At 41.3% G+C, this 52,816-nt stretch overlaps 1 protein-coding gene across 1 annotated transcript; it reads left to right on the top strand.

The window, feature by feature from the left end:
• The first annotated feature begins 23,566 nt into the window (after nt 1-23,566).
• Nucleotides 23,567-52,527, top strand: LOC120019589 (lysosomal-associated transmembrane protein 4A-like). Its single transcript, XM_038962901.1, has 7 exons — nt 23,567-23,768; nt 34,579-34,717; nt 40,468-40,544; nt 42,648-42,770; nt 44,256-44,351; nt 44,691-44,789; nt 50,861-52,527. Exons 1-7 carry the CDS (start codon nt 23,640-23,642, stop codon nt 50,933-50,935), a joined length of 738 nt encoding a protein of 245 aa, XP_038818829.1. The 5' UTR covers nt 23,567-23,639; the 3' UTR covers nt 50,936-52,527.
• The last annotated feature ends 289 nt before the right edge of the window (nt 52,528-52,816 follow it).

Below are 52,816 nucleotides of genomic sequence, written 5' to 3'. Positions count from 1 at the left end.
ATACCCTGACATAGTGAGATATATACATGGCGGATGCTTAATCAAGCTAGTCGCCTTGCTTACTTTCTTATGTCATTCTCTCTGGCACCAAAAGTTTAAAAAGTGTTGATAGGGAACAGAATGCGGTCGGATCATCACATCATTTGCATATATATTACTCTTACAGAATTCCCACGTGGGCGAGGATATTGGAAATTTAATCAAAGCCTACTGGATGATAACTTGTTTATAACTAGGACAGAAGAATTTATAACAGACTTTTTACCGACATAACATAAATACAGCAGATCCCCTTAATGTATGGGACACTTTTAAATGTGCCTTTAGAGGCCATGCAATTCAGGACTCATCTATAAAACAAAAGCAATTTAGATCAAAAGAGTACATATGTCACGATTTCCACCGAAGGTGGCTCCTCTCTCTGTTCGGGCGGTGCTCGGCGGTCGTCGTCGCCGGCCTACTAGCTGCCACCGATCCATTTTTCCTTTTCGTTTGGTTTTGTCTGTTTTTGTTATCACCTGTGTCTAATTAGTTAATTTCGGTGGGTTTATTAACCTCTGCTGCCTGCTAGTCTTTATGCGGGATTATTTAGCTGTTTAGCTCTGTTAGGGGTGTGTGTTTGCGCCACAGGGTTTTTGTTTGTTCTCACAGTCGTTGTACCGTTGGCACTGTGTTTAGGAGTAGAGGTTTCTCCTCCGTGTGTGTCGTGATTTTTCCCCGCCTGTTGTTGGTGGGTTGGGACTTGAATAAACGACTGTGCCAACTGGAATTCCTTGCTCTCCTGCTCCTGACTCCTGCACCTACCTCTTCTCAGGAGGCACCTGACACCATATTAACAAAGGAAATTGAAGGACTAACAGTACAGTTAGATAGCAATAAAACTGTACCATAGAGGCACAGAATAAGTTAGAGGAAAAACAAAAAGAAATGGAGGAAGTTATTCAAGAAAGATCCAGTGTAATATATTATAAAAGTAAAGCGAACTGGATGGAATTTGGGGGAAAATGCACCAAATTATTTTTCAATCTTCAACATAGAAATGCTACCAATTTCTTTTTATTGAAACTTGTTACAAATGATGGAGTCACACATGATTCACCGAATTATATTTTGAAAGAGGAAGGAAAGTACTTTAAGAATATGTTTTCGTTTCAGTCTCCATCTCCACTAACCGAAGCAAATTGCATGGATTTTTTCCCTATTAATAATGTAAAATTAACATCTGTACAGAAAGACTCATGTGAAGGCCAAATTACAGAGGGACTTCTTGATGCAATTAAAGCCTTTATGGCTGGGAAAACTCCAGGGCTGGATGGCTGTAATGCGATGCTACTGGCGGCAGAGAAGTCAGGCGCAGGAGAGCGGAAACTGATTTACAACGGTTGTGTTTAATAACCATAAACCACCGTCAACAGAATAATACAATAAATGGGTCAAACAAAACCCGGGAAAAACCAGCATACCGTGCACGAGCACTACAACAAACAATTACGGACATGGGGGGAAACAGAGGGTTAAATACACAACATGTAATTGATGGAATTGGAACCAGGTGTGATGGAAGACAAGACAAAACCAATGGAAAATGAAAAGTGGATTGGCGATGGCTAGAAGGTCGGTGATGTCGACCCCCGAACGCCGCCCGAACAAGGAGAGGGACCAACTTCGGCAGAAGTCTTGACAAAGGCATACCAGTGGAAGTATAGCAACTTTTTTGATATACTCAGAGGACCATTATTAGCATGTTTAACCACTCCTATATATTGTAAATGGTAGATTATCGGACACGCAACAAGAATGTCTGATTTCATTATTACTGAAACAGGATCCAAGTGGTATATATAAAGATCCAGTCCATTTAAAAAAATTGGAGGCCTCTTACACTTCAGTGTTGTGATGGAAAAATTCAAGCTAAATGCTTGGCACATAGAATTAAAAATGTATTGTCAGATATTCTTAATCCTAATCAGACAGGTTTTTTTACATGGATGATACATTGAAGATAATATAAGACAAGTACTGGAAACAATAGAATACTATGAAATATCGGGGAAACCAGGCCTGGTTTTCATAGCTGATTTTGAAAAGGCTTTGGATAAAGTACAACTGGAGTTTATATATAAATACCTAGAATATTTAAATTTTGGAGAATCTCTTATAAAATGGGTTAAAGTTATGTATAGTAACCCTAGGTGTAAAATAGTAAATAATGGCTACATCTCAGAAAGTTTTAAACTGTCAAGGGGAGTAAAACAAGGTTGTCCACTATCGGCATATCTATTTATTATTGCCATCGAAATGTTAGCTGTTAAAATTAGATCCAACAATAATATTAAGGGATTCAAAATCTGTGGCTTTTAAAAACAAAGGTGTCATTGTACGCTGATGATTCATGTTTTCTTTTAAAACCACAATTAGAATCCCTCCACAGCCTCATAGAGGTTCTAAATACTTTTGCTAACCTCTCTGGATTAAAACCAAATTATGATAAGTGTAGTATATTGCATATTGAATCACTAAAAAATTCAACTTTTACATTACCGTGTAGTTTACCAATAAAATGGTCTGACGGGGATGTGTACATACTAGGTATATAAATCCCGAAAGAAAGAAATTCTCACTCCAATACATTTTTATAGAAAGTTTGCAAAAATAGATAAGATCTTGCTACCATGGAAAGGAAAATACCTGTCTATTTGTGGAAAAATAACCCTGATTAATTCTTTAGTCATATCACAGTTTACCTATTTGCTTATGGTTTTGCCTACACCTGCTTTATAAATTATATGAACAAAAAATATAAAATTTTATTTGGAATGGCAAGACAGACCAAATTAAAAGGGCCTATTTATATAATGAATATGAATTCGGGGGGCAGACATTATTACATATTAAAACATTAGACCTCTCACTAAAGCAGTGGTTCTTAACCTGGGTTCGATCGAACCCCAGGGGTTCGGTGAGTCAGTCTCAGGGGTTCGGCGGAGGTCAAGACACACATCCGACTCATATGATTCGTGATGACACGCCCCGCTTGGCCATCATTGGCTGCAGGTGATCACGCTACATCGCTTGGCCTATCTGTGCTGCAGGGAATTTGGTGCGCTCAGTAGTCGACTTGTGACTGTCGTGATGGTACGTCTTGTGATTTCTTTCTTAATATTTTAATCCCTTCATACTTACTATGTCGAGCAAAAAAAGAAAGTGGTCGGACGAATATGTACAATATGGATTCACATGTATAACGGAACGTGATGGGAGTCAGCGTCCTAACTGCATGATTTGCAATGCCAAGTTGAGCAATTCTAGTCTAGCACCTGCAAAACTAAGAGAACACTTCCTTAAGCTGCATGGAGATGGAAAATACAAGAACACAACGCTCGCTGAATTCAAGGTGAAGAGAGCCAGATTCGATGAAAAGGCTACTCTGCCTGTTCTCGGCTTTGTACCCATCAACAAACCGATCCTCACAGCATCGTACGAAGTTGCTTACCTGATCGCAAAGCAGGGCAAACCACACACCATTGGTGAAACACTCATAAAACCAGCTGTGTTGAAGATGGCGAATATCATGCTGGGAAAAGAGGCTGAAGTTAAGTTATCCCAAATTCCTCTTTCAAATGACACCATCAGCGACAGAATAGAGGACATGAGCAAAGACATCTTGGCTCAAGTAGTTGCAGATCTGATTTCAAGCCCGGCAAAACTCAGCCTTCAACTCGACGAGACCACAGACGTTTCCAATCTAAGCCAGCTTGCTGTATTCGTGCACTATGTGAAAGACGACGTGATAAAGGAAGATTTTTTATTTTGTAAGCCTCTTACAACAACAACTAAGGCAGCCGATGTGAAGAAACTTGTGGATGACTTCTTCAAAGACAACAATCTTTCGTGGGATATGGTTTCTGCAGTTTGTTCGGACGGAGCTCCAGTCATGCTGGGAAGAAAGTCTGGTTTTGGTGCGCTAGTGAAAGCCGATGCACCACACATCATTGTTACGCATTGTTTTCTGCACAGGCATGCGTTGGCAACAAAAACCTTGCCTCCAAAACTGGCAGAAGTATTAAAAATTGTAGTGGAATGCGTGAACTATGTGCAAACTAGTGCTCTGAGGCACCGCATCTTCAGTGAGCTGTGTAAAGAAATGGGCTCTGAATTCGAGGTACTTCTGTACCATTCTAACGTTCGGTGGTTATCCCGGGGACAGGTGCTGAATCGTGTTTTTGCCGTGCGTGTGGAATTAGCCCTGTTTTTGCAAGAGCACTGTCATGCTCTCGCTCTTGTCATGCAGATTGCTTAAAAAATTCTGAGTTCATTCTCATTTTAGCGTACATGGCTGATATCTTCGCAGCTCTCAATCATCTCAATCAAAAGATGCAGGGCGGTGGAGTCAACATCATCGAAGCGGAGGAAAACCTGAAGGCTTTTCAAAAAAAGCTACCGTTATGGAAACGACGAACAGAGAACGATAACTTCGCAAACTTTCCCCTGCTGGACGACTGTGTAAGTAAGATCGAAGATGTATCTGGAATCGGAGACATTTCTGTACCCGCGGAACTGAAGCAAGCAATTGCCATGCACTTAGATGAGCTTGCAAAGTCTCTCGACGGATACTTCCCTACAAGAGAGTCATATCCAGCATGGGTGAGACAGCCGTTCACGTTTAGTGTTGAGACAACAGATGTCAATGATGAATACCTCGATGAAATCATTGAAATTCAGCAGAGCCAGGTTCAACAGCAACTCTTCAGAACAACAACGCTTTCAACGTTTTGGTGTCAACAAATGGTAACGTACCCTGTTATTGCTAAGAAAGCTCTGGAGATTTTCATACCGTTTGTTACAACATATCTTTGCGAGCAATCCTTTTCGAGGATGCTGGACATAAAAACGAAGAAAAGGAACAGACTTTGTTGCGAAAATGACATGGGAGTGGCACTTGCCAAGGTGAAGCCGCGCATTTCTGAACTGGTCTCTGAAAGGCAACAGCAGAAGTCACACTGATTTGCAGTAAATATTCATTATTATGTTTTTGTGTGAAAATCATGTTTTGATGATTTTGTTCTTTGAACACACGGTGTTGATGTTGATGCACGGTTCCTTTTGTGCACCAGTAAAATATATACCTATGTTTTGAATTTGAAAAAATCATATTTTATTTTTCCAATTAAGAAGGGTTCGGTGAATGCGCATATGAAACTGGTGGGGTTCAGTACCTCCAACAAGGTTAAGAACCACTGCACTAAAGCATCAGTCATACATCAGTCATACAAAAATTATACTTATATCCAAAATTGTTCTCTAGTAAATTAGTAAGAAAGTCTCACCCCATGTTCAAGAATGGTCTTTTTCCCTTTATTCAGATTACAACTGCTCACTTTCGGTTATTAGAAAATTAAATAATCTCCAAAATATCGCTATTTTTTTAAAAACAAGCCTTAGAAAGTTGGTTGCAATTTCAGTTTAATCCACCTGAAAAGACAAAACAAATAATACAACAAATATTGTGGTTAAACTCAAATATATTAATTGATTAAAAAAACATATTTTTCAATGTTTTTTTTAAAAAGGGTATGATTTTTGTAAATCATAATTAGGACTGGTGGAGTTATATCACACATGCAGCTAACACAGACATGTGGTAATGTCTGCTCTACCCAAAATTACAACCAACTAATTGCAACATTACCACAAAAATGGAAGAGGCATGTAGAAGGGGGGAAAAGTAAGAAAAGTAAGGAATGCAGGGCTGTCTGTCAGCCCTGCATTAAAGACCATAAATGGTTAAAGAAAATTGTGATAAATAAAAACATATACCAATTTCCTTTAAGGAGCAAAAACTTTACAGCTGTGCAAAATAGTTGGTAAGAGTTTTTCGATGTACCGATTCCATGTCACATGGTTTATGAATTGACACGCAAAACATAGCCGGATTCAAAACTTAAAATGTTTCTATTTAAATTATACAAAATTCTTGCACCAATAGAATGTTATATACAGTGGGGCAAAAAAGTATTTAGTCAGCCACCAATTGTGCAAGTTCTCCCACTTAAAAAGATGAGAGAGGCCTGTAATTTTCATCATAGGTACACTTCAACTATGACAGACAAAATGAGAAAAAAAATCCAGAAAATCACATTGTAGGATTTTTAATGAATTTATTTGCAAATTATGGTGGAAAATAAGTATTTGGTCAATAACAAAAGTTTATCTCAATACTTTGTTATATACCCTTTGTTGGCAATGACAGAGGTCAAACGTTTTCTGTAAGTCTTCACAAGGTTTTCACACACTGTTGCTGGTATTTTGGCCCATTCCTCCATGCAGATCTCCTCTAGAGCAGTGATGTTTTGGGGCTGTTGCTGGGCAACACGGACTTTCAACTCCCTCCAAAGATTTTCTGTGGGGTTGAGATCTGGAGACTGGCTAGGCCACTCCAGGACCTTGAAATGCTTCTTACGAAGCCACTCCTTCGTTGCCCGGGCGGTGTGTTTGGGATCATTGTCATGCTGAAAGACCCAGACACGTTTCATCTTCAATGCCCTTGCTGATGGAAGGAGGTTTTCACTCAAAATCTCACGATACATGGCCCCATTCATTCTTTCCTTTACACGGATCAGTCATCCTGGTCCCTTTGCAGAAAAACAGCCCCAAAGCATGATGTTTCCACCCCCATGCTTCACAGTAGGTATGGTGTTCTTTGGATGCAACTCAGCATTCTTTGTCCTCCAAACACGACGAGTTGAGTTTTTACCAAAAAGTTATATTTTGGTTTCATCTGATGACATTCTCCCAATCTTCTTCTGGATCATCCAAATGCTCCCTAGCAAACTTCAGACGGGCCTGGACATGTACTGGCTTAAGCAGGGGGACACGTCTGGCACTGCAGGATTTGAGTCCCTGGCGGCGTAGTGTGTTACTGATGGTAGGCTTTGTTACTTTGGTCCCAGCTCTCTGCAGGTCATTCACTAGGTCCCCCCGTGTGGTTCTGGGATTTTTGCTCACCGTTCTTGTGATCATTTTAACCCCACGGGGTGAGATCTTGCGTGGAGCCCCAGATCGAGGGAGATTATCAGTGGTCTTGTATGTCTTCTGTTACGTTCCCCAGTTTCTGTGTTGTATTTGAGTGTGTGTGTTTCAGGAGATGGCTTCCTGGAAGCCTCCCCAAACAGCTGATTGGTCGACACCAGGCTAATTGATGATTGGAGCTGACCCCGCCCCCTCGTCAAGAAGCAGCTGACTCTAATCACCATTGCCACCAGAAGATATAAAAGCCAGTGTTCTGTTCAGAAGAAGGGCGATCATGAGAGAGAGAGAGGTTAGAGGGAGATTGAATATTTTGGAGAGGAGGTTAGAGGGAGATTGAATATTTTGGAGAAATGATTGGAGGTTAGAGGGAGATTGAATATTTTGGAGAAATCATTAGAAAGAGTTCTGTGTTTGTTGCTTTGTCAAAGTTTCTTTAGTGGCCTGAGTTAGTTTACTCAGTTTTGTTGTAAAGTGTTTGTGAAATTGTTAATAATTATTCTGTTTCATTTGTTCCCAGGGGGAAGGGGAAGGCACTTAGGGAGTGCTTAGGCAAGAGGCCCGAGGGCATACATATACCCGTAGTATATTCAATGTCTAGGCACACTAGGTAAGACCTGGGCGGACCACCCCCTGTATTTTGGTTAGGGCACCAGGTGGTGCTAAGTTAGGTAAGTTAAGTGGGTAGGCAGGTTAGATAGGAGAGGGGGAGCTTTGATATTTACTTTCTTTCCTTTGGTTCCGTCCAGCCCCTTTTCCCCATATTACCGTGTAGGAAATAAGTCCTAGTAACGGTAAATTCTGCCTTTGTCGTCCTTTCTCGCACCTACGGTCCATACCTCTTTCGCTTCACGGAGAGTTGAGTTGCAGCAGGGAGTTGCGTTCCCTCTTTTTAGAGGCGTGCGTAACACTTCCATTTCCTAATAATTGCTCCCACAGTTGATTTCTTCAAACCAAGCTGCTTACCTATTGCAGATTCAGTCTTCCCAGCCTGGTGCAGGTCTACAATTTTGTTTCTGGTGTCCTTTGACAGCTCTTTGGTCTTGGCCATAGTGGAGTTTGGAGTGTGACTGTTTGAGGTTGTGGACAGGTGTCTTTTATACTGATAACAAGTTCAAACAGGTGCCATTAATACAGGTAACGAGTGGAGGACAGAGGAGCCTCTTAAAGAAGAAGTTACAGGTCTGTGAGAGCCAGAAATCTTGCTTGTTTGTAGGTGACCAAATACTTATTTTCCACCATAATTTGCAAATAAATTCATTAAAAATCATACAATGTGATTGTCTGGATTTTTTTTTTCATTTTGTCTGTCATAGGTGAAGTGTACCTATGATGAAAATTACAGGCCTCTCTCATCTTTTTAAGTGGGAGAACTTGCACAATTGGTGGCTGACTAAATACTTTTTTGCCCCACTGTATATGGGGGATACAATCTTCCCAGCTCTGCAGATTTTTCTGCGAGGAGGTAGAGTCATTAGATAATTTATTTTGGTACTGTCCATATGTAGCTCATTTTTGGTCACAGGTCCTGGAATGGCTGAAGAATTGGAACATTTACCTAGAACTAACGCTGCAGATAGCAATACTAGGTGATTTGAAAAGTCATAGTCAATCAATCAATAACATAATAATAATTTAACAAAAATGTTTCTTTAATTTACAATCTGTGCAAGCTACAAGAATAGAAAGGTTCAGTACTTTTGTGAAGCATCACAGCACAGTTGAAAAATATATGGCAAATAGAAATCCAAAATGGATGGTGTTAAAAGATAGATGGGAGGGGTTGAATGGAGCTGAAGGGTGGGACTAATAACAACAAGATAACCAATGTAAAACATACTGGGTTTGTGAAATGTATATAGGTTCAGAAGAAGGACTAAAAACAAACAAAATATAACTATTATAAAATAGATTGTCTGTAAAATGTGTATAATATGTATAAACTGAAGGTAGAAGCCTAAGTGTTATTGTTTATTAGTTTACACCATTTGGGGGAGGGGTGGTAGGGTTTGCGGGGAATAATAAAGTTTTTTTTTTTTTAAGTGTGTATATGTATGTATATATGTATGTTTATATATGTGGATATGTGTATATGTATGAATGCTTATGTATACATATATATATGGGTATTTATTTATGTATATGGATATATATTTACCCAAAAAATATATGGGGGATTGGAAATGATGCAATTACATTGATGGAAGCAACAATCTATCCCCAATATTAAAGCTGATCTGCCCCTTAAAAAAAATAAAAAATATATGATAAAGGACATTTGAATAGTGCAAAAGTATTAGTACATTTTGGCTTATCTTCGGTGTAACAAAGTGCTGAGTCTGGCATTATGTCAGACATAATGGCTGAGTTTACACAGGCAATCCTTTTCTGATCTTTTGCCACAGAACAGAATTCGACTGCCTGTGTAAATGCAGCCAATGTAGACGCAGGTCTCTATTTTCGGCTGGCGGCAACGCGGTGCTAGTGTCAAACGCAAGCTCTTTAGCCATTTCGACTTGTAAAAGCCAGTGCTCTGCTGTTGGTAATTTACCTGTTCTATATCAGCTCTGAGGTGGGAAGGGTGGAAATATTTCCTTAAAAATGTGCATCAATGTGCCAATTTCAAGCAACGCTACTGGTGATATTAAAGACACATGTAAAGCTGGTCTTAGCGGTAATGCAATTGGGGTTATGGCATTGATTTTGCCAGTGGAGGCGCACACTGTAGGGCTGGGACGATACCAGTATCGCGATAGTTGTTCGTTTTTTAGGAAGGAAACAAAATACGAAGTGGATTTACTTCTTTAGGAAAACAAACTTAATGTTGGAAACAAACATCATTATGTTGTCATCCACAGTCATATTTATTTATTTTCAAGTGAAAGCACATAATATTTTACACACAGCAGGTTTTTAAAGGACCAAAGTGTTTGCTCTGCTTCGGGTTTTCATTTTTGCCATGCGAATACAATGTGCGTTTTCATTTTTCGAAATGCGAACAGAATGTGGGTAGACTAATATTTCCATGTTGAAGTCAGAATTTGATTACAATTATGCTCTGACTTTTTAGGCCTTATTATTGGCCTAGTGAATTTAGTCTTGCTTATTGACTACATTTGGCATGTCCATGTCCAGACTGCAATTTACAGTAGGCCTAGACCCTATATCAGTGTGAATGCTACAGCCTATGTTTAACAATGTATTACCATATTGAAGCAATGCAGTTAAGACAGTGTAGACCACAAACATGTTCAACATATTTAGCAAATATGGGGCAGGCTATTTAATGAACTAGGCTATAACAGACTAACATTCGAATTGGAGTTGATGACAACACAATGCATAAAAGACCGCAAATACACAACTTGAAGCAACCAAATATTTAGCCATGGAGCACTTTCTGATTGGCCAATGAGGTGTCAAGCCTCGACACACCCACAACTTGTTTATTCACCTAAACCCAGCCCTTTCGCACCATCGCCAGTTACTGCACCCAGTTGTGAAAGCTACCACCAGCGCTAAGATTTCCTGTTGCGTTACGCTTGTTAAAATAGAGCCCACAATCTTATCTATGCTCAATCACATTCACATTTTTGGTGAAAAATTACAAGATAAGATTCCGCTCTGAAAAGTACATATCAGTGTCATTTTTCTTCTCAATGTGCAGGATTACAGTTGCATCTTAAAAAGCTGTGCGCTCATGTGTGATGATAGTGTTCATGTGTGATAATGACAGTGTCATGGACACAACTGAGTGCATATCACTCACCATTATTGTGAAGAGATTCATTTCACAGACCTATTAATTTCACAGGGCATGAAGAGTAAAATCTATTATTTCTTCTCAGTATCACCATGATACTGACATAATATTATGGCCTAATTCTATGTCTTTGAATTAGTGAAAGAATATCATAAGAAATAAGAAATTCAACTATTTTATTTTACAAATTTGTATTTTTCTTTATTTCACCTTTATTTAACCAGGTAGGCAAGTTGAGAACAAGTTCTCATTTACAATTGCGACCTGGGCAAGATAAAGCAAAGCAGTTCGACACATTCAACAACACAGAGTTACACATGGAGTAAACAAACATACAGTCAATAATACAGTAGAAAAATAAGTCTATATACAATGTGAGCAAATGAGGTGAGATAAGGGAGGTAAAAGGCAAAAAAAGGACATGGTGGCGAAGTAAATACAATATAGCAAGTAAAACACTGGAATGGTAGATTTGCAGTGGAAGAATGTGCAAAGTAGAAATAGAAATAATGGGGTGCAAAGGTGCAAAATAAATAAATACAGTAGGGGAAGAGGTAGTTGTTTGGGCTAAATTATAGATGGGCTATGTACAGGTGCAGTGATCTGTGAGCTGCTCTGACAGCTGGTGCTTAAAGCTAGTGAGGGAGATAAGTGTTTCCAGTTTCAGAGATTTTTGTAGTTCATTCCAGTCATTGGCAGCAGAGAACTGGAAGGAGAGGCAGCCAAAGGAGGAATTGGCTTTGGGGGTGACCAGAGAGATGTACCTGCTGGAGCGCGTGCTACAGGTGGGTGCTGTTATGAGATAAGGGGGGACTTTACCTAGCAGGGTCTTGTAGATGACCTGGAGCCAGTGGGTTTGGCGACGAGTATGAAGCGAGGGCCAGCCAGGTCGCAGCGAGAGCGTACAGGTCGCAGTGGTGGGTAGTATATGGGGCTTTGGTGACAAAACGGATGGCACTGTGATAGACTGCATCCAATTTATTAAGTAGGGTATTGGAGGCTATTTTGTAAATGACATCGCCGAAGTCGAGGATCGGTAGGATGGTCAGTTTTACGAGGGTATGTTTGGCAGCATGAGTGAAGGATGCTTTGTTGCGAAACAGGAAGCCGATTCTAGATTTAACTTTGGATGGGAGATGTTTGATGTGAGTCTGGAAGGAGAGTTTACAGTCTAACCAGACACCTAGGTATTTGTAGTTGTCCACATATTCTAAGTCAGAACCGTCCAGAGTAGTGATGCTGGACGGGCGGGCAGGTGCAGGCAGCGATCGGTTGAAGAGCATGCATTTAGTTTTACTTGTATTTAAGAGCAGTTCGAGGCCAAGGAAGGAGAGTTGTATGGCATTGAAGCTCGTCTGGAGGGTTGTTAACACAATGTCCAAAGAAGGGCCAGAAGTATACAGAAAGGTGTTGTCTGCGTAGAGGTGGATCAGAGACTCACCAGCAGCAAGAGCGACATCATTGATGTATACAGAGAAGAGAGTCGGCCCACAAATTGAACCCTGTGGCATCCCCATAGAGACTGCCAGAGGCCCGGACAACAGGCCCTCCGATTTGACACACTGAACTCTATCAGAGAAGTAGTTGGTGAACCAGGCGAGGCAACCATTTGAGAAACCAAGGCTATCGAGTCTGCCGATGAGGATGTGGTGATTGACAGAGTTGAAAGCCTTGGCCAGGTCAATGAATACGGCTGCACAGTATTGTTTCTTATCGATGGCGGTTAAGATATCGTTTAGGACCTTGAGCGTGGCTGAGGTGCACCCATGACCAGCTCTGAAACCAGATTGCATAGCGGAGAAGGTGCGGTGGGATTCGAAGTGGTCGGTAATCTGTTTGTTGACTTGGCTTTTGAAGACCTTAGAAAGGCAGGGTAGGATAGATATAGGTCTGTAGCAGTTTGGGTCAAGAGTGTTCCCCCCTTTGAAGAGGGGGATGACCGCATCTGCTTTCCAATCTTTGGGAATCTCAGACGACACGAAAGAGAGGTTGAACAGGCTAGTAATAGGGGTTGCAACAATTTCGGCAGATAATTTTAGAAAGAGAGGGTCCAGATTGTCTAGCCCGGCTAATTTGTTGGGGTCCAGATTTTGCAGCTCTTTCAGAACATCAGCTGACTGGATTTGGGAGAAAGAGAAATGGGGAAGGCTTGGACAATTTGCTGTGGGGGGTGCAGTGCTGTTGACCGGGGTAGGGGTAGCCAGGTGGAAAGCATGGCCAGCCGTAGAAAAATGCTTATTGAAATTCTCAATTATAGTGGATTTATCTGTGGTGACAGAGTTTCCTATCCTCAGTGCAGTGGGCAGCTGGGAGGAGGTGTTCTTATTCTCCATGGACTTTACAGTGTCCCAGAACTTTCTTGAGTTTGTGTTGCAGGAAGCAAATTTCTGCTTGAAAAAGCTAGCCTTGGCTTTTCTAACTGCCTGTGTATATTGGTTTCTAACTTCCCTGAAAAGTTGCATATCACGGGGGCTGTTCGATGCTAATGCAGAACGCCACAGGATGTTTTTGTGCTGGTCAAGAGCAGTCAGGTCTGGAGTGAACCAAGGGCTATATCTGTTCCTGGTTCTAAATTTCTTGAATGGGTCATGCTTATTTAAGATGGTGAGGAAGGCATTTAAAAAAAATAACCAGGCATCCTCTACTGATGGGATGAGGTCAATATCCTTCCAGGATACCCGGGCCAGGTCGATTAGAAAGGCCTGCTCGCTGAAGTGTTTCAGGGAGCGTTTGACAGTGATGAGTGGAGGTCGTTTGACCGCTGACCCATTACGGATGCAGGCAATGAGGCAGTGATCGCTGAGATCTTGGTTGAAAACAGCAGAGGTGTATTTAGAGGGCAAGTTGGTTAGGATGATATCTATGAGGGTGCCCGTGTTTACGGCTTTGGGGTGGTACCTGGTAGGTTCATTGATAATTTGTGTGAGATTGAGGGCATCAAGCTTAGATTGTAGGATGTCTGGGGTGTTAAGCATGTCCTAGTTTAGGTCACCTAGCAGCACGAGCTCTGAAGATAGATGAGGGGCAATCAGTTCACATATGGTGTCCAGAGCACAGCTGGGGGCAGAGGGTGGTCTATAGCAGGCGGCAACGGTGAGAGAATTGTTTTTAGAGAGGTGGGTTTTTAAAAGTAGAATTTCAAATTGTTTGGGTACAGACCTGGATAGTAGGACAGAACTCTGCAGGCTATCTCTGCAGTAGATTGCAACACCACCCCCTTTGGCTGTTCTATCTTGTCTGAAAATGTTGTAGTTAGGGATGGAGATTTCAGAGTTTTTGGTGGTCTTCCTAAGCCAGGATTCAGACACGGCTAGGACATCCGGGTTGGCAGAGTGTGCTAAAGCAGTGAATAAAACAAACTTAGGGAGGAGGCTTCTACTGTTAACATGCATGAAACCAAGGCTATTACGGTTACAGAAGTCATCAAAAGAGAGCGCCTGGGGAATAGAAGTGGAGCTAGGCACTGCAGAGCCTGGATTCACCTCTACATCACCAGAGGAACAGAGGAGGAGTAGGATAAGGGTACGGCTAAAAGCTATGAGAATTGGTCGTCTAGGACATCCGGAACAGAGAGTAAAAGGAGCAGGTTTCTGGGGGCGATAAAATAGCTTCAAGGTATAATGTACAGACAAAGGTATGGTAGGATACAGTGGAGGTAAACCTAGGCATTGAGTGATGATGAGAGAGATATTGTCTCTAGAAACATGATTGAAACCAGGTGATGTCATCGCATGTGTGGGTGGTGGAACTGAAAGGTTGGATAAGGTATAATGAGCAGGGCTAGAGGCTCTACAGTGAAATAAGCCAATAAACACTAACCAGAACAGCAATGGACAAGGCATATTGACATTAAGGAGAGGCATGCTTAGCCGAGTGATCATAAGGGTCCAGTGAGTAGTGAGGTTGGTTGGGGTCACAGCAATTCAGACAGCTAGCCGGGCCATGGGTAGCAAGCTGGCAGAGGATGGAGGTCTGTTTTTGGCCACCTCGTGCGTTTCCGTCGGTAGATTAGTGGGGTTCCGTGTGGTAGAGGGGACCAATCCAATTGACAAAATAGTTATAGTTATAGTGGCCCAAGAAAATTGTCCGATAGACCTATTCAGATAGCAGCCGATAAGACAGCTCACGATTAGCGGGCCGCAGATGGGCGTTCAGGTTACGGCGCGACGGAGGGGCCAGTTGGATAACTCCCTAGGGCAGATGACGTCGGTAGTCCAGTCGTGAAGGCCCAGTGGGGGCTCCGCATTGGCAGTAAACGGATCCGAATAGGTGATTGTAGCCCAGGAGTGGCTGATGGAACTCTTCAGTTGGCTAACTCCGGAATAATTTATGTTTGCTCCGGGACCGACGTTAGCCAATAGTCACTCGGATAGCAGCTAGCTAGCTGCGAGATCCAGGTGTAAATGTCCAGAGCTTGCGGTAAAAATCCGGGGATTTGGAGAGAAAATAGGTCCGGTATGCTCTGGTCTGAGTCGCGTTGTACAAAACTGGCAATAGCTTTTCGAACTAAAGGATAGCTGCTGACCGCCAACCGTGGTTAGCTGAATACTAACGTTAGCCAGCTAACTTCTGGCTAACTTCTGGCTAGCTTCTGTTGTGGATTTCAGATTTGAGGTGAATAATATTATTTTATTTTTTTAAATTGGTGAGACGGGTTGCAGGAGAGTGTTATGAAGTTGAGTTTTTAGAAAAAATATATATAAAAAGATATGCGAAGAAAATATGTAAATATATATATACACGGGACAAGACAAGACGAGGACAAAGGACGTCTGACTGCTATGCCATCTTGGAAAATGGATGAGGTCTTACATTGTTGTTGAGGTCTTTGTTGTTGAGGTCTTAAATTCTAGGCTCTAGCCCCTCACTGGATTCCGTCCGACACCTCATGAGCACTTCTGTTGTGAATCACACTTCTACCAACCATTTCCTTATGGCAGACAAAATATCCAATGTTCGGTTTGTTTTCTCTTACTGGGTTAGTCTGTACGTGTATTGACACTCACTCACTTTGTAGAATCCAGCCAATGCTATTGTCCCTACAGTTTATGTATTGTCCCCTCAGGGTTTTTTTACAGGACAATGACAGCTTGCCGGCAGTGCCTCATCTTGAGTCATTATGTGTCAGCCATGTTGTGTTGTGAAGGGAGGAAATGGCCTGTGTTGCTGGTGTGGTGACGGTACTGCTGGCGTAGCACTTGACTTTGGACCACATGATTCACTGGTTGACTCACAGAATAATGTTGAGAATAATGTTGTTCTAGTCTTTTCTTTTGTAGTCCTTAAAGCTACTCAAGTATGACGTAGTTAAAAGGGTTACATGAAAGTTAACCCTGTAAATACTCGAATTACTTCACTTAATCACTAAAACTACAATTAACATTTTAGAAATACTCTGTTGTTTTCTGTTGCTGTTACAATCGGTTACAATTTCTGTTTGTATTGAGAGAGAGAGAGGTATTAGTACAGAGGTGCAGACAGTTATTGGCTTGTATGGGCAATGGCCTAATGACTTCTCGGGTCATTTCTACACTGAAGTTGTCCTTGTGTCTGTGTGTCCTGTAAGTAATATTATATACCTCAAAGTCCTGGATGGATCTGGAAATCATCTAGATGTTTCTGGCTCTGGCTCAGGGCCTGGCTCAGGCTCTGGAGAGTGGGCGGAAGGTAATCCTGTTCATTTTATGTCTGGGTGTGTATGTGCGTCTGTCTGTGTCTGAGTTTTTTACATTTCTCAGTACCAAACATCTCTGACCAAACATGCTTCCACTCCTTTCAGTGTCCAAAGGCAGCAGCAGTTCAAATGACCATGGCAAAGTGAGGTTTACCACAATCTCAACATTTACATTGACAATGAGTCAAGATGACTCCTTGTTCAATGCCATCGACGAAGAGGATAAAAGTGTTCCAATTATAAGGAGAGACAACACCATAAATAAAATAACAGTATGTTTTTTTTAGGATTTACTATGAGCTAAATATGTTCTCAAGAAAATAATTATGGAGTGTGAGTATCCCCTCTTTTTAGTCTTTAGTGTGACTCCGACCTGACCTTTGACATAAGGCCTAAGATAGGAGATGATTCTGGATCTGTCACGCTCTGATCTGTTTCACCTGTCCTTGTGATTGTCTCCACCCCCCTCCAGATGTCGCCCATCTTCACCATTATCCCCTATGTATTTATACCTGTGTTCTCTGTTTGTCCGTTGCCAGTTCGTCAAGTCAACCAGCATTTTTGTTTTCAGCGCCTGCTTTTCCCAGTATCTCCTTTTTCTCACCCTCTTGGTTTTGACCCTTGCCTGTCCTGACTCTGAGCCCGCCTGCCTGACCACTCTGCCTGCACCTGAGCTTGCCTGCCGACATGTACCTTTGCCCCACCTCTGGATTGTTGACCCCTGCCTGCTTTCTATTGCCTGCCCCTGTTGGAATATTAAACTATTGTCAATTTGACGTGTCTGCATCTGGGTCTTACCTTGATTCCTGATAGGATCCGCCATTGGCAACGTGGCAAAGAGCGAGGTAAATCTAGCAAACAAAAAAACTATTGCAGGTAACGTCTGATTTATTTACTATAACTTATCTAGTGTATTATTCAGTATATTACTTCCTCCATATTTACTAACAGATGCACTTAGAGGAGGCTGGTGGGAGGAGCTCTAAGAGGATGGGCTCATTGTAATGGCTGAAATGGAATCTGTGGAACGGAGTCAAACGTGTGGTTTCCATATGTTTGTGTTTTATATCATTCCATTTATTCTATTCCAGCCATTACAATGAGCCCGTCCTCCTATAGCTCCTCCCACCAGCCTCCTCTGTTTGCTCTGTGGTACTTTTAGTCCAACCTTATTAGATTCTTCCTCTTTGCAGATATTATTGCTGGAGTGGTGGGGAGATTGGTATTGGCTGCCGCTCTGTTAATTAACACTCATGATCTATAACATGAAGAAGAAAGACTACACTGTCAACCAGCAGAACACTTTGAACGGAGGATACCAGAAACCTAAGACAAAGGAGTTTATTGCGTAACTTCCTTATGCATGCATGACTGTACGTCGCTTTGAATAAAAGCGTCTACTAAATAGCATTTATTATTGTATAAAGAAGAATGTATACATCAATGATGTCGTTCTTGCTGCTGGTGATTCTCTGATCCACCTCTACGCAGGCGACACCTTTCTGTATACTTCTGGCCCTTCTTTGGACACTGTGTTAACAACCCTCCAGACGAGCTTCAATGCCATACAACTCTCCTTCCGTGGCCTCCAACTGCTCTTAAATACAAGTAAAACTAAATGCATGCTCTTTAACCGATCGCTGCCTGCACCTGCCCGCCCGTCCAGCATCACTACTCTGGACGGTTCTGACTTAGAATATGTGGACAACTACAAATACCTAGGTGTCTGGTTAGACTGTAAACTCTCCTTCCAGACCCATATTAAGCATCTCCAATCCAAAATTAAATCTAGAATCGGCTTCCTGTTTCGCAACAAAGCATCCTTCACTCATGCTGCCAAACATACCCTTGTAAAACTGACTATCCTACCAATCCTTGACTTCGGCGATGTCATTTACAAAATAGCCCCCGACACTCTACTCAGCAAATCTATCACAGTGCCATCCGCTTTGTCACCAAAGCCCCATATACTACCCACCACTGCGACCTGTATGCTCTCGTTGGCTGGCCCTCGCTTCATATTTGTCGCCAAACCCACTGGCTCCAGGTCATCTATATACGTTTTTGCTAGGTAAAGCTCCGCCTTATCTCAGCTCACTGGTCACCATAGCAGCACCCACCCGTAGCACGCGCTCCAGCGGGTATATTTCACTGGTCACCCCCAAAGCCAATTCTTCCTTTGGCCGCCTTTCCTTCCAGTTCTCTGATGCCAATGACTGGAACGAATTGCAAAAATCACTGAAGCTCGAGACTCATATCTCCCTCACTAACTTTAAGCATCAGCTGTCAGAGCAGCTCACAGATCACTGCACCTGTACATAGCCCGTTTGTAAATAGCCCATCCAACTACCTCATCCCCATACTGTTATTTTTTTTTTGCTCCTTTGCACCCAGTATCTCTACTTGCCATTCATCTTCTGCACATCTATCACTCCAGTGTTTAAATTGCTAAATTGTAATTATTTCGCCACTATAGCCTATTTATTGCCTTAACTTCCTTATCTTACCTCATTTGCACATACTACATATACTTTTTTTTCTATTGTATTATTGACTGTATGTTTGTTTATGCCATGTGTAACTCTGTGTTTGTGTCGCACTGCTTTGCTTTATCTTGGCCAGGTCACAGTTGTAAATGAGAACTTGTTCTCAACTAGCCTACCTGGTTAAATAAAGGTAAAATAAAAAATGATTCAAACCTGCAGATATCCACTTACAGTAAATTAAGAGACTTTTTAAAAACTTTTAATTTATAAAGGGTTGGTCACCACTGAGATCAAGGGAGCCCTGTGAACATGAACACACACAATTTAATGCACATAATGTAAGATAATAAAATCAATACAACAAGATTAATCAAAACAAGTATCATGAAATTTGGGTTTCTATTTCTCCAGAAACTCAATCAAGGTGCGTGTGTGTATGTAGCTTAGGTACATGATGAAGTGAAAGGGCTAGCATGCTTTTTGTCTCCAAAAAATACAATACATGTAGTGATTGTTATTGGTGTGAAAATACTATATCCTTTGATTTAGTTTTGTCATGTGTAGTTTCCTAACAGAAATGTTTATATTTATTAGAACTTTTTGACCGACTCTCGCTCTTTTGTAACCATAATGTACTTTATATGTAATTTTAACTAAAACATTTCCATATTTTTATTATGATCTGTAAAATGTGTTAACTTTGGATGTTACACACACCTTGATGAAATGGACACTGTACATACAACTGTGTTGAATGTAATTAATGTAGTGAGTCTAAAGTGTACCTTGTAATCAAATCAAATTTATTTATATAGCCCTTCGTACATCAGCTAATATCTCAAAGTGCTGTACAGAAACCCAGCCTAAAACCCCAAACAGCAAGCAATGCAGGTGTAGAAGCACGGTGGCTAGGAAAAACTCCCTAGAAAGGCCAAAACCTAGGAAGAAACCTAGAGAGGAACCAGGCTATGAGGGGTGGCCAGTTCTCTTCTGGCTGTGCCGGGTGGAGATTATAACAGAACATGGCCAAGATGTTCAAATGTTCATAAATGACCAGCATGGTCAAATAATAATAATAATCACAGTAGTTGTCGAGGGTGCAGCACCTCAGGAGTAAATGTCAGTTAGCTTTTCATAGCCGATCATTAAGAGTGTCTCTACCGCTCCTGCGGTCTCTAGAGAGTTGAAAACAGCAGGTCTGGGACAGGTAGCACATCCGGTGAACAGGTCAGGGTTCCATAGCCACAGGCAGAACAGTTGAAACTGGAGCAGCAGCACGGCCAGGTGGACTGGGGACAGCAAGGAGTCATGTCAGGTCGTCCTGAGGCATGGTCCTAGGGCTCGGGTCCTCCGAGAGAGAGAAAAAAAGAGAGAAAGAGAGAATTAGAGAGAGCATACTTAAATTCACACAGGACACCGGATAAGACAGGAGAAGTACTCCAGATATAACAAACTGACCCTAGCCCCCCGACACATAAACTAATGCAGCATAAATACTACAGGCTGAGACAGGAGGGGTCAGGAGACACTGTGGCCCCATCCGATGATACCCCCGGACAGGGCCATGATCATTTGATGTCTTATGTCCCATCACTCATTATTATTGCTTAATGAGTGGAAATGAACAGTGACATCCCTCACACAATACACTGCTTGTGTTGCAACCGTGAGACACAACTTATTACGAAGCAGAGGCAAAAACAATATCTCTCTGACTCTGATCAATGTCAATACACAGTGTTGAATCACTGAGGTCATGAAGAACTGTATTACTACATTTCTGAACCAGATTATATTATGTATATTACGTGCTTCTTCACCTGCATTGCTTGCTGTTTGGGGTTTTAGTCTGGGTTTCTGTACAGCACTTTGTGACATCAGCTGATGTAAGAAGGGCTTCATAAATACATTTGATTGATTATATTATGTTTATCTACCAAACACACATTTATTAAATATTTTCAAATGCTTATAGAGAAACTGAGTCTTCTTGGGTATGACGCTACAAGCTTGGCACACCTGTATTTGGGGAGTTTCCACCATTCTTCTCTGCAGATCCTCTCAAGCTCTGTCAGGTTAGATGGGGAGGGTCGCTGCACAGCTATTTTCAGGTCTCTCCAGAGGTATTAGATCGGGTTCAAGTGCGGGCTCTGGATGAGCCATTCAAGGACATTCAGACTTGTCCCGAAGCGACTCCTGGCGTTGTCTTGGCTGTGTGCTTAGGGTCGTTGTCCTGTTGGAAGATGAACCTTCGCCCAGTCTGAAGTTCTGAGCACTCTGGAGCAGGTTTTCATCAAGGATCTCTATGTACTTTGCTCCATTCATCTTTCCCTCGATCCTGACTAGTCTCCCGTCCCTGCCGCTGAAAAACATCCCCACGGCATGATATTACCACCACCATGCTTCACCGTAGGGATGGTGCCATGTTTCCTCCAGATGTGACGCTTGGCATTCAGGCCAAAGAGTTCAATCTTGGTTTCATCAGTCTTTAAGTGCCTTTTGGCAAACTCCAAGCAGGCTGTCATGTGCAATTTACTAAGGAGTGGCTTCCGTTTGGTCACTCTACCATAAAGGCTGCAGAGATGGTTGTCCTTCTGGAAGGTTCTCCCATCTCCACTAAGGAACTCTAGAGCTCTGTCAGAGTGACCATCGGGTTCTTGGTCACCTCCCTGAACAACGCCCTTCTCCCCTAATTGCTCAGTTTGGCCGGGCGACCAGCTCTAGGAAGAGTCTTGGTGGTTCCAAACTTTTTCCATTTAAGAATGATGGAGGCCGCTGTATTCTTGGGGACCTTCAATGCTGCAGAAATGTTTTGGTACCCTTCCCCAGATATGTGCCTCGACACATTCGTCTCAGAGCTCTACGGACAATTCCTTTGACCTCATGGCTTGGCTTTTGCTGTGACATGCACTGTCAACTGTGGGACCTTATATAGACAGTTTTGTGCCTTTCCAAATCATGTCCAATCAATTGAATTTACCACAGGTGGATTAATGTCTAAAAACCTGTTTTTACTTTGTTATTATGGGGTATTGTGTTTAGATTGAGAAGGGAAAACAATTATTTAATCAATTTTAGAATAAGGCTGTAACGTAACAAAATGTGGAAAAGTCAAGGGGTCTGAATACTTTTCGAATGCTCTGTATGTGAGTGGGGATATTGGCATGTGAATCGTAACCGTTGTTTAGCTTATACGCACAAGTGTTAAATTAGGTCATCCAGATTTGAATAGTTTGGATAACACATGCAGGTTAGTGTTTTTCGTCATGAATCTTGTTCTGGAGGCAGCTCTGCAGAATGGTCGCTAGCAGGCAAATCTAATTGTAAACCAAACCTTAACCCTAACTTTAGGGCTCCTAAGTGGCGCAGCGGTTTAAGGCACTGCATGTCAGTGCAAGAGGTGTCACTGTAGTTCCTGGTTCGTATCCAGGCTGTATCACATCTGGATGTATTTGGGAGTCCCATAGGGCGGCACATAATTGGCCCAGCGTCGTCGGGGTAGGCCGTCATTGTAAATAAGAATGTGTTCTTATTAAATTACATGCCTAGTTAAATAAAGGTTACATTTAAAATATATATATAATAATAACTTTAACCACACTGCTAACCCTAACCTAAAATGAAGACTAAAAATCTCATTTTAGTTTTCATAAATTTTTACAATATAGCCAATTCTGACTTTGCAGCTAGCCTCAGGGGAAATCACTCAGTTCTGCCCCCAGGAAAAGACTAATGACAATAAACATCAACCTGCATAACACACTGCCAAGTCTAACTTCAGAGTTAGTCAAACCTACTGTATCACTAGTACTCTCCTGCCATCTAGAGCTCAAAGGATGAGTACTTTGACTAGATCTCAGTTGAATTTGTCACACGTAATACCCTAATTCCATACATGGTCTTTGGTCTACACATAGTTATTTGCTGTTTTGTATCCATCATTCCAACATTAGCCGGGGTATTAAAACAACAACAAAACACTCCAAAAGACTTCTCCATTGCTGAGGCATTGACCTGAATACAGTATGCATCCACTTGAGATATGTATTCTATTCATGTTAACAGATTATCTTTATTTGTAACTCGTAAATCCAGTGCTTTACTTGGATTGAAATAAGTGCCGGTACTCATTTTGGGTGCCGGTACTGTTTACATTTGGGTGCAGGAGCTCCACAATACTTTTGAGCTAATATGCTATAAGAGGAACAGGAGCTCAAGCAGTAAAACATTAGTTGCCCATACTCAGCTCCGGTGAACTCCTGCCCAGGTCAAGCACTGCATAAACCCCATAAAGCAGAAGTGAAAGATGCAGGCCCATGTTTAGTATAAGGGTAGAACAATAAAATAAAAAATCTGAATAACAGTTTTTTTCTTTTTTGAGAGCATGCTTTTATAGAAGGGAAACTGATGTAAGAGAAGGGAAACTGACGATAGAGATGTAGGAAAGAAATTTCCACATCATCAACCCCTGATTGCGCCACAGAGACAGTTTTGTGGATTGTCAGTGTGGTGAGGCAGCTGATTGGTTGACGTTCATCATCCTAGCTCTACAATGGCCAAAAAGTGTTGTCAATCAAAACAGCTAATCGTTTGTGTTTTCTTTCAACACGCCTGTCACATAAGTGGGCGTTTCATAGCATTGTCGGTTGTTGATGGTGGAGGCTTTCTTAGTCGCCCAGCTTTTTCAGCGATGTTTATCCCTACTCTTGAGGAAGACATGCACCATTTTAAACCGAATCGACACAGGTTCTACACAACGCGATGCTGTGGGTGTTGCCATGTCAGGACGGGAACCATCATTCTCGGCACTTGGTACATGGTACGTACAAATGCCAATGTCGCCTGGCTTTTTAGAATGTGCTAGCTAACGTTACCTAGCTAGTGTTAGCTTATTTGCGGTTATGTTGCAGTACCCTCTGGTTGCCACTGTACTGTCGAGAGTAGGCCATTGTGCTAACTACCAAAAAGCTAAACCGAAGACAATATTTGTCAAGAAAGTCAGTTTGATATCCGATGCGTGCCATACTTTTGTAACATTATATATATATGGAATTTGCTATATTGGCGCTAATGTTATCGGATAGCTAGCTAACTAACTAGCGGTTAACGTTACCCGTATGGACTTTCAGCTCCCCCCGGTGCACATCGGATGTTGTTCTAACGTAGGCTAACTTTTACCAGCGTGTCAGGTAACAGTAATGTTAGGGTAAATCCATTTGAATTCAATCACTTTTTGACCGCATCCCTTTTGATTTAAACACAACTTTCCATACATGTTTACACATGGAAGAAGTGGTCAGAAAGGGACCATTCAGGAGATACAGGTAGGGAAGTCAAACATTCATGCTTCTGCACCAGACCGTTCTCATAGACAAGATAGACATCAAATGTTATTGGTTAGCAGATGTTATTGCGAGTGTAGCGAAATGCTTATGCTTCTAGATCCGACAGGTCAGCAGTATCTAATGGGTAATATCTAACAATTCCACAACAACCTAATATCTAACAAATTCCACAACACCTAATACACAATCTGGTAATGGAATGGGATAAGAATATATAAAATATATGGATGAGGAGTGACCGAGCAGCTAAGATGCAATAGATAGTATATAATAGTATACAGTATATACATATGAAATAAGTCATGCGAGATATGTAAACATTCTTAAAGTGGCATTATTAAAGTGACAAGTGTTCCATTTAAAATGGCCAATGATATCAAGTCTGTAGGTAGACAGCTGCCTCTATGCTAGGGATGGCTGTTTAACAGTCTGATGGCCTTGAGATTGGAAAAACAGCTTATCTCTCTGTCCCAGCTTTCATGCACCTGTACTGACCTCACCTCCTGGATGGTAGAGGGGTGAACAGGCAGTGGCTTGGGTGGTTATTGTCCTTGATGATCTTTTTTGCCTTCCTGTGACTTCGGGTGTTGTAGGTGTCCTGGAGGGCAGCCCCCGGTGATGCTTTGTGCAGACTGCACCACCCTCTGGAGAGCCCTGTGGTTGTGGGCGGTGCAGTTGTCGTACCAGGCGGTGATACAGCCTGACAGGGTGCTCTCGATTGTGCACCTGTAAAAGTTAAGGGTTTTTGGTGTCAAGCCACATTTTTTTCAGCCTTCTGAGGTTGAAGAGGTGCTGTTGTGCCTTCTTCACCACACTGTGGTGAAGAAGTAGTAGTCTTTTAGTTGAGATGCCTTGGCTTTCTTGGGAACAGGAAAAATGGTGGCCATCTTGAAGCGTGTGTGGACAGCAGACTGGGATAGGTATTGATTGAATATGTCCGCAAACACACCAGCCAGCTGGTCTGCGCATGCTCTGAGGACGCAGCAAGGGATGCCGTCTGGGCCGGCAGCCTTGCGAGGGTTAACACGTTTAATGGTTTTACTCACATCAGCCACGGAGAAGGAGAGCCCACAGTCTTTGGTAGTGGGTCGTGTCGATGGCACTGTATTGTCCTCAAAGCGAGCAAAGAAGTTGTTCAATTTTTCTGGAAGCAAGACGTCGATGTCTGTGACGGGGCTGGTTTTCTTTTTCTAAACTGTGATTGTCTGTAGACCCTGCCACAAACGTCTCTTGTTGGAGCCATGGAATTGCGACTCCACTTTGTCTCTATACTGACACTTTGCTTCTTTGTCTTGTGGAGGGACTAACTACACTGTTTATATTCAGCCATATTCCCAGTTGCCTTGCCATGATTAAATGCGGTGGGACGTGCTTTCAGTTTTGCGTGAATGCTGCCATCAATCCACGGTTTCTGGTTAGGGAAGGTTTTAATAGTCAGTGGGTACAACGTCTCCTATACACTTCCTTCATAAACTCGCTCACCGAGTCAGCATATACGTCAATGTTGTTCTGAGGCTACCTGGAATATATCCCAGTCCATGTGATTGAAGCAATCTTCAAGTGTGGAATCCGATTGGTCAGACCAGCGTTGGATAGACCTAAGCATGGGCGCTTCTTGTTTTCGTTTCTGCCTATGGGAGGGATGGTCAGATTTGCCAAAAGGAGGGCGGGGGAGGGCCTTGTATGCATCGCGGAAGTTAGAGTAGCAATGGTCGAGCGTGTTACTCGCTTGTGTACTGCAATCAATATGCTGATAGAATTTAGGTAGCCTTGTTCTCAAATTAGCTTTGCTACAATAAATGCAGCCTCAGGATATATGGTTTCCAGTTTGCATAAAGTCCAGTGAATGTCCATGATGGCTGTCTTGGTATCCGCTTGCGGGGGGATATACACGGCTGTGACAATAACCGAGGAGGAGAGGAGGAGGAGATATCTCTCTTGGGAGATAATACGGTCAGCATTTGATTGAGGAATTCTAGGTTAGTTGAACAAAAGGACTTGAGTTCCTGTATGTGGTTACAATTACACCATGAGTCGTTAATCATGAAACATTCACCCCCGCCCTTCTTCTTCCCGGAGAGATGTTTATTCCTGTCGGCGCGATGCACTGAAAATCCCATTGGCTGTACTGACTCAGACAGCATGTCCCAAGCTAGCCATGTTTCTGTGAAACGGAATATGTTACAATCCCGGATATCTCTTTGGAAAGCAACTCTTGCCCTGATTTCGTCAACTTTGTTAACTAGGGACTGGACATTAGCGAGTAATATACTCAGAAGCGGTGGGTCTGTGCGCGCTTCCGAAGCTTCACTAGAAGACCGTTACGTCACCCTCTCCGGTGGCGTTGTTTTGGGTCGGCCTCTGGAATCAGTTCAAATGCCCTGGGTCAGATTGTGCTGGTAAGTGCTTGTGCTGGTAAGTTGACGTCTCTCTGATATCCAATAGTTCTTCCCGGCTGTATGTAATAAGACTTAAGGTTTTCTGGGCAAACAATGTAAGAAATAATACATAAACTAAATACTGCACAGTTTCCTAAGGACTCGAAGTGAAGCTGGCATCCCTATTGGTGCATTTGGATCACGTAACATTGTAAATGTAAATCAGAGACACTCAAATAAGTATGATATGTTAGGTTTGGTATGGTTACTTAAAACAAAAGGCAGGTGGTTAGGCGGGGTGAATGGGTGGGTGTATAACGCGTGTTCAAATGTCATCACGGACAATATTTGCTAATTAGCAACTTTGCGATTCTTTTTTATTTTTTTTAGCTACCTTGCAACTAACATTACTTAGAATGTTTGCTAACCCTTCCCCTAACCCTAATCCTTTTAGCCAACCCTTTTAGCTAACCCTAACCTACACCCCTTAATCTAACTCTTAACCTGAACCCCTAACCATAACTCCTAGTGCTAGCAAAATTTTGTTAGCCACTTAGCTAACATTAACCACAACAAATTGGAATTCGTAACACATCCGTTTTTTAAAATTCGTAACGTATTGTACATTTTGCAAATTCGTAACATTGTACTAATTGCGATTCTTAACATATCGTATGTAACGGATGATGCACATCCACAAATTAACATGCCAACCGAAACGTAGCAGATCATACTAAATGGAGTGTCTTGTATTTATGTACAGAATAATACAAAATGCTCTGAGACCACGTTGGCTGCACACACACTAGCCCAAAGGCTTGCAGATGGCGATATTGAGTCGTTTCAATTTTACCATCCAAAGGCATTGTATGCAGACAGAAATACACCGTGGACCGGTTTGTACTAGAGGTCGACCGATTAGGATTTTTCAACGCCGATACCGATTATTGGAGGGCCAAAAAAAGCCGATGCCGATTAATCTGCCAATTTTTAAAATTTTTATTATTTATTTGTAATAATGACAATTACAACAATACTGAATGAACACTTTAACTTAATATAATACATCAATAAAATCAATTTAGCCTCAAATAAATAATGAAACATGTTTAAATAATGCAAAAACAAAGTGTTGGAGAAGAAAGTGAAAGTGCAATATTTGCCATGTAAAAAAGCTTATGTTCCTTGCTCAGAACATGAGAACATATGAAAGCTGGTGTTTCCTTTTAACGTGAGTCTTCAATATTCCCAGGTAAGAAGTTTTAGGTTGTCATTATTATAGGAATCATAGGACTATTTCTCGCTCTACCATTTGTATTTCATATACCTTTGACTATTGGATGTTCTTATAGGCACTATAGTATTGCCAGCCTAATCTCGGGAGTTGATAGGCTTGAAGTCATAAACAGCGCAATGGTTGAAGCACAGCGAAGAGCTGTTGGCAAACGCTCTATCAAATACGAGCCTTTGGTCATTAATATGGTCAAATCCGGAAACTATCATTTCGAAAACAAAACGTTTATTCTTTCAATGAAATACGGAACCGTTCCGTATTTTATCTTAACGGGTGGCATCCCTAAGTCTAAATATTGATGTTACATTGCACAACCTTCAATGTTATGTCATAATTATGTACAATTCTGGCAAATTAATTACGGTCTTTGTTAGGAAGAAATGGTCTTCACACAGTTCGCAACGAGCCAGGCAGCCCAAACTGCTGCATATACCCTGACTCTGCTTGCACAGAACGCAAGAGAAGTGACACAATTTCCCTAGTTAAAAGAAATTCATGTTAGCAGGCAATATTAACTAAATATGCAAGTTTAAAAATATATAATTGTGTATTGATTTTAAGGGCATTGCTGTTTATGGTTAGGTACACATTGGTGCAACGACAGTGCTTTTTTTTGTGAATGCGCTTGTTAAATCATCACCCGTTTGGTGAAGTAGGCTGTGATTCGATGATAAATTAACAGGCACCGCATCGATTATATGCAACACAGGACAAGCTAGATAAACTAGTAATATCATCAACCATGTGTAGTTAACTAGCGATTATGTTAAGATTGATTGTTTTTTATAAGATAAGTTTAATGTTAGCTAGCAACTTACCTTGGCGCCTTGCTGCACTCGTGTAACAGGTAGTCGGCCTGCCACGCAGTTTTACTTATATTTGTGTGTATTAGGTAGTTGTGTAATTGTTAGATATTACTGTACAGTCAGAACTATAAGTACAAGCATTTCGCTACACTTGCAATAACATCTCCTAACCATGTGTATGCGACCAATAACATCTCCTAACCATGTGTATGCGACCAATTAAATTGATCACTTAAATAGTTCTATTGATTTCAGTGTGATATTGATTGAAGTGATTAACCAAAAAAGTGTTTTGTTAAACTTCTGCGTTGGCGATCCACTTGAATCAAAATGAAACAATTTAACTAGCTGACTCCTACAAATTGTCCTCTAACCAGGGATGTACACGTTATTCCCAGATTCTGTGTTGTTTTTGAGCTGTGTCAGTTTTAACAGGATGCTAAATCAATTGATTTCGATGTAATAATCGATATGAATGCAAGACAAAAGTGTTGCATTTGTCTTTCTGTTTTGGTGACCCCCGTATCAAAATGCAACATACCGAAATGTAGCAGACTGTTCTGCAGGTTGTCCTCTAACCTGTAATGTAAAAATATCTACAGTTTCCATGTGGTTTTTGAGTTATGGTAATTTCAACAGCGCATATCTTGAAGAGTGATTTATTGGCACTTGTCAAAAAAACAACAGGGTTTTTGGTGCGTGTGCAGTTTTACAGTGCTCCTTTTTTTTTTAAAGAAGTAATTAGGACTGGTTGATATGCCGTAAAACTTGTATCTAATTTTTTACAAACTTATGGGCGATTCAGTATATACAGTGCATTCATAAAATATTCAGACCCCTTTTCCCACATTTTGTTACGTTACAGCCTTATTCTAAAATTTATTTAAAAAAAAATGTTTAATCTACACACAATACCCCATAATGACAAAGCAAAAACAGGTTTTTAGTAATTTTTGCAAATGTATTAAAAATACAAAACTAATATCACATTTTACATAAGTATTCAGACCCTTTACTCAGTGTTTTGTTGAAGCACCTTTTGGCAGCGATTACAGCCTCAATTCTTTTTGGGTATGACGCTACAAGCTTGGCACACCTGTATTTGGGGAGTTTCTTCCATACTTTTCTGCAGATTCTCTCAAGCTCTGTCAGGTTGGATGGGGAGCGTCACTGCACAGCTTTTTTCAGGACTCTCCAGAGATGTTCGATTGGGTTCAAGTCCGGGCTCTGGCTGTGCCACTGAAGGACATTCAGATTTGTCCTGAAGCCACTCCTGCGTTGTCTTTGCTGTGTGCTTAGGGTCGTTGTCCTGTTGGAAGGTGAACCTTCGCCCCTGTATGCGGTCCTGAGCGTTCTGGAACAAGTTTATCAATGACCTCTTTGTACTTGGCTCTGTTCATCTTTTCCTCAATCTTGACTAGTCACCCTGCTGCTGAAAAACATCCCCACAGCATGTTACTGCCACCACCATGCTTCACCTAAGGGATGGTGCCAGATTTCCTCCAGACGTGATGCTTGGCATTCAGGCCAAAGAGTTCAATTTTGGTTTCATCAGACCAGAGAATCTTGTTTCTCATGGTCTGAGAGTCTAGGTGTCTTTAGGCAAAGTCCAAGCAGGCTTTTGTGCCTTTTTTACTGAGGAGTGGCTTCCGTTTGGCAACTAGCATAAAGGCATGATTGGTGGAGTGCTGCAGAGATGGTTGTCCTTCTGGAAGGTTCTCCCTTCGCTGCAGAAGAACTCGAGCTCAGTCAGAGTGACCACCGGGTTCTAAGTCACCTCCCTGACCAAGGCCCTTCTCCCCGATTGCTCAGCTTGACTGGGCGGCCAGCTCTAGGAAGGGTCTTGGTGGTTTCAAACTTCTTCCGTTTAAGAATGATGGAGGCCACTGTGGTCTTGGGGAACTTCAATGCTTCAGAAATTTTTTGGTACCACTCTTCAAATCTGTGCCTCGACACAATCCTGTCTCGGAGCTCTACGGACAATTCCTTCGACCTCATGGCTTAGTTTTTGCTCTGACATACACTGTCAACTGTGGGACCTTATCTATACAGGTCTGTGCCTTTCCAAATTATGTCCAATCAATTTAATTTACCACAGGTGGACTCCAATCAAGTTGTAGAAACATCTCAAGGATGATAAATGGAAACGGGATGCACCTGAGCACAATTTCGAGTCTCATAGCAAAGGGTCTGAATACTTATGTTTTTTATTAATTTGCACACTTCTAAACCTGTGTTCGCTTTGTCACCATGGGGTATTTTGTGTAGATTTATGAAAATGTTTTATTTAATCATTTTTAGCCTCATGCTGTAACTTAACAAAGTGGAAAAAGTAATGTGGTCTGAATACTTTCCGAATGCACTGTACACAGGTGAGAGTAGTGTGGAGCCGTCCTCTTTTTCCTTCCTTCCTCTAAACTAGTCAAGCTTGCTTTTCGTCAATAAAATCACAGTAAGCCTATGCCCCAGCACTTCGTGCCTGCATATGAGAAGCGCGGCATCAAATAAAGGAATGTGCCTTAAAACAAAAGGCTAATTGAATTTCTACTCATCGTTACCACATTATATAGGACGTGCAAATTGACTCGCTTGGACGATTAAGGAGCATCATGTTCTCTCCATCCATGTAAATAAATGTAACTGCAACCACAGCGTACACAACACACACACACTCAGGTACCAGGAGGCAGGACAGATGGCAGACTGTCAAACCAGCACCGTTTCCCAGTCATCGCTCACTTTGTGACTGACAGTCGCCTTTCCTATCAATAGATTGCTAGAAGATGCATATCGTTCATTCTAGCGGGAAATGGCTCTGAATACTTTTTTCCCCTAAATTACTGTAAAAAGAGGCCCAGTTATTTAATTAATATCGTTCCCCTTACAAAAAAAGATTGCAGATTTAAAAGTGCAGTAACTGCAGTTGACTGTAGTATTTTGGATGCAGTAAATGCAGAATAACTACACTGTACTGCAGCTATACTGCACTCCAACTGCAGTTACACTGCAAAATTACTGCAGGGGGGGGGGGGGAAGTATTTTGGACGAGGTGTTTGCAGCATACTGCATTTATGCTGCACTATGACTGCAGAAAAGGTTTTTACAAACCTCTGAATTGTAAGAAAAAAAAAGAAGTAGCCCAGTTAATTTAATTTAATAGCCACAGCCGGCACTAGTGGAAATCACTGCACTTAGATTAGAACTATGATCTCTCCTAATGTGTTCTCCAACTCCTAAAACAGTTTAGAATAAAGCTCAGTGCTGTTATCCTTGCAAGGTGAGGTATTGAATGCAGGGGTGTCAATCATTTTGACACCTACCTTTTTTGATGAAATAAAGTATTACTTGCTAAACAATCTTTATCTGAGACAAATATTAGTATAAAGTAATATTTTTTTTAGTATACAATATTGCTCAGTATTAGAATTATTTTAGACAGTAGTTTTTGCGCCTCTTTATCAAGGGTGTCAATTTTGGACTCCACTGTTTGCTTTCTTCGTGTGAACATCGAGACGTCACTATCAATATTCAAAACATTCTACAACGCACAAGTGTCCTGGGCCCGGTTTCCCAAAAATCATATTAAGGCTAAGTTCATCATTAGAACCTTCTTAGGAGCATCGTTAAATATCTGAGCTGTTTCCTGAAACCATCGTTATTTGTACTTGAAAATGTCTGCAATCTTAACGCCTGCCTCAGACCACTCGTAGAACAGCTAGTGGGGCAAAAAAGTATTTAGTCAGCCACCAATTGTGCAAGTTTTCCACCATAATTTGCAAATAAATTCATAAAAAATCCTACAATGTGATTTTCTGGATTTTTTTTCTCATTTTGTCTGTCATAGTTGAAGTGTACCTATGATGAAAATTACAGGCCTCATCTTTTTAAGTGGGAGAACTTGCACAATTGGTGGCTGACTAAATACTTTTTTGCCCCACTAAGTGTGTCCTTAGATATTTTTTTGCCCTTGCGCGTCACTTTATACACAAGATCTCAGCTAAACAAAGAATCACATGGTGTCTCTGTGACCCCTGATAACTTCAGGACAAAGTTGACTACAAATACAAAGTTGCCAATGTCTTTGCAATGGATACAAACAAGCTACTTGTACAAACAAGCTACTAGCTACTTGTAGGCTACTGTCTGTAATTTCTCAATATATTTTATGTGCCAAATCTGTGATTTAGTGAATTTGTATTGAGTAGGCATTCAAATAAGCCACCTCAAAAGTTGCAGTGGTAGGTGGTAATAGGAGCTGATCCGTCGTCAGTATTGTGAAATAATTGTAATTTTAAACTAAGATTGTAATGGAGAAAGCTAATCCGAGAGCAGTGCTCCCTTCGATATTATCAGTATTGACACTAGAGGTGTGCCAACATGACCATACTCACAATTGGATCTGTAAATTGACAGTTGATAATTAGATCGAATGATATTCTTCATTGGAAAAAACAGAAGTGTTTTAATATGCCTAAATATATGTTGGCAAAATACCTCCCTACGCATTCTTGATGCAAAAAAAGATGCAGATTATGAGCGGTGTTCGGAGGGGTGTGTTTGTCCTCAATTTGCAGTGGGCGAGAAACTGATCGGGTGAAATTATGAAGTGAGTGGACGGAGAAATACAGCTTCACTCTATCCAATCAGAACAGCAGGATCAACGTACAGCCCGCCCTTCTCTTTACAGACGGCCAAAGGAGCCAGTTGAGTTATTTAGACCACGTTGAACCTTGCACATGACTGACTGACATGAGAAAGAAACGTGCTGGCACCCGAAAAGTACTTTTTTCCCCCAATCACAGATAATTACAAAAATACTATGATCATAATCGTATCAACAACAAAAAAATGCCCATATCCGTTACGATACTCGTTTTGTCTTACTACCCGGCACAGCTATTCATCTTGGCTACATCTCTCTGCCCTTTCTACTCCTTTTTTTTACCGCTTTTACTGACATTCCTTAGTCTGTATCATTCATGTCTGCGGAAAGGAAACGTAAGTTGAAACAGAAACCGGTGTAATACAATATAGATGGTCTAATCTACAACAGACTGTATCCTAGCCTGGTGCCCAGTCAGATCTATTTGTAATGTCTTGACAACTCCTATGGTCATTGTCACTCACGCCAAATTATAGGCGTTGGCAAACCAACACAAACGGATCTAGGAGCAGGCTATGTATTTTCGTGGAAAATTGCAAGATTATGTTTTAGTGCTTGTAAGATTATATTATAATCTTTGGATTGCATTAGAATGGTTGTTTTATTCAACAGAATAGAATCTGTCGACTATTGTGTGTGTTCCACTGAGGATGGGCCTCTATGAGATAGCACTGACAGAGGAGATTTACGATGTCTTTGGCCAATAAAGCCTACAGAGCATTCCAGATGGATGAGGTAATGTTTTGGTACTATGAAATACCAGGAACGAGTTTAGAGCCTCGTCTTAGAGACCAAACTGAACGATAATTTATAGCTAATGCTATCTGGCTATGGTATACTCAAGTAAAAGTCTTTCTTTGTGAACTGTTCCTAAGATCTGTGGTTCGTCATGTAAGTTGAGAGGGGTGTATCTTGGCTATAAAAGATCTTGGTATTCTTTTGTAGGCACTCTCAGAATTCATTATAGACACTGAATTGATCTGAGAGTCATAGGGCGATTTTGAAGCTCATATAATTAAAGATGAAATTTTAAGTATAACTCTGTCTGGTGTGTGGTTTATAACTCTCCTCATTTGGTAATACAGGAAATTGCTGCCACAGTATTCAAGAACAGTCTAACAATACCTTTCTCTCTCTTGCCAGGTGGTGAACCTGTTGATGGGCATCCTGCTGACTGTGGCCGTGACCCACCCAGAGAATGTGCCCACTGTCGACTTGCAGTATGAGGTCATCGAGCACTACTTTAGCCACACCTTCCAAGGAGAGGGGAATGTCCTAAAGGGTTAGTTTATCTAATCTTCATGTGTGGCTCATGTTCAACTTGAGTTGTCTATGTTCGCCATTAGTGACATCGTCCACAATTGCTGCAGGCAGTAGCTAGCATGATTTTGCATCGTCCCCCGATTTTTATATAATATTTGTTAACATTTCAACGATATTAGCAAAGCTGTACTAGCTTTTTATATACTGGTACCTCATGGCTGTCCCACACACACACACACACACACACACACACACACACACACACACACACACAGAGACACACACAGAGACACCAACAAATCCCCTTGATAACATCATCATGGATAACTATCACCAAATGCCTGCTTCTTTAACTTTTTTAGCCCAATACGGACTCATGTAATGGACATACACAAAATAGTCCAAATTGGTGAAGTGAAATTACAAAAATGTCAAACTGATAAGTGGTGCATGCATATGTATTCACCCCCTTTGCTATGAAGCCCCTAAATAAGATCTGGTGCAACGAATTACCTTCAGAAGTCACATAATTAGTTAGATTGCACACAGGTGGACTTTAAGTGTCACAAGATTTGTCACATGATCTCAGTGTATATATATATATATATACACCTGTTCTGAAAAGCCCCAGAGTCTGCAAAGCAAGGGGCACCACCAAGCAAGCGGCACCATGAAGACCAAGGAGCTCTCCAAATAGGTCAGGGATAAAGTTGTGGAGAAGTACAGATCAGGGTTGGGTTATAAAAAATATCAGGAACTTTGAACATCCCACAGAGCACCATTAAATCCATTATTAAAAAATGGAAAGAATATTGCACCAACAACAAACCTGCCAAGAGAGGGCCGCCCACCAAAACTCACGGACCAGGAAAGGAGGGCATTAATCAGAGGCTACAAAGATAACCCTGAAGGAGCTGCAAAGCTCCACAGCGGACTACAATTTAGCTTTTTTTGGCCATGAAGGAAAACGCTATGTCTGGCGCGAACCCAACACCTCATCAACCCGAGAACACCATCCCCACAGTTGAAGCATGGTGGTGGCAGCATCATGCTGTGGGGATGTTTTTCATTGGCAAGGACTGGAAACTGGTCAGAATTGAAGGAATGATGGATGGCGCTAAATACAGGGAAATTCTTGAGGGAAACCTGTTTCAGTCTTCCAGAGATTTGATACTGGGACGGAGGTTTACCTTCCAGCAGGACAATGACCCTATGCATACTGCTAAAGCAACACTTGAGTGGTTTAAGGGGAAACATTTCAATGTCTTGGAATGGCCTAGTCAAAGCCCAGACCTCAATCCAATTGAGAATCTGTGGTATGACTTAAAGATTGCTGTATACCAGCGGAACCCATCCAACTTGGAGCTGAAGCAGTTTTGCCTTGAAGAATGGGCAAAAATCCCAGATGTGCCAAGCTTATCGAGACCCACCCCAAGAGACTTGCAGCTGTAATTGCTGCAAAAGGTGGCTCTACAAAGTATTGACTTTGGGGGGGTGAATAGTTATGCACGCTGAAGTTTTCAGTGTTTGTCTTATTTCTTGTTTGTTTCGCAATAAATATTTGGCATCTTCAAAGTGGTAGGCATTTTGTGAAAATCAAATGATACAAACCCCCCAAAAATGTATTTTAATTCTACATTGTAAAGGCTTCAAAATAGGAAAAATGCCAAGGGGGTGAATACTTTCGCAAGCCACTGTAGATGATTTAAATGAAAACATAAAATGATGGCATTATAAACAGTAGGCTATGGGCCTATTTCAATCATTGAAATACATTTAATACTAATCAATGAAGTTCTATTTTAATACCTTCCAGCTTCTGTTTGTAATTTGTCTCAATATATTTCATGATGTGTAACACATGTGCACAATGAATGCCAAATCGGTGATTTAGTGCAGTTGTATTGGGTTAGCATTAGAATAAGCCGACTCAATATTTTCAGCCGTAGGTGGTAATAGGAGCTGATCCGCTGTCAGTATTGTGAAATCATTCTTAAAGTATTCATTTTCACAAGTACTCTTAAGTTATTTTAGTGGTTGTACTAAATATCTTCTAATTACACGTTGCTTTTGTTTACGTTGTGAACATAGCAGAAACTCGAGCAAGCTACATTGACTAACGAGTAGCTTCTTGACTTCATAAATATTAGTAAAATAGCCAGTGGTGTCTAGTGGGGGCCATTATGCAACCAAAATCAACTTTATTTCTCATTATTTAAATTCACAAGATGTAATGAATGTGTGCATCATCTGTCAAAAAATGGAACCTCTGCGGTTCTCGAGCTTGGACGCTGCCGTTGGAAGTGACTCAACGCGAGCAGTATAGCAGCTTTTATTGATTTCAAAGGAAGCATTCCCTCAATGGCTAATGTATGATGGAAACTCCGGACGCCCGATGGCTGTAGTGTAGCTGGGCTGTTAGTGTGTGGAAGTAATTTAGCCTTGCATTGCATTTGTATTGGGTAACCATTAGAATAAGGCGCCTCATATTTGCAGCCGTAGGTGGTAATAGGAGCCGATCCGTTGTCAGTATTGTGAAATAATTATAATTTTAAGGTACAATTTTAATGGACAAAGCTAATCCGAGAGCAGTGCGCCCTTTCTTTCGATCCTATCAGTATCGACACATACCTCAATGACGCACTTGTCGACCGTTCTCTCTGCATTATGTTTTGGGAAACGAGTCTTCGGCCGTTGTAGAAAAGATGCATTGTTAAAACACTCTAAGCCTAAATTCTATCGCTATCATGAAACTGGGCCCAGTGCTATGCACTCTGTGGTTGGCCTGCTGTTTAGTTGGCTCGATCACAGGATGGGTGGTGGGTGCGCTACATAAATTCTAGCTTTGATACAATGTCAGCATTCAGCGGATTGACTGGGCTATTATCAAAGCCTGGCACTGCTGTGGCTTCATCAGTGCCATTTCTAGTCGGTCTCTTCCCACTTAGTTACTATGTTTAAGAAGGAGATCGCGAGCCAGAGTTTGGCATCTAAACATCCGATTTCACCCTGCAGTAATGGTTCAAAATCACTGGTCCGACACTTTTTCAATGCTGTCCATCCCTTTCTGTGTCCCCCACCTACTGTCTAAATAAAGTCCACAAAATAAAAGTATTGTGTTTACAGACAAAAGATGAGGGTCTAAACCGCTGTAACCTATAGTCTGATATGTTAGTGATATCAAAGTACAAAGTGCGGAAGAAGAGGGCCCTCTTCAAATACCTGAGAAATCAATGGCTTCCTGCACAGCTTAAGAGTGACTGTGTGAATAATAGACCTTAAGAGCCTTGGGACTGAACCACTTGTACCTCTCCTCAATGACTTAATCGTTCCCGAGCTTAGCAGGAGGCCATGAGTGGTCAGAAGCAGACGGCAGGCCAATTCATTAGCCTAGCGTAGCCTGTGCTGTTGTGCCTTGTCGTTTTAACTGGTATTACTGAGTGCCTGAGCGGGAGAATGTAAGGGCTCCCCAGAGCAAGCTAACGCTAAAAGAGAGCAACCACGCAGCCCAGAGATGCTCCAGTTACAGACGAATCAATTAGGCCTTAGTAGTAGTGCGCTCACTCTGACAGTTATATGAATGCACTCTGTGTGGCCCTACCGTGGGATGCAAATGGCTCAGACCAGGCGGTCATGTTGGCCCCAAACAATTGATGCACAATAATAGTTCAATTGTTTTTTAAAGGTAATTCAATGCTTGGGCTCATGTTTATGAGGTTAAAATTTTCTCCCAAAAGCCTTTGACTGACATTATTTTCCAAGACTTAGACCAATGCGTTTTTGGGTTTGTAATTAGGGTTGCATATTTTGGGGAATATTCAAAGGTGGAAACTTTCCGTGGGAATTAACGGAAATATATGCAAATTAATATTAATACATTTTTAATGTAGATGTTTTTTGCATTGGATATACACTGCTCAAAAAAATAAAGGGAACACTTAAACAACACAATGTAACTCCAAGTCAATCACACTTCTGTGAAATCAAACTGTCCACTTAGGAAGCAACACTGATTGACAATACATTTCACATGCTGTTGTGCAAAAGGAATAGACAAAAGGTGGCAATTAGCAAGACACCCCCAATAAAGGAGTGATTCTGCAGGTGGTGACCACAGACCACTTCTCAGTTCCTATGCTTCCTGGCTGATGTTTTGGTCACTTTTGAATGCTGGCGGTGCTCTCACTCAAGTGGTAGCATGAGACGGAGTCTACAACCCACACAAGTGGCTCAGGTAGTGCAGCTCATCCAGGATGGCACATCAATGCGAGCTGTGGCAAGAAGGTTTGCTGTGTCTGTCAGCGTAGTGTCCAGAGCATGGAGGCGCTACCAGGAGACAGGCCAGTACATCAGGAGACGTGGAGGAGGCCGTAGGAGGGCAACAACCCAGCAGCAGGACCGCTACCTCCGCCTTTGTGCAAAGAGGAGCAGGAGGAGCACTGCCAGAGCCCTGCAAAATGACCTCCAGCAGGCCACAAATGTGCATGTGTCTGCTCAAACGGTCAGAAACAGACTCCATGAGGGTGGTATGAGGGCCCGACGTCCACAGGTGGGGGTTGTGCTTACAGCCCAACACCGTGCAGGACGTTTGGCATTTTCCAGAGAACACCAAGATTGGCAAATTCGCCACTGGCGCCCTGTGCTCTTCACAGATGAAAGCAGGTTCACACTGAGCACATGAGCACATGTGACAGACGTGACAGAGTCTGAAGACGCCGTGGAGAACGTTCTGCTGCCTGCAACATCATCCAGCATGACCGGTTTGGCGGTGGGTCAGTCATGGTGTGGGGTGGCATTTCTTTGTGGGGCCGCACAGCCCTCCATGTGCTCGCCAGAGGTAGCCTGACTGCCATTAGGTACCGAGATCCTCAGAGCCCTTGTGAGACCATATGCTGACACATGCACATTTGGCCAGATGATTCTGCATCTTTGTTGCATTCTTCACATATGATTTGGCACAGTATTTGCAAATGTACACAGCTTTTCCTTCTACATTAGCTGCAGTGAAATGTCTCCACACATCAGATAGTACCCGTGGAATTTTCCTGTAAAGATTAGAAAAAAATAGTAAAAAACCAACAAATACAATTCCATGTACAAATAAATAGATAAGCAGTTAAATTAAACAACTCCTTTGTGAGATAAATGTTTTAAAATGAAACATGCATGGAAACAGGTGAATTAACACTGTTAGCATGCTCAAGCAAGCTAAAACCCACATGATAGCAAAAACGAACTAGCAGAAATTGTTAACAAGTTCGAAATGATTTAAACACACTTTGCTGTAGGCTACTATTTACTAGTTAACAAAAAATCATGCATGTCATAAAATATATTCACCCCACCCAGTATTGTAATCAAAACTTACCAGAAAGCATGTAGTCCTTTGCTCAGACCATGTAGTAGTGTGGGCTTAATAGCATCTCATTAGTGTGCAAGATCTTGAGAATCATCTGCACATTTTGATGGAGGAATGCACTGTGCATGCAGAGGGTTGCAATTCCATAGAATTGGGGATAGTTTAACCAAAATATGCCACAGGACCTAGAATTGCCTTGTGTATCCCACAAAAAGGTTCACTGTTATAAGCTAACTTTTTAAAAATGAATTTAAGCAACATTCCCCAAATTCCAGGGCTTAACTTCCCATGGAAAATTTCCGGAAAATTTCCGGAAATTTCCCGGGAAGTTTCCCACCCTTTGCAACCCTATTTGTCCTTCAATAAAGTATTTTACCCTAATGAATGTCTCTCTATCTGTGTGTGTATAGAGAATGCCTGTGTGGGATTCGCCATCTCTCTGCTGATGCTCACTATCAGCGCCATGATGGTCTATGGAGCCATTACTGTAAGTTCTTTCCTTCTGATTTGTGTGTCTGTGTGAACGTGTTTTCATCCACATCATGTCCATAATGGAATTCACGACAATTACAAATTCTCGAGTCACTCCTCAACATATTTGCTCAGGGGTGGGAAAATAACCCCCTGCATTATCTTTCATCCTGACTACTCTCTTGGTTTGTTAGGCAAATGTCTGCTCCTAAATACACACGCATGAAAGCCTCGTTTTCCTACTTTCTAATAATAGACCTTTTGGTCTATTCTAAATCCTGAATACAAATTAAATGAACGTGTAAAGCGGGCCTACGACAAATACCCCTGGAGGAGTGGGTAAAATAGGAGGTTGAAATGATGTTATTGAACCTCAACCATTACGAAAGAAAGCGGACTGAAACAGGGAGGAACTACCTGGAGTTGTCAAATAAGAAACACTCATTTTGAGTTTTGCATTGCAAAATGTTTTAAAACGATATGTGCCCTAATGAATACAACTCAGGTGGCAGCCCTTTGTCATATCCTGGTGTCTGAAAGGACCATTTCTAATGTATTTAATGCTTTTTCAGCAATGGACTTTGACTCACTGCATGCAAACTCCTTACGTGTGCATTCTACTGGCCCCACCAGGGCAAACAATGTTTGCTACACAACGTTGCTCTAATGATATCATGTTTACCTCACCAGGCCTGCCTGATGGGCATCCACACTGACAGGTTTGTCGTCTGTGACGTGGACCCGACTAGATCTGCTAGTTTAAATGGCGACGCACAGCTAACACATGCGTCTCGTAGAGGTTATGCCTTAGCTGTGACTACAGGCTCTTAGGTTACCCTTGTTGATGCCCTGTATTCAGTGTTCACACAGTAGGTCCATTGCTGGCTGTAGCCTCCCCTGCTAAATACCAGTCATGATGACCTAAGCAAAGACGTGTACAGTGCCTTCAGAAATCATTCACACAACCCCCCCACATCATTCACACCCCCACTTTTTTTTTTTTTTTTTTACATTGGTTTGTGCTAGAGCCTGAATTTAAAATGGATTAAATTGGGATTGTGTATCACTGGCCTACACACAGTACCCCATAATGTCAAGGGGGTATTATGTTTTTATAACTTTTTTAACAAGTCACATAATAAGATGCATGGACTCGCACTGTGTGCAATAATAGTGTTTAACATGATTTTTAAATGACTACCTCATCTCTGTATCCCACTCATACAATTATCTGTAAGGTCCCTAAGTCGAGCAGTTCATTTCAAACTGCCTCGTAAAGAAACACCTATTGGTAGATGGGTAAATAATTTGTATTTCCCTTTGAGCGTGGTGAAGTTATTAGTTACACTTCGGATGGATCAACAACCTTGTAGTTACTCCACATTACTAACCTAAGTGACATAGTGAAAAGAAGGGAGCCTGTATACTGTTACGTGCCCCAGCAAGAAAACCAAAAGTGTTGCTCAAACAGAAGGGGGAACTAACAAAGAGTCACTGACAACCACCAAAATGAAACCGGTGGGTTTTAGGAGGGTGTCCACTGAAAGTTGCATAGCAACAACTGGGACCTTAAGATCCACCATGAGCACCCACTACCAAACTTAAAGACAGGAAGCAAACCAAAATGAAAACAGGTAAGATCAGACAAAGGATTATTATTTTTTTAGCAAATAGGGAGAGTCAACTAAAGGTGTTGACCCTCCACATCTCTCAAGACAACTGGTGCCCTGGGTCAGCACAGGGGAATCACCTTCCGTCTAACGAGGTGACACCAATCGGTGCGCCCTATGTGCTAAAAGTCCAACCTCAAAACATAAATGGAAAAACCAAAACCTATAACAATACAAAAAAGTATATTTAACCCATTTTGAATTCAGGTTGTAACACGTGTAATAAGTCAAGGGGTATGAATAGTTTTTGAAGGCACTGTACATAGAAACTCTTTTTGATTTTGTGACATCCTCAACGTAGTTTAGTACCCAACATTTAGATGAAGCTTTTGCTATGGCTATATATGGCCCTTGCTTGACAAACCTCCTGACGAACTCTAGTGAAATGGCCATCCTTTCACACTTTTGTTTAATAATGTGTGTGTGGTTTTCCCTTCCTCCCCCCGTAGCATCGTGACGGCTGGCTTATCCCGTTCTTTTGCTACCAGCTCTTTGACTTTGCTCTGAGTTGCCTGGTGGCCATCAGCTCCCTCACCTACCTGCCCAGGATAAAGGACTACATGAAGGAGCTGGTGAGTCAGTCTAGTCCTTCACCACTGCCTGTCAGCTAGTCTCACAAATCACAAATATGAAGCTAACCAGAAGTCTTGCGAATGTTTTTTTAAACATTTTTATAATTGTTTTATTCTAACAATTAACAGGAACAATTTTATTATGATAACCAGCTGACTTTCTTATGATACAGAAGAAAAAAAAAATCTGCTATAAAACAGTTAACTTAAATAAACATCCAGTTAATGCGCTTCGTTTTCTGGTTAAAGCACAATTAAGTGGTGAGGAGGCGCTCCGCGGACCCTTCAGCTCCACTATAAGCGTTGTGTTACCTTCAGCGTTGTCAATGTGCCGTTCTACCTGCCACACAGAGCGCGTTGTTTTGAGGGCGAAGGAGCAGAGTGGAAGAGCAGCTTTATAAAAATGTTCCGTACTGTAACATATTGATCTATTGTGCGTAAGTACCATGGCTTTGGTCCAGTTTTTCGCAAGTACTCTCATTGTTTCTAGTGGTTGTACTAAATATCCTCGAATTACACGTTGCTTTTGTTTACATTGTGAACATAGTCAATGTAGCTAGCTCGAGTTTCTGTTAACTAGTAGCTTCTTGACTTCGTAAATCTTAGTAAAATAGCCAGTGGTGTCTAGTGGGGGCCATTATGCAACCAAAGTCAATTTTATTTCTCCTTATTTCAATTCACAAGATGGAATGAACGTGTGTGTGTCATCCATCCAAAATGGAACCTCAGCGATTCTGGAGCTTGAACGCTGCCGTTGGATGTGACTCAACGCGAGCAGCATAGCAGCTTTTATTGATTTCAAAGGAAGCATTCCCTCAATGGCTAATGTCTGACGGCAACTTCGGACGCTCGATGGCTGTTAGTGTCCAGAAGTAATTTCGCCATGCATTGTAGTCATTGCGATATCTAGCGTTGCTATTTTGTCAAGTTTTCTCGTGTCAATAAACTTGTGACATTCCAGGATTATTCATTATATTATTAAAGCCCGATTTAATCAACAAATACGATGGTCAGTTGAAAAAAGGTTAAGGGTACATTTTTTATTAAACAATTGAGACAAACTAATAAATCAGATTACTTATATTTAAGGACAGAATCTATATACAATCCCGAAATCAGCTCTAACTGTCAGTAGTAAAACAAAGCTTAAACTGTTTGCGTGAACCCTAAATATACCGAAAATGTATGTTGAGTGAGCTTCCTGGCATGGTAGGCTGCTCCTCACCACTCTATGAAAGCAGTTAATTAAAGAAAAACATTAATATGGGTTGCTGGTTCAAAGTTAGAGTTTATATTCAGAGAGAACTAAAGTAATTTCTGAGTACTTGGGAAAGTTAGCTGGGTAACTCATTGACCTCGCTCTGTAATATACCGCCCTAGAGGGTTTAAATGTGTTCTCACTATCGTTGTCACCTGGCCTGTCTGTCTTTATGGGGTTTTGTTTAGCTTCTGTATGTGCTGAATGTCTCTCTCCTCGCCTCTCAGCCAGACTTCCCCTACAAGGACAACCTGCTCTCCATGGACTCCAGCTGCCTGCTGCTCTTCGTCCTCGTCTTCTTCACCTTTCTCATCATCATGAAGGTCTCTGGGAAATAGCTGTGATTGAATGCTGTACTCCATTCCCCCCCCCCCCCAACCAGATTCCCAAGAATATGCCATTTATTTGGTTTACTGCACTTATTAGTGTTCATGTGAGATTTGATCTGATTTACCAATCCGTGAAAGTACTTTAGTAGACTGATGATAGACCTTGACTGACAGGTCTTTAGTAGATGGGTTATAGGCCTTCAGATGCTGAATCAGGGGTGTTTTGAGCTGGGCTATAACAAAAGCCTGCACACATTGTGGCTCTCTAGGACCAGGATTGAGCATCACTGGATTAGGTAGAAGGACTAAACATTTTGACCACTTTCCCCTCAGGCTTACCTGATTAACTGCGTGTGGAATTGCTACAAGTACATCAACAACAGGAACGTGCCGGAGATCGCCGTCTACCCTGCCTTTACGGCGCCTCCCCAGGTATGTTTGTGCCTGAAAAGCCCCCACTCGGATTACCGGTAATCACATCTGAAGCATACGTTTCACATCTTTAAGCAGTCTGCAAACAGGTTCGGTTTGCTCCTAGCAGAACTTTGACTAGGTGAAGCAAACGTCTGTGCTCGAATACTCCCTAAAGACCTTCACTTTAAAAATTTGAAAATATTATGCCAGTATTACTGTTGGTTATCCCTCTTGATCAACAACAACAGCCTGAAATACTTCATCAAAATAGTCTGAATTAATCTAAGATAAATCAAGAAATCTGTAATTAATGTTGACGATTTTTCAGAGGTTTAACTAAGAGCAGTATTTCAAGTGAAAAGATTTTGCATGAAAACTAGTAGTCTCTCATTGAATGACAACAAACACTTAATTGAAGAATCCCGTTCCATAGTTCCATCTTCCACTAGGAGTAGTACTGTTGACCATTCACAGACGAAGGGGCGTGGACTTTGTCTACAGAACTTCGACTTGCCTCGAGAAAAAAATGTGTGCTCGATCAACCGAATGGGAAAAACTGCCAAATTAAAAAATAACTGATTTCCACAAGCACAAGTTGCCAGCCCAATAATTCAAAAAGTAGCAAGCCAGGCTCCCCCGGTTTAAGACATTTTTGCAGAACAAACTCTATTTTGCTGGCCTCTGGTACATTCTAATGCTATGTTGTATTTTCACATTAATTAGTGTTAGTTTTATCAGCTGGTGTACAATATGATATAAAACACGGGAAACATTTTAATTTTGACTGCACTGGACCTTTAACCTGTTTGGGCTGCAAGGGGCAGTATTGAGTAGCCAGATAAAAGGTGCCCATTTCAAACGGCCTCGTACTCAATTCTTGCTCGTACAATATGCATATTATTATTACTATTGGATAGAAAACACTCTCTAGTTTCTAAAACCGTTTGAATTATTTCTCTGAGTGAAACAGAAGTCATTCTGCAGCACACTTCCTGACCAGGAAGTGGAAAGTCTGAAACCGAGGCTCTCTTCTACTTCCTGCCTATAAATGGTCATGAGATCTATTAGTATACATGCACGTCATACACCTTCCCCTGGATGTCAAGAGGCTGTGAGAGAAGAAAGGAGGTGAGTATCTTGGTCTGAGATGGAACACATCATCTTGGAATGACGTGTCCCCCATTTTCGGTACTCTGAAGAGCGCGACGTGGACAGTGGGATTGCCTTCTCTTTAGCTGCCGTAATAGGCGAGTACTATCTCCGGCTTTGATTTTATTTGATACATGTCACCATATCATCGTAAAGTATGTTTTTTCAATATAGTTTCATCAGATTATTGAACATTTTTCGGGAGTTTTGCCGTGTTCCGTTCTCTTCCGTTTGTTGACATGGAGAGATTCGCGCCACTTGGCTAGTGTGCATGCTAATTGAAGAGGGAAAGTTGCCGTTCTAAATCCAAACAACGACTGTTCTGGACAAAGGACACCTTGTCCAACATTCTGACGGAAGATCACCAAAAGTAAGAAACATTTTATGATGCTATTTCATATATCTGTCGTGCATGTGAACTGGTCGTCGGCGCCCAAGTGTTTCTGGCTATTGTGGCTACGCTAATATAACGCTACATTTTGTTTTCGCTGTAAAACACTTAATAAATCGGAAATATTGTCTGGAATCACAAGATGCCTGTCTTTCATTTGCTGTACACTATGTATTTTTCAGACATGTTTTATGATGAGTAATTAGGTATTTGACGTTGGTGTCTGTAAATATTATGGCTGCTTTCGGTGCAATTTCTGATTGTAGCTGCAATGTAAACTATGATTTATACCTGAAATATGCACATTTTTCGAACAAAACATATGCTATACAATAAATATGTTATCAGACTGTCATCTGATGAAGTTGTTTCTTGGTTAGTGGCTATTTATATCTTTATTTGGTCGAATTTGTGATAGCTACTGATGGAGTAAAAAACTGGTGGAGTAAAAAAAGTGGTGTCTTTTGCTAACGTGGTTAGCTAATAGATTTACATATTGTGTCTTCCCTGTAAAACATTTTAAAAATCGGACATGTTGGCTGGATTCACAAGATGTGTACCTTTCATATGCTGTATTGGACTTGTTAATGTGTGAAAGTTAAATATTAAAAAAAAATATCTTTTGAATTTCGCGCCCTGCACTTTGAGCTGGCTGTTGTCATAAGTGTACCGACGCCGGGCTGCAGCCATAAGAAGTTAAATAATCCTATAAGAGTCTGCTGACTTCCACGCGCTTCAAGCTTCCTTTTTTAAGAGAGATGAGAAAATACATCTGCCATACAGGTATGATTGAAGATAAAGCAGGTGTCAAACATTGGCTTTGCTACACAGAAAGCAGCAGCAGCTGACTACTCCATTGTCAATACTTTGATTAAATCAATATCTTTGAAATATCATAAGTATCATTATTTTTCTTCATTCTGTTTTATTTGATCATATTTTGGACCAGAGTTAGGCTAGTGGAGAGAGCCTACCTATTGTTTCTGCAGTGAAGAGGATTCACCATCTTCATCAAATGTTTGCATAATTAATCTGCAGATAATCGCAAAAAGGCCTACCGGTATGCAAATTAGGGAGCCAAATGAACAGCTCTCTTACCGATGGAATTTGGTAGGCTACTGACGAGTCACTCACTTTAACGTCACGGTCTGGCAAGTCCTAATGGACTTCATATCAAAAATACCGACACGTTCTTTACTTGTCCCGATGTGATACTATGGACGTACACTGTATGAAACATTAGGTAATCTTTCCATGACATCGACTGACCAGGTGAAAGCTATGATCCCTTATTGATGTCACCTGTTAATTCCACTTCAATTAGTGTAGATGAAGGGGAGGAGACAGGTTATAGAAGGATTTTTAAGCCTTGAGACAATTTTGATATGGATTGTGTGTGTGTGTGTGCCATTGAGGGTGAATGGGTCAGACAGAAGATTTAATTGCCTTTTGAACGGGGTATGTTAGGTGCCGGTCACACCAGTTTGTCAAGAACTGCAACGCTGCTGGGTTTTTAAAAACTTAACAGTTTCCTGTGTGTATCAAGAATGGTCCACCACCCAAAGGACATTTGGCCAACTTGGCACAGCTGTGGGAAACATTGGAGTCAACATGGGCCATTCAGCACCTTGTAGAGTCAATGCCTAATGAATTGAGGCGGTTCTGAGGACAAAAGGGGGTGCAACTCAATATTAGGAAGGTCTTCTTAATGTTTGTGGACTCAGTGTATAACTACATTGTATGATTTATTAAGGATATACAGTACCAGTCAAAAGTTTGGACACGCCTACTCATTCAAGTTTTTTTTAACCTTTTTCTACATTGTAGAAGAATAATGATGACATAAAAATTATGAAATAACACAGTAACTAAAGTGTTAATACAAAAATAAATATTTTTTTAAATCTTCAAAGTAGCCATACTTTGCCTTGATGACAGCTTTGCACATTCTCTTTGGCAGCTTTGGCATTCTCTCAACCAGCTTCACCTGGAATACTTTTCCAACAGTCTTGAAGAAGTTCCCACATATGCTGAGCACTTGTTGGCTGCTTTTCCTTCACTGTGGTCCAACTCATTCCAAACCATCTCAATTGGGTTGAGGTCGGGTGATTGTGGAGGCCAGGTCATCTGATGCAGCACTTATCAATCTACTTCTTGGTCAAATAGCCCTTACAAAGCCTAAGGGTCATTGTCCTGTTGAAAAACAAATGATAGTCCCACTAAGTGCAAACCAGATGGGATGGCGTATTGCTGGAGAAGCCATGCTGGTTAAGTGTGCCTTGAATTCTAATCACAGACAGTGTCACCTGAAAAGCACCATCACACTTCCTCCATGCTTCGTGGTGGGAACCACACTTGCAGAGATCATCCGTTCACCTACTCTGCGTCTCACAAAGACACGGCAGTTGGAACCAAAATTCTCAACTTTGACTCATCAGACCAAAGGACAGATTTTCATGTCCATTGCTTGTGTTTCTTGCCCAAGCAAGCCTCTTCTTCTTATTGGTGACCTTAAGTGGTTTCTTTGCAGTAATTTGACCATGAAGGCCTGATTTCACAGTTGATGTGTCTGTTACTTGAACTCTAAAGCATTTATTTGGGCCGCATTTTCTGAGGCTTGTAACTAATGAACTTATGCTCTGCAGCAGAGGTAAATCTGGGTCTTCCTTTCCTGTGGCAGTCCTCATGAGAGCCAGTTTGATCATAGCGCTTTATGGTTTTTGCGACTGCACTTGAAGAAACGTTCAAAATTCTTGACATTTTCCTGATTTGACTTACCTTCACGTCTTAAAGTAATGATGGACTGTCCTTTCTCTTTGCTTATTTGAGCTGTTCTTGCCATAATATGGACTTGGTATTTTACCAAATAGGGCTATCTTCTGTATACCACCGCTACCTTGTTGGCTCAAACGCATTAAGATGGAAAGAAATTCCACAAAATTATTTTTAACAAGGCACACCTGTTAATTGAAATGCATTCCAGGTGACTACCTCATGAAGCTGGTCGAGAGAATGCAAAGCTGTCATCAAGGTAATGGGTGGCTACTTTGAAGAATCTAAAATATATTTTGATTTGTATAACACTTTTTTGGGTTAGTGCATGATTCCATATGTGTTATTTCATCACTTATTCTACAATGTAGAAAAGAAAAACCCTTGAATGAGTAGGTGTCAACTTTTGACTGGTACTGTATGAGATTAACTTTATTGAGTCAGTTCGACACCTTTTAAAGACTAGTCAAGCTTGCTGTTTGTCAATCTAAGCACAGTAATTGGCCTATGCGCCACCACTCCGTGGCTGCATATGAAACTAGCCGGGGTGCAACGTTCACTTCTCACTGGCCCGGAGTGGTGATCTACTGGCCCGAACATGGTGTAGTTCTTAAATACATTGTGGACATGCCTATAGGCCTATAGGTTGGCATGCTTTCTCTCTATATTCAGCTATTAATAGGCTACATTTGGTTATTATGATATGTATTAAACATCTGTGAAATATAATTTAGCAATGCAAGTCATTACTCCATTCTTTAGAACTGCATTCTATTAATTGCATTCATTTTTGTTTCTAAATTGTCATTTTGTGAAGATTTTAAAATAGGCCACTGTCCCTGTAAGACAAATGTTCCAAAAGAGCAATCGACATGGCTACAGTAGGCTTGCCAAGACAAATGCTACTGCTTGAGATGTTGTGACTCGTGGGAGCGTGGTGGTGCCTGAATGAATGGCCAATCATATTTCTCAAATACAAATAGCATGACATTTACGTGTGTAGTCTTCAATGGTAGACTGCGACCGAGCAGGTAAATGTTGAACTGGAATGCGAAAAGTTACTGTCTCTGTCAGGCCAGTGACTGACGAGATCCTCTGGCCCCACACACATCTTTACTGGCCCCGGGTCAGTGGTCCATCAATGATGTCAGACCCTGCATGCAAAATAAAATAAATTCATGTGTCTGAAAACAATGGGCATAGTGGATTTTGACTTATCTTTACCACATTATATGGGATGTGCGAATTCATTCTCTCTCCCTCCGTGTAAAGAAATTTGACTGGAACCACAGCGCACACACACAAAGTTACCAAGAGGCGGGACAGATGACTGCCAAACCAACAGTGTTTCTCTGTCATCGTTCACTTTGTGACTGACCAGGCGCCTGTACTATATCAATAGATCGCTAGAAAGTGCATTTTGTTCATTCTAGCGGAAGAGGGCTCTGCAGTCTTTCTAACTAGAGTTGAAAAGTAGCCTAGTTAATTTAAGTGGAAAAAGTAGCTGACTGTAAATTAGTCTGTATTCTCAACAGCTGGCGCTAGTGGAAAACACTTAAAACGTCATAATATATACGCGTTACTGATACAGTACAGCCAGTCTCCTTCCCAGATTGTTTAAGAGACAGATTATAGCATTATCAATGTTATTATTAATTTCGCAAATATGATTAATATCCATCTCTGGTCCTTTCACACTGCGAAGTTGGCTATATTTATACATTGCTTTATTGTTTAATGAGATGAATGTAATGATTAACTTTCTCTCTCTCCTCAGTACATCCTGCCCACCTACGAGATGGCAATGAAGATGCCAGTGAAAGAGCCCCCTCCCCCCTACATGCCTGCCTGAAGACCCCCCTCGTGTGTGTGTGTGTGTGTGGCCTCCCACAGCTCGCCATTTTTAACCCAGCAGTGCATTTCTAGCGAGGGATACTCTTTAAAGGCCCAGTGCAGTCAAAAACGTGATTTCCCTGTTTTTATATACATTTCTACACTGAGGTTGGAATAATACTGTGAAAATGATAATGTCCTTCAAGTTGTATTGGTTGTATGTATGCGATACACGGAATGCTTACTTACAGGTTCCTTCTCGACAATGCAACAATAATAAGAAACAATAAAAGATGAGAATACTAACAAAGTATAAATGGCTCAGTAGAATAACATTTTTAGCATGATTATAATACAGGAAGGCACAAATTATAGTCTAATATTTGTGTGTTTTGGGGGCAAGTGGTTAAATGGTGTAATATTTGGCCCTTTTAGTGTAAGAGCTGTTTGAAAAGCGTGCCTAAAATGTTTGCCTGTTTTGGTGGGATGGAGTTTTGTCCTTCCATGGTGACTTCACCATGTAGTAAATTAGTTAATAGACCACTAAGGAAAGAGTCCCAAACTTTGCCAATAGAGGCACATTTTCAGTTCTCCACTCAGACCACACCAACAGTCCGAGCAAAATTGCTCTTTGCTAAGAAGCAATTTGTTTTCAATTAAAATTGTCAAAAACAAACAATCACTGTAGGGGGCTTAATTGTTACCCAGAAATGATTTCATATTTAGATAAAAAAAACAGCTGCATTGGAACTTCTAACATTCAAACCCAGACCCCATAATATTGTAGATAAGTGAAAGGAGAGTGGAGGGGCAGATCAAGTAGTCTGCCATCGGATGACGTGAAATGTATAAAGCGATGAAAGCTTTCCGATCTTTTCTTTCCCCCCCCCCCCCCCCCCCCCCGTCTTTTTCATGTCTTAGTAAAAAAAAAAGTTATTGTGAAAATACCATCGCTTGAATGCCTATCACCAGTTCAGTTCATCTTTAAAATAAACACCATCCTTTCCTTATAGATTTGATATTGTGTGACTAAAAAAAATAAACATTCTTAAGACAATCCACTCATGATCTCTTATTGTTGAATCTGTTTTTTTTGTTGTTGCTTAAAATCTAGATTATTTCGTCCAAAGAGTTTGACGGGGGACATCTGTAGCTCTGCATCCCTTTATTTATTTAGCCTTGGATGTCCATCTGTTAATCCGCCACCTGTGTGTGCCATGTCCATTATCCGCCGCCTTCTGTGTGACCCTGCGTTGTTAGCTTAGAAAAGCTAGTGAATTGTGTTGCAGTTAAATGACCTGATGCTGCTGGTTAAAGGGAAAGTACACTCCAAAACCAAAGTTTATCAGATTTCAGACCTCAAAAGTTGTCTGTGAAGATAAGTCTTATTTTATCTCAACAAAAGTCCACTTTGGAGGTCTGGAAACATCTGATAAATGTTGGTTTTGGAATGGATTGTCTTGTTTGAGAGCGATGCCTTATCAGGAAAGTGGAGGGAATAAATGGCCAGTGGTGGATGCATGCTACTCTTTCTGCCTTTTTCTTTACATTGTGTTTTGATCCTTGTGAAAAACACATTCAATAAAAATTTTAAAACATTTGTATTCATCACCTGACTGAGCAGTGTGTCTATTCTTTTTACCTGATATGAGCAAAGAAATGTCATTACTTTTTGTTGGATTTATTTGGTTCTGTACTCAATCTGAAGTGGATTTATAAGAAGCATACGGTAGTAGTGGATGCCGCGGGAGTGTTTTGTGAGACCGGCCTACAGAATTACATTCATTATTAAAATCTATTTGGAGGCAGCTTCTCTGTCCTGAATTTCCAAATCCGTTTTGTGTGTGTTCAGACAGTTATTTGCTGACATGGCTACACTAGTTGTCATAGTAATGACAGG

Source organism: Salvelinus namaycush, chromosome 24, assembly GCF_016432855.1.
Source record: "Salvelinus namaycush isolate Seneca chromosome 24, SaNama_1.0, whole genome shotgun sequence".
Classification (NCBI taxonomy): domain Eukaryota; kingdom Metazoa; phylum Chordata; class Actinopteri; order Salmoniformes; family Salmonidae; genus Salvelinus; species Salvelinus namaycush.
The sequence above is the reverse complement of the archived record's forward strand: the minus strand, read 5'-3'. Positions and strand labels throughout refer to the sequence as shown.

Bases quoted from the DNA above. Each gene is read 5' to 3' on its own strand.
- LOC120019589 (XM_038962901.1), top strand. From the start codon at position 23,640: ATGTTTATCCCTACTCTTGAGGAAGACATGCACCATTTTAAACCGAAT. The intron at 23,769-34,578 runs GTACGTACAAAT...CTCTCTTGCCAG, and splicing joins TTCTCGGCACTTGGTACATG to GTGGTGAACCTGTTGATGGG. The intron at 40,545-42,647 runs GTAAGTTCTTTC...CTCCCCCCGTAG, and splicing joins TGGTCTATGGAGCCATTACT to CATCGTGACGGCTGGCTTAT.